At 35.3% G+C, this 60,941-nt stretch overlaps 4 protein-coding genes across 4 annotated transcripts; 2 read left to right on the plus strand and 2 right to left on the minus strand.

The window, feature by feature from the left end:
• The first annotated feature begins 38,059 nt into the window (after window positions 1–38,059).
• LOC110382609 (transcription factor BTF3 homolog 4) lies at window positions 38,060–39,495 on the plus strand. The gene has a single exon (XM_021343259.3). The coding sequence runs from the start codon at window positions 38,230–38,232 to the stop codon at window positions 38,755–38,757; it is 528 nt and encodes a 175-aa protein (XP_021198934.1). The 5' UTR covers window positions 38,060–38,229; the 3' UTR covers window positions 38,758–39,495.
• Window positions 39,496–41,306: 1,811 nt separating this feature from the next.
• Window positions 41,307–45,938, plus strand: LOC110382611 (TGF-beta-activated kinase 1 and MAP3K7-binding protein 1). The gene is made up of 6 exons (XM_021343261.3): window positions 41,307–41,549; window positions 42,032–42,163; window positions 42,316–42,418; window positions 42,770–43,031; window positions 43,355–43,511; window positions 44,199–45,938. Exons 1-6 carry the CDS (start codon window positions 41,410–41,412, stop codon window positions 44,770–44,772), a joined length of 1,368 nt encoding a protein of 455 aa, XP_021198936.2. The 5' UTR covers window positions 41,307–41,409; the 3' UTR covers window positions 44,773–45,938.
• Window positions 45,939–46,394: 456 nt separating this feature from the next.
• LOC110382610 (26S proteasome regulatory subunit 10B) lies at window positions 46,395–51,883 on the minus strand. The gene is made up of 9 exons (XM_049849316.2): window positions 51,687–51,883; window positions 50,930–51,049; window positions 50,360–50,496; window positions 49,893–49,991; window positions 49,179–49,328; window positions 48,657–48,780; window positions 47,611–47,821; window positions 47,014–47,179; window positions 46,395–46,541 (listed from the first exon to the last, which is right to left on the minus strand). Exons 1-9 carry the CDS (start codon window positions 51,790–51,792, stop codon window positions 46,464–46,466), a joined length of 1,191 nt encoding a protein of 396 aa, XP_049705273.1. The 5' UTR covers window positions 51,793–51,883; the 3' UTR covers window positions 46,395–46,463.
• A 6,115-nt stretch (window positions 51,884–57,998) lies between these two features.
• Window positions 57,999–59,801, minus strand: LOC126056531 (uncharacterized). The gene is made up of 2 exons (XM_049849915.2): window positions 59,392–59,801; window positions 57,999–59,066 (listed from the first exon to the last, which is right to left on the minus strand). The coding sequence occupies exons 1-2, from the start codon at window positions 59,579–59,581 to the stop codon at window positions 58,072–58,074; spliced, it is 1,185 nt and encodes a 394-aa protein (XP_049705872.2). The 5' UTR covers window positions 59,582–59,801; the 3' UTR covers window positions 57,999–58,071.
• Between the last annotated feature and the right edge of the window lie 1,140 nt (window positions 59,802–60,941).

Below are 60,941 nucleotides of genomic sequence, written 5' to 3' on the forward strand. Positions count from 1 at the left end.
ATATACACATGAAATGCCAGTTGTATACATATTATAGGAATCGTTATGGATACATTAAAATGATATTGAAAGTGTATACCTACTTTTTTCTGTAATAATTACAGTTTTATAAATAAATAAGGGTTGGTTACTACAATAAAACAAAGGTATACAAAATCAGTCTTGTAATTCGTTACCAAACGGAATGATTATTATTAATTAAGCCAATCAAATATAATAATATCGTCGTATCATCGTATCGTCGTAGTATCATCGTGTCGGTGAAAATGGGCCTTAAATTAACTAAAATCTTGTGTAGCCCCCTTCAGCGTTTATAACATCTTGCAGCCTTTCCTGCATTGACGAAACCATATTGTAACATACATTATTGCCTCTAAAACTATCCCATATCTCATGGACGTGTCTGACCAAAGCTTCTCTGGTTCTCGCTTGGTTGCTGTCCCACTCTTGGACCATCAGCCCCCACAAATTCTCTATAGGGTTGAGGTCAGGGCTTTTAGGTGGCCACGGCAACGAATTCACGAAATTCCGGTTGCGACTGAACCAGGCTTGAGTGAATCGGGAATTATGGACACCTGAATTATCCTGCACAAAATCAATAGGCATCAGTTCAGGAAAGTAAACGTTCAGACTAGGAAGGAAAACTTCGTCTAAAATACTAGTATATTGCTCGCTATTCATTCGTCCACTAATCTCTGCCAATTCGCCAGGTCCACTGGCTGACATCCAGCCCCAAATGCCGAAGCTTATCCGGCCACTTCTTCTAGATGGCAATATGTTCCTTTCTAAATAACGAGTGTTATTAGGCCGCCATAAAGATAAACGTCCATCAGCAGATGAAACAAACACTTTTTCATCAGAAAAAATGGCTCTGCTGAAGTCGTAGTTTAGGTATTCTCGAGCAAATTGTAGTCTCTGTTCCTTGTGTCGTGCAGATAATAGTGGTTTTCGCGCCGGAACTCTGTGACGTAGGCCAGCTGTGCGTAGGCGACGTCGAATTGTCGAAGTTGATACGCAATGCGAAGATGAAATGTCCTGAATTCTCACAAATCCGTTACTGACCACACTGTTGACGATCTGCCTGTCCTACGCCGCGGAAGCTTTTCGTGGACGACCACTACTTTTAAAACTAACAACGTCGCCGTTATCTTCCCACCGCTTGAGCCACAAATACACGGTTTTACGCTGAAAAAAAAAGGCATCTAAGTAAATTGTTCTAATGACTGCGCAACGCGTGGCACCCTATACATAGATGTTTAAAACACAACAACAATAAATGCAAACTCACCGTAATTCCCAATTCATTTGCAATGTCTGTTACCGAAAGTCCCTGTTCTTTAAGAACAATAATTTTGTGTTTGTCATATGTAGAAATACGATAAGGCACGTTGTTCATTTTAAATTGATATATTACAATTAATATATCTAGCTCAGCCTCTTTCACACGGAACTCTTTCAAGAGTTATTATGTAAAGGGAAAATTTTATTGAGAGAAATTTGACAAGTCAAGTGACATATGAAAATATTTGAAATATAAAAATAAATACTGTAACAGCCAGTACGATTAGATATTGATATTAGAACTCCTTCAACATCGAAGTCACTGGCAAACTGGTTTACTGTAAACATGTTATTGAAATTTCCTTGGGTTCATTATTTTGTAAAATCTGTTGTTAACGTAAATTTGATAAAAATGTGTAGTTAATTTTGATACAATTTAACGTTTACATATTTTTTGGACACAGTTAGCATACTTATTTTTGCGATTTTATGTCACTACATGAATTTAAATTTTAAGGACGTTTCCATGTTATTGCTCGTGACTGTACTGTAACTTGTGTAACTGCAGTATCCAAATTGGGAATACATTTCAGCATCAAGGTCTGAAACTCATGACTTACGTAACTATTTTGAAATAAAACTTAGAGAAACTTGTTCTCCGTTATTTCAGTACCTATATTTCTCCATACTTTTGAACTTGTACCATCAACTGCTGCTCTCGCCCTACAGATAATGATCGCATAACCGTCATCTAAACACGCGATGATTAACGACGCGCCTCGCTCCGTAATGAAGGATAATCATCACTGTTTGTTTTTGTGTCATGCCCAGCGATGGGCTTTTAGAGGTCCACTCGAGAGGAACGTATTTTGCTATGTTTAAGTGGGGCTTTTGGTGTTCGTAAATAAATCTCTTATTAATAAACATGGAGTAAACTTAATCATCATTTCACTAGTTTTTTTCCCAACTGTGTTGGGGTCGGCTTCCAGTCTAACAGGATGCAGCTAAGTACCAATGTTTTACAAGGAGCGACTGCCTATCTGACTTCTTCAACCCAGTTACATAGGCTGTGTAAGTACGAATAACTTTAAAAATGAGTGTATTGTTGGCAGAAGTAAGATACATCCAGCTACGAAAGAACATACACGAATTAAAAGCTTATATTATACAACAAACACTACTTTTCTTCCATTTAAATCTACGGAACTCAAAAACTAAAACTCAAAATATTTAAAAATATTATCACTAGGTGGTACAATGACTCGACAGTACTACAATTCAAACGAAACACATTTAGACGTTAATGATTTATTATTTGATAACAATTCCAGAAGGTAGCAATATTTCGAATATTTCTTAGAAAAAATACTAGCTACCTGACGTCACCGTTTGGTCTTTTAAGAGTTTTTTTGAAAAGCATGACTTGAAAATCGAAATTATCTTGATCACGCTAATGATCAAATAATGGTATGTGAATGATTGGCAAATAATTTATATATTAGTAAGAAAAAAAATCACGGTTGTCCTATTTTTCACTAATTATATTATTTTAACTTCAGAATTTATGATAACCTAACCTAACCTAACCACAACGGGGTTGACTTCAAGTTAAACTGAATGCAACTGAGTATCATTATTTTACACGGAACAACTGCCTATCTGACTTAGTCAACCCGAGCATCCCAAGAACCCTCAGTATTGGTTATCAGAATTTCTGCTTAGCTTTAGAATCATTCGAAGTCAAAACCGTTCATTGAAGCTAGGCTAATTAGATTAGGAATCTTCCATTTTATAATTACATACGGACAGCACCCCCCCCCCTTTCACCAGTTCCTAGTGTTATGGCTGGAAAGAAGAAGAAAGAAAGAAACATTTATTTGCTTAAAACATAAGCAGAAGATTCTCCTGGTTCCTGACAACCATAACATGAACATCTCAACAAAGGTTAAAATAAACTAATCAGTATGATGACGTCATGACGGCTCTCTCAGAACTAATTAGCCTGCCAACGCTGTCAGACTGATTGGAGACTTAATTGAAAGATGTGTTGCTCTTACCCCCTGGAGGAAGCTGTCGTTAGTTTTAAGATGTCTTGTGTTTTTGGAGTTTTATTTAGGTTTGTTTGAAGCGAAAAATTTATCATTGAAGGTATAACAGTTTGGCTACACCTGAATGAAGTGAAGAGTGTGTATCTATCATGATTCCATACGATATTTGTCCGAAAAATTCGTAAAATATCGGATCGTAATCTGACTTTTAATTAATATTAATTGTATTATATTAATATATTAATATTATAATTACCAAAGTAACTTCGGCCGGCCTGTTGAGATTTCACGCAAACACGAATGAACCAATTTCTATGTGGTTCACAGATAGTCCAAATCCTGAGAAAGGACATAGGCTATTATCCGACTGAGGAAGGAAGCTCCCTCCGGACTTGGGTAGAACCACGATATCTTCAAAACAACTTTCAAGTACCATGCAGTAGAATTTACAAAATACACACACATTTAACCAACCATCAAAATGTGGCAAATTAAACGCCTACCCATATAAGAAACTCAGGCGCATTGATTAGACATAAAATATGGGAACTGGCGAAATAATGACAGTTCCATACATCAGTGTCTGTCTGTATGTCACAGAGTCAATCTGTATGAAATCTCAATCATACGCTTCGGGGAACAGCAGGATAATTTTGTTTTAGTTATGTTTTTCCTTAATGAAGGTAAATGGTTTGGTAAGGTTTTATGAGAGTTTTCATTAAATGTCATTATTGCCATTCTTCTCGAAATATTGAAAAGTTACTGACACATTATAAGAAAATGCTTGATGCTTTGTCGACCATTTCAATAATCCCGGATAATTTAATATCAGATAGTAGCTTACGCCTGCGGTTTCGCTCCGGCCATGCACATCCCGCAAGAACTACTTAACGCACGTGGATAAAAAGTATCCTAAAGCTTTCCTCGATAAATGGGTCCTCTGACATGAAATATTTCTTAATTAGTCTAGTAGTTTTTGAGTAAAACCGTCAAGAAAACGAAGTCTTGACCTTTATATTATTAGCATAGATTACTTACTAGGTATGTTTAAAAAGAAAGTGCTTTCACAGTCGCTAAATTAATATCTATATTTTCAAGTTTTTTTCACACCAATTACACAATATTTAATTTTATCTAAATCACAATTTAATCTCTAGAACATAATTCATATTTTTAAGACACTTTCTAAACCATCTTAAAACTTAAAATTACAATATAATTCACGTAACTTATCAAGCATATTAATCTGTAACTTAGCTAACTTAAAAACACATGAACTGTGCTTAATTGTCGAATTTAAAGCTCCCGTGTCACAGCTAAATGGGACATTATTATTATTTATGGCAGACATTTTGTTTTTTTTAGTTTTTATTACATTAACTGTGACAGACAGGCATGGTGATTAAAAAAGAGGTGTGTTACATTGTTGCCTAAATATAAGAAAACTATTTTTTACTTTTCCCAATTTTATTTGTGCTTGTCGCAGCACGTTATCTTTTTTTTGGTGTGAAATCATCAAATGACCTCTCCTATAGACTCTTACTGACTCAAAACCCACCATATTCCTTCTGGACCCCTTTATTACCACGGCCGCGATAACTCGCAGAAACAGCCCCGGCATTCTTCGACCCTAAGGGTTTGCTGGGTTTACTGATCCCCTTTGAGGAATACTCTTCTATCTGCCATCACCCCACAAGAAAGTTTAACATTATTTCTGTCTGTCTTTATCGACTTTTAACACAATTTAATGTGAATACTTAGTAGCACAAAAGACAAACGCAAACAAAGCTCACTATTAAATAGAAAACAAACAAAATTTTCCTAATTAAACCTCATTCACCATTGATCACACATACACACACAAACAAACATCACACTCACACAACCACATCTTTTTCATCTTCACATTACATCTTTAAACACATTAGCATAAAAAGTAAAAGAAACTTAATTAAACTGCTCCGCTAAAATGGCGCTTAAAAACTAAAAACCCGGTAATGAGACCATCACTAAGAATATTAATTGTAATAAAATTATTATCTTAAAAGATCAACGCTTGTGTTTAATTTTTATAATGTTTGTGAATCACTTGACACAAATGCTCAACTCAACACGGAGGAAGGAAAAGTCAGAGATGCCATAAGGATGGTAGGTCAGACGCCTTCTTGTAGGTCAATGTAACGTACGGTAGACTGCACGTCAGTGGTGACTGTCATGCACCTTAACCCAGTAGTAATAAGTACGATTTTCCTATAAAACTGTTACCATTGACCTGAAGTTGACTGTACGGTTGGCGTGATCAGTTACTAGAACTAATTTGTGTTCCTTGACAAATTTTGATTTTGATTGGTCTTGATTGATTGGTAATTAATTTTGAAAATAACCCGCAGATATTATAGAAAGCGTGTAAGAGTGGAGCTAGCTACATTCATCGTAGCCATATTACTGCATTTTGTCGCGCTACTTTCTTAGGAGATTTTGCGTTATGACATCTCCGCTAGTCATTTAGTTCTCCATGGTTCAACATTAATGATTTTATACGAACTGTCCTTTTGTGAGGACGGATATTTTTTTGGGCCCGATGCACATTTTTGAGCGTTTGTTTTGTGATTTATTGTCGGATAAACGGTCGCTTATTTATCATTTGTATTGTGTTTTTATTTTGATGCTTACACCTAATTTAGGAAAGACCTGATTTTTTTACTAAATATTTTACGCCCGCATAACTATAGATCTTGTGTGTTTTTATTTTTATCTGATTCTATTTATGAAATTTGTATTTGAGTCAACTTCTGTTAAATCGATCATTTGCACAGTGTTAGATTCCTAACAATTAATAATGATAGTTTGTTAATTACCTGAATTCAAATTATTGGTCAACTACGTTATCATAACCTTAAACGATGCAAGGTTACCAATTATTTTTGACTTACAAATATCGGTTAAACAAAACCAGTGCGTTCTCGAAGAGTTTAAGAGCAGGTGTTTCTAAATATTGTGTGTCCGGTCCGGTGGAGTAAGTCGACTGATGTGAATTCTTCCTTACTTTAATTCTAGTTCCTAATAGTCTTTCTTATAGTTTGGAGAAAATTGCGTTTTAATGCCAGTTAAAAAGAACTATTTGTTTTGTTATTTAGGCATACTAAAAATAACTATTCACTGATCATTATCATCACATAGAAAAAAACAAACAATAAATTAAACACAGATTCTCAAAACGATCTCATTTAAAACCGCAGAAGAATCTTAAAGCACCCTAATTGGCGTATAAAATAATTAATTAAATAGTCGAATAGTTCTACCAAAGATATATTCAAATTAACAGACAAACACGTTAAAATTCTATACTAACATAATAAAAAGAAACCAAAATTTGTTTGTCTGTTTGTTTGTACCCTGAAAGCTCTAAAACTACTGAACCGATTTGAAAAATTCTTTCACTATTATAAACCTGCACTCTTCCCGTATAACATAGGCTATATTTTATCCCGTTACAGGTAGTAGTTCCCACGGGAGATGAGTAAAACCGCGGGAAAACGACTAGTTTTATATAAATGTCATTACCTTACTCTTGTAATTACGGTATAAATATACGAGCGTTCAAATTTAAATTAATTAAGACTTAAAAAAGATGAAATCTTTGGAATACCAATATGTATATCGTTCCGCTTCGAGTTACAAACATCCAATGTTATCGAATTAAATAAATCTTTAACTATATGTAGAATCGAAATAAGACTGGCTGTTTGTCTGTTGCAGAGCTTTTTATAACCAAGAAACGAACGAATTTCTAAATGCTTTGAAAAAGGACATTTATGAAAGAGGCATTTTAGAAATTATTCAGTGAAATGAAAGAAAAATTTTAAACGTCGTATTGATAGTACTCAAACAAGTGTTACGAAAAAGCAAAAGCATGTAGGTAGTTATTGGCTTTTTCAATATAGTCAATAATGTCTTTTGGCAATAATGCTGAAGCAATCGTGCCATTACAAAAGCATAATACAAATCTTTGACCAATAAGCGCAAGAAATCTCATAAATTAAAACCCATCAAAAAAGCCCACCTCACACAAAAACACACCCAAAACGCAAGCAACACCACAGAACAACACTATAGCATAAAGAAAAAAACAACCACGCTATCTTGCGCCTGCGCATAGCGCGACCAATTAGTTTATTGGTCGACACATGTCCTTCCCAGAATAGCTGATAACATCTACTGGGAACGACGCTCAGTTGAAGGAGTGAACGAATGAATGAGTAAATGATATTGGTTTCGGTTTTCGTTCAGTTGGTAAAAAGTGTTGTAGAAGTGCTGGTTTTTCGCTAAGAATTAAGTTATTAATTTAGAACGATTTTTACCCAACTGCCAAAGGGTTTATGTTTTTCTTGCCTATCTTGTCTGCTTAAATAATTGAGTGACCTATGCATGTGTTTTGTTCATTCATTTGTTCTTCATCAGCAATTAATTTGTTTATTGGTTTACAACATGTCAATAACGCGAAGGATAGAAACTAATAAAGAATGGTGGGCAGGGAAGAAAATTATTGTATTAATATTTTCACATTTTTTTAGTTCTCGACGTGTCTGTCTATTAACAAAGAAGTGTAATCAAGAACTTAATTGACACTTTCACCATAATACTCAGTACCCAGCTCATTCATTCATTCACTCTCACAGACCACTGTCCGCCTATCCTTAACCGAACAAATCCGAAACTCGCGTTAATGTGCACGTACATATATCGGCCCAATAATATACACATCTTGCCTAAAAAACAACCCAGCGCCCAATACCCAATTAATAAAAAAAACCTTTAACTCACTCGTCTTTTTGTAATGTTTTGTTAAACAACTAAATTTGGGGTAAAAAAAACGGGTCAGTATCTTGTTATCCGTAGTCAACTTATATTTATTTTGACAGCAGCCGTAAATTCAAAGGTTTTGTTAGTCCAAAGATTAATCACCTATTATATTGGTAATTTTAATAGGAGAAGGTGTTGGTACCCATTTTGGGGTCCCGCAGGTGTTTTATTGACTCGATAGGATCTCTGATGATGTCATTCGGATTCCGTAGAGATTGAGATAAAAGGTTTTATGGTAATTAGTGGGTGATCGTTTAATTTTATGTTTTTAAGAGATATTTTCACGCTGTGTTCTGTTGAAGATGGGTTAAGTTAATGCTTGAATTGTGTGTTAAATTATTTTATTGGCCCTTTTTTTTAGCTGCTAAAGTATTTAGGAGCCGTGTGATTACCTGAAAAGGGCCAGTAAAATATCCCAGCATTGTAAAGATTGCCTATTATTAAAAATACTTTATGTGGAGCCTAAATTAAATACACAATACATAAAAGCCATTATTTTGTACCACATCCTTTAGAGTTATTTTAAAACACTCCGACAGTTCAGTTCTAATTCTAACACTACACTTAGGCACATAACCATCCAAGAGTCTAAGCAGCTAACATCTAGAAAAACCGGTGCTAATAAAATATAAATCCATATAAATCCAAATAAACTTTCCTAACACTTCACGGGCAAAACCCTAACACAAACTAACTCGAATCCTTTAAGAATACTTGCACACTAAACTAGAACTAAACAGACTAAATAGTCGACCGACAGTTGACCCTACGATTGGCAAAAACGTTTTCTTAGGGATAATCTTGACTTCAATGAAAAATTTCAGTCGGTCTGATACCGGGTAAATAAATACCTATCTTTATAATGTGCGTACAACCATTCGTGTCGTCGTGTCGGATTGTCGTCCCATCGGGCTATGAGAGTGAAGGAATAGTGAGTGCATCTGTGTCTGCGCAAATGCTTGCTTACTATAATATGTCCTGCGCAGTTGGCTGATCTCAGTAAGCACATGAGAACAGCCGCCGTGGCTGATAATCGGCTAGGAGGACATCGTCACTACCATTCATCTTCGTACTGGTTTATGAGCCCCAAATATCGGCCGACTAAAAGTATGAAGTGTACGGAACCCTAAGACGAACTAACTGGAATCCTTTAAACTGGCCACAACACTTCACAAACATAAATATTTTAATCACTAGACAAACTATTTAGGTGAAGTACACACTGAGCGTTATGCGTAGTCGCACGTTCATGCGACTTCACGCGTGTTTGCGCGAGTTTGTTGCGAGTTTCATGACTATTATCAATTTAAACATTGTCTTAGTAAATTATCGGGACATAATTTTGTACAATATGCTTTGATTTCTTATTAAAAGACTATTGATTAAAATAATGTGGAATTAAAGCACATGAATTGATGCTAATAACTATAATACCTCAAAATTTTTTACGATCTCGTGACACTTCGCTTTTGAAAATAATCTATAAAGAGCACCTTGTATGACTTACTTTGATATACCTAAGTATTTTTATATATGTAATGAAAATAAAATAAACGATATTATGCGCGTGAAGTCGTGTCAAAACGCGCGTTGTGTCCCGTCTCTAGCCTGTAGTGAAGAGGGCTTGTTAGAGAGCCAACTATTTGTTCCGGCACGTATAAACTCGATTAATGTGAACAGATACCCCGGTACGTCGGCCGACGCGATTTATTAGACCTGACTATCTTAACGCGCAAGTTATAAGATGAAGCGGGGGAGTACTTAAATGACACCTGCGTAAATGAAGTGAAATGAGTGAGGTAAAATAAATATTTCTTTTTATCTAAATGTTTGATAAAAGATACAGAAAAGGACAATGGGCACAAATATATGGGACCTGGTATACCCCACCAATAGCAATGTCATATATATCATTGGATAGGCCTTTTTATGTAGAACAATATTTACTATGACAGCTTTGCTGAAATGTTTGTCCGTTCTGAGATATAGATCAAAAACTGTGCAAAAGTTAGAACTAAGTAATCTATTGATACCTCAAGTTTTTAAAGGAAAATCTAAGTACTAATAACTTTAAGTCTTGTAAGTACTACTGTGCCCGTTAGGATCCATAATTGTTACTATTATGTAGCATTTCAACCTTTTAATGTACCAACTGGATGTTGGGCGTAGTGAGAAACCGCACCAATAGGAAAGTCATACATATCATTGTACAGGTCTTTTTAACTGGAACAACATTTACTATGACAGCTTTGTTCTATTGTTTGTCCGTTCTGAGATATAGATAACAAACAATCTTAAAACGGATGCTAATCAATACTGTAATCTGATTTTCTTTCATTCAAGACTTACACTTAGTAGTTCTTAGATTTTCCTTTAAAAACTTGAGTTATCAATAGATTACTTAGTTCTAACTTTTGCACAGTTTTTGATCTATATCTCAGAACGGACAAACATTTCAGCAAAGCTGTCATAGTAAATATTGTTCTACATAAAAAGGCCTATCCAATGATATATATGACATTGCTATTGGTGGGGTATACCAATCTGCCCATTGTCCTTTAAATCAGCAATCTAACAATAAGTAGCTTTACCTAAGTACGTACTTATACTTATGTACTTTACCATAAAATTATACCTATTTAAAGATTTCAAGTAAATATTCATATCGTCAAAATGTAGGCTCAACTTTCCAGTCTTTCTAATTTTGATCTGTAAATTGCCAATTAAACAAAAATATACCACTAAAGCAATACCTATACTACCTGTTAAATGTTTTTTTTCTAAATTATTCAGTTATTTTACTTACAAACCCATATCCCATCTATGAAAATCCATAACGATTTTGCTACTAATCGCCAAAATAAACAAAACAGCAAATCGCTCGATCTCATAACTTGGACCATGCCCAGCATGCGAGCACATAAGCGGCTGAGCAGTTTGTTAAACCATCCGCGAGTGAGAACTAGCACTATTGGGCCACTAATTAATTGTGTTTTATATTACGCCCGTTTAGTGGCCCCACGCTTATGTATTTGATGTTGCGATGAAATATTCGATAACTTAGGGATGTATTTGATTTTGTGATCGTCGTTTTTTATTGATTATCATATTTTAGAGGATTTTTGGGTCGGTTTTGTGGGAAGATTAGGTGTGAAGGTTTTTTAAGCATCATCTGTGGAACTATGTCTGTGCATTGACGAACTTAATCAGATTTGAAGACTGATTACACAAAAATGTTTTTTATTATGTTGGGGCTTTCAGATCTGGTGGCCTATATGGTATTCTCTTGTACGAGTATACCTATGCTATATTTCTGCCAAGTTTTAACTAAATCCAATCAATAAGCTTTTGCTGATTAAACATACATTACCAACTACCTCAAGCTTTACAAGCATTAGCTGGACAAACTATTTCATAACTTTACTCAATTTCTGAGTAATCAAACTTATCATTCCCGTGAAAATTTTACAGAAAGCAGTATCTCTGTACTCCATTGTTTTATGCTATTTCTCATTATTTTCTATAGTGTGTGAATAAAGAAGGCACCTATCCTTTACTATACAACAATTTTACCAAAATCAATTAAACACAAACCCAAATCCTCAACAGAATTCAACATTCTTCCACGTCTTCGGATCTCGGTACAAATCTCGCGAGCTAAACTGACGAGCATTATGCGTTGGCGACAAAAACGCGTCCGATGCGACATCGAATCGCGGACCTCATAAATAAATACATATCAGTGGTGTTTGGTGTAAGGGATGAGCGGTTTGGGGGGTGGGAAATCGCTACTTCTTGTGGTGTACAAGACGTAGCGATTTTACACATCTGAGGTAGGGGTTTATTGAGTGTGTGTTTGAAAAGTATTTGAACGTGCAATGTTCTTTAATTCCCTGCTAAGGAATTAAATAGGCAAAATAGCCACAGACGCTTATATCACTAACTTTGCACCAGCAGTTATTTTCCTGTCCCTAGGGAACTAGCTACACTCGCATATGGATAAAAAGCAGTCTATAAAGGTATAATTCTGATACATAAGATTTAGATTATGTAGATAGTTTCTTGCCGGTTCTTCTCCATGAGACTAACTCTTTGGAACCATGCAACTAGTGCGACGTTTCGAAATGCGTTCATAGTGCTATTTGAAGTAAAAAAGAAATCGTATATACCCACATACACACATATTCGTACATACAAACTTCGCTTTTTTGATACTTCACATCACAGTCACCTTGTCGCCCATCAAAACTCGCTCCCCGCTACCCGCTGTCACCTACACCGCACCCCAACATAAAAGCCGAAGACCGCGCGTTCCCCATGCATGAGGCACCATGAAAAACCCGTGAAACCCGCGTAATGGCTACAGAACATTTGTACCATTATACCAACGAATACTTCGAGCCATTTCTTATAGCCCAGCCGATTTATGTCGACCGACCGACAATAGGTTTTTGTTTGTAGCGAGGTGATTCTCAAATTGTCCGGCTTTAATGTTTAATTTATAACGTCATTTGTTAAATCTGTTGTTGTTGTTAGTTTTTTGGTAAACGGTAAAGAGGTTTTGTTGTGGTTTTTGTGCGAGTTTAGTTATGAAAGGTTTTGAGCGGTTGCAAAACTTCTTCCTGCACACAAATTAATGGTATACATACCTAGTTCTTTACTCGCATTCAAGCCATTGTCGTATTGTGTAATTCTTACTAATATTGTAAACTCGGCCTGTCTGTACGGCTTTTACACCAAACCAATTTAAATGTTTGTAATACAAATAGTATAGACGCCAAGGCCCAAGACAGAACGGCTATATTGTGGGAGGTATATCCGCGAGAAACAGCAAATTTAAAAAATCACTTTAACTGGGATCATTATACAAGTTAGTGCAATGAGCAGCATTCTTGTCTTTGATTTCCAATAACGATTCTTCTTGTAAGGCAGAAAATGTAAAATTCAACATCACTTGAATGTATTATGTTAAGAAATACGAGCTTAGTTTTATTTTATAAGCTAAAAGAAAAGTTACGGATGTGTAGAGTTACATTACAACTCAGAAAATAAATATGTGAAATCGAACAAAAGTCAGTAGTTTTTAATTCATTCTATTTTAGACGACAAATTTTACGGACATGGGGTCCTGAAGCCTATCCACGTTACTAACTACATCTACGATTTAGTCTGAAATGTCGCCTTAGCTATGGATTCATTTGGATTTATCGTTACAGTTCAAAATCTAGCCTTTTCCCTTCTATTTTGGGGTTGACCAGTTTAATTGGATACAGTATTTTACATGGAGCAGAATCAGAATCAGCATTTTACATGGAGCAATGGGTATCCATATACTCCTTTGCAAGATAAATAATAAATAAAAAAATAAACAAAGTTTTCATCATCATCACAAAAAGGCGTAATTTCATAGACAACATAAAAGCCAGTTGACTTGAAACAATCGTTAAAAATGAATTTGCATGTTTTAAGAAAAACACACGTTTACGTTGTCGATGAACTTGGGCCTGACACTGGTTGTCAGGCTTTGGCTATTACTATTACTCTCTCTATCTACAATTGAAATATAAACAAACAAAGTTCTCCACATAGACACAGCAAGCAGTCATTGTGTTCACCACAATCACGCGTCACCGTCCACAACTCACATCGCTCACTTTTTCTCATCCCGCCACCAAATTCCTGACGATGTGTGAATCTCTTCATTAGTTGCCTCGTTTTTTGCCCCAAAATGCCCCAAACGGGGCAACGGGTTTATTATGTTGTCAACTTGATGTAACGGTGCCAACAATTGTTTTTTTTTAAAGCGAATTTAATTAAATTGTTGATGGAAAGGAAAGTCTAAATTATTGGCCGAACTTGAAAGTTTATTTGGCATTTTTTTGTAAGTCGGTTTGTGCGAGGATTTTTATATCAAGTAAATAAAAACAAAGTTGTTCTGAGGTTTTTTCTAAAACTATGCACCTCTATTTTGATTGCATCGATCGACTCGACATTGAGAAAAAAATTGCGCAATGATCCTTTAAGCATTTTTAACAAGTGGGATTACTTTTGACCAGCTTTCTGACTCACATAAGAGCCAAAAAAGCTGATGATTCCAATTTGGTCGAATACGACGGTGATATTCACCACATAAATTCTATTATTCTTTCTTGCACACTTAACAATAAATATACAAGACAGTTTATGTATGTAGTATAGACAAGTTCCAAAGTTCCAACAACACTAAAAGCTGATTCAACCAGTATTACATAAATTGAAGACAAATAATTACATCTATCTGTTAGTAACCCTTATTTTCGTCAAGAAGAAAACACAGATCAAACAACATTTTATCCCATCAGCCAAAACTACCAGAAAACTATCAAAAATAAAATATCATAAGACACTCAACCACTCAATTTATTAGTTAATCAGAATCTAGGCGATAACAAATTGCTCAATATCCCCATGGGGTGCGCACCCTTGTGACGGGGTCGACTAAACCCCATAAGCTTGCCCTAGGGGGTTGTTCTGGTTAACCGTTACAAGTTATGGGGTGGGACAACCAAAGTGTTATGTTAGGGGCTGAAATAATTTGCTGAAAATGGTTTTCGATTCAGAATTATAATGGTGATACAATTTTTTTGAGTTATTGATTATTTTTATTGGTTTTGTTAGATTTAATTTGCACACTTACTTTATACCAGGTTTCGAAACCACACATTTCACAGAACTGGTTCACAAACTTCGAAGTTTGACTTTATTGGCTAGTGTCAAAAAGAACCTTGACTTGACTAGTTTCAAATAAGGAAATCTTTCTAACAGAGAGCATTGCTTATGCTTAACCAATTTTTTTTTCAGATTACGGCAGATTAATATTTAACAATCGTTTTCTTGTAATTCTTTAATCACGTGTATATTCAAATTAATCGGAAACGCATATTATAATCCTCTACTTTTAAACCATAACGAAGTCCAAATTCAAAATCAATACAAACAATTAAACTAACGCTCTAACGAATGAGCACTTAAAACCCCATTTCAATTTGCCCAATGGAACAAATAACAGCCAAACAAAGCATATTATCAAACAGCCAAAAAAACAAAAGAAAGTACACAAAGCAATTTCTTTAGTTAATAACAAACACACGACACGAATCGAACCGAGAACCCCAATTTTCGGTGCGCAAACAAAATTGCGAATCAAATCTTAAAATTTTATTATGTATGCCGTTTTTTTTACTTTAGCTGGTTTTGCTTTATTTTAGTTTACACTGGGCAGAGAGAACGGCCGTCAATCAAGTCGCCACCGAACGTCGGCCGATTGTTTTCAAATAGGCTATGTCCCTACTTCATATGGACAAGTATAATCGAAAGAGTTAAGGAGTTTATAGGCTGGTGAATAACTGTACTTTTTGAAATTTAGTTTTGTAGACTAAAAACTACTAAATAGTAATGTTGGTATTAATACTGGTGGTTAGATTAATTCAGAAAGGTTTATGGTATATAAATTGGAATATGTTTTTATTTTCGCAGATTTATTACACACTGAAAAGAATTTCAAAAGCAGAATTAACAAGAGAGGCAAAATTACCGCTCAATCAAAGAGAATAACAAAAAAAATACAAAACTTTTTCCTTTTAGCTGAAACTTAACTATGTAATTCACTTTCCCATTTGTTCATGAAAATTATAAAATTAAAGAATCTTCGGTAAAACCTACCCGGATAAAGACCAGCCTATACCTATCTTTTCTTAAGCTCTAGACTAGACTATCTGAGTAGGTAACATTACGTAGGTAACTGATTCAAGCTAAGTAATGTTTTCGCAGACAAAGTTATTTTTCCTACAATATTAGATATTATTATTCCTGCAGTATTACTTACAAATTGATAATAGAACTAAGCTTGATACCAAAACTAAGAATATTATGAGTCAGATATATACCAGTGTACCAGGGATCTAAGAAGGTTGTAAAACGAACTCTTAACCAAATAGTGTTGCGATACGTATCGGCTGACGCGCGCTCAGTTTGCGAGTCAAATGGGAAGATAGCCGAGTGCACACCACCTTGGAAATATAAGGGATAGTATTACGAACTAAAACTCAAGGAAAACGCTTCTTAACAAAATCAAACAAACAGCCTGTTTTGAGTAACTATGGGCATGTTAGATGCACTTTGACAAATTCTTCCTGACTTTCACATAATAAAAGGTGAGTCTAGTAGTGAGAGTTGGATTCATCTTAAAAGCATGGACACTGAGACTGAGATGCAACCTGGATATCAAAGTCAGCTTCCAGTCTAGATTAATGCAGCTGAGTACCAGTGTTTTACATGGAGCTACTGCCTATCTGACGTCCTCAACCCTAGTACCTACTAAGGCAACCCAGTATAATAAGACTGGTTGTCAGTCTTTCTGGCTTCTGACTGTGCGTGACGATCAATTTATCTTGCCTAGGAGGCCAACATATACGATACCAAAGTTAAACCATGAGCTACAATCTTAAAATTTTCAAATAATAGTACAAGCCAAAGCCTATTAGATATTGAAATAAACTCAAGCCATTCATTACCAAAAACACCTCTGAACTATGAAACACAACACTAATCCCAGAAACACCTTTTTAACATACAAATATTTACATCAACATTAACCTTGGTCACGTAACTAATCACCAATAGACATCATTAATAACCATAGACAGTAAACCGCGTGGGAATCGCCATCACACACTACTTAACTTTGTAGTCTATGGTGTTGATGTTACTGTCAAAAGTTTTGGTAGTGAGAAGTAATTTTTGTGTGGTAAAGTAAGGCAGAATGACTTTTGACTACAAGTTAAAGATCCTTGGTGCCTACTTTTTCATCACCAAGTCTGAGGCAAGTCAGATGATATTAGATATTCTGGCTTCTACCCACGGTTTCACCCGCGTCCCTAAAAAACGATATCTCACATACGTTATTCTGATATTATGATTAGCCTTTTTATCATTCCACTTCTGGACACAGGCCGCCTCTCCCAAAAAGAAGGATTCTGAGATTATTCAACCTATATTGCGACTCAGTTTCATCAAAATCCAAGCAGTAATTTTTCCATGAGAGTTACAAACATTCATTTTCTTCCGCGCCTATAAAATAGTAGAATTACTTTTAACAGATTACAACTTTGACTGTAACATATCATACATTGGTGTATTACGTTATAGATCCGGCTGTCATGCTAATATTCCTGAGAAAAACGTTTAACAGTCAATTACATAATTAACTTTGTAAATAACATTAGGTTTTATACGTTTTGGGGTTCCGTGGAAGTAATTGAGAAACCCTTTATAGTTTTAATTTTACATAATATTATTTAGTTACATAGCTGGACAGTGGTCGTTAGTTGAGTTTAATAAAAATAAAAATAAATAAATAAATGAAATCTAGCTTTAGTGTACTTCACTTGGAAACTCAACTAACAACCACCATCAAGGAAGTGTCAAAATGTATCAATTAAAACAGTACATAGCTGCGTTGTGAACCACATACTTCTCTGCAGAAAGTGGAACCCAACGTATAAGCTTTTAATATTAAAAATAAATATTAACACATACGGAACCATACCTACCAAACCACCTAACACTTAACCACAATATTTCAATCAGAATAACGTTTACTAATGACATGCTAATCACACATAATCATTCATAACTCGACAGTCCACTCATTGATTACCAATATCATAATCCTTTACCTCTCGTGTCTATACATTTGACATTTTAAATTGCTGTGAATATATTAGAGGTTTACTATGATTTTGGTGTGACTCTGCTTACAAATTTTTAGTTTAAATATATTTGATTGTGACGTAGGAATGCTTAAGATAGAAACTTAAAAAATGTATACCTCTTTTTTATGAAAAACCTATTGGCTACTTTTTTTTTAGATCATGTAATTTTTGATGAGAATGACGAACTTCAATGTCTCTTTTTGAACACCAAAAAAAACTCGTATTTTTAGACGTAAGTTGTTTGAAAAGAATATTCAAACCTTGCTTGACATAATTCTAAATAAATCTCATTCTATAGAAATCAGAAAAATCTAAGCTACTTCTTAATTTTAATTATAACTTCTAAAAAACTCAACAAACAAACACACCCACAAACAAAACGACTATCAACAAAATTGTATAATCAAGTGAAGCCATTAAAAGCTCCAATATGGCGTTTAACATAATTTTATGTCGAGTTAATTTGAACACTTGTAACATAAATCATTGCGACCTTGTAATTTAAATAGTATATTTTAGTCGAAGCTTTCAAATCGCACGCACTATGTGGGGAAACACAGCTATGTCTCGCTCACTTTGGTTTGTAGAATGGATAAGGAAATATGTGAAATGGGTAACTTTTTTTCTTTTGCTATATTTGTGAAAAAAGTACTGAAATTGCTGCCTTTTCTGGTATTTGCTGCAAACACTATAGTAGCAAGGAATTTTGTGTTTGTAATGTAAGTTTAGTTAAGACAGAAGTGTTTTATATTTAACACATTTTACTAGAACAACTGGAAGAAACCGGTCCGGATTTCCTATCTGACCATCTTCAGAATTAAGGGTCAGTTCACACCGAGACGCGACGCGACGCGACGATACTCAAAGAGGCCAATGATTTCGCGCTGCGCCGCGAGGCGCAGCGCTGCGTGGTGCAACGTAATCTGAATTCTCACAATGTAATGTGTATCTTTTCGTGTAGTGAATAAAGTATATTCTGAGTCGCTCTGTGAAAAATGTGCGCGCAGCGTCGCGCCGCGTCGCGTCTCGGTGTGAACTGACCCTAACAGCGACCAGGTCACAGTCTTTTTAAGAATCTAAACATATGTTATTAAATTATAGATAAACTAGCCTGCCAGTAGTTTCACCCACCTCCTGAGTGATCTCTTTCTTGCACATAGATAAAAAAATATATATTATAAGCAATAATAGTGTCCAAGTTTCATCAAAATCCAACCAGAAGCTTTTCCATTAAACAGGACCAAACATCCATCCACACCAACTTTAACGATAATATTACTAGGACAAAGCAGTCCCGATCACAATATTCTCCCGTGTTACTCTTAACCTGTCAGTCTTCACCATGTTAGGAATACGCGGCTGATTTAACGACCGCAGAATTTGTTGGCTCCTCTGATTGAAAGCGTATTATCTGCTATTTGATTTGTGAATTTAACAGGCTATTTCTCTGCTCTTATAAAGGACTATATTGTAATCAGTGTGTGGTAAGGATCTGAAGAAGTCGTAGTGGAATTTTAGTTAAAGGTCCAGCCTCTCAAGTATGAATGTGGGTTTGAATTCAGGTTGAGCAAGTCCCAATGTAACTTTCCAGTAAATTGGTAAGTAATTTCCAATGGGTAACAGTGAAGGAAAACATCTTAAGGATACTAAACTTTCAAAGTCTGTCGCCAATCCTCCTTGAATAAGTGTGATGATAATGGTTAACGCTCATTCCATCTCTGTGCTCATTTCTGTTTGAGAAGAAGCCCGTACCTACCCTGCAGTGGGGCAGTAAAAACTTGCTACATTTAGTTAATCACCACTATCCTCATACTTACTTCCCGCACACAGATAAAATGTGGACCGTAGCCTTCCTTAATCAATGGACTAGCTAACACTGAAATATATTTTTGAATCGGTCCATTGAGGAAACTTACAAAGCCTATCTTTTCATAAAATTACACCTCATTGCCTTGGCATCTAGCTATAATAGCTGGTTTCCATAACCTATTAATAAAAAACACTGAATTCCCCACAAACGCCATACCGTCACAGATTGCAGTAACTACCCCATAGGGATCACCATGGGGGTTGCAATGATAGAACAAATTAACTCAACATATCACGCCCACCCTATTACTGTTAACTACATTATTCTATGGGGTACTTGTTTTTGATATGCTATTATTGTAAACTAGCTGGTGCCCGCGACTTCGTCTGCGCAGGTTTAGTATTTCGAACAATATGTTTACAAATTGTAGCCTATGTGTTATTCTGATGTATAAGCTATATTATTGTAAAGGTTCATTAAAATCCATTCAGTAGTTTTTGCGTGAAAGGGTAACAAACATCAACAGATCCATACATCCATACATCCATACATACAAACTTTCGCGTTTATAATATTAGTAGGATATTGTGGTTTTGTCTCACCTCTATTGAATTTGTTTTATTGGACCATGATTGTACCTAATTTTGAAGTAGTATCGAGTGTGGCAACTGTGTGTTAAACTTAAGATCTTATGAACTTAAGAATTATGATCCTAGACATGCAATCACTAGTTATGCTTAAGCACTTGCACTATAAGTGAAGACTTAAGCTGTAAGTCTTCCATGTTACATAAATAAATAAATTAAGTTCACCGACCACTTAAACGTCCGTTTTTGTCAAAACAGCTGTTTACTTTGAAACGTGGACGTCGAAATTCATAGTTAAAAGTCATATGAGTACAGTTTTATAATTGACTGTCGTACGAGGAAATTCTATGAAAATAGCTAAATGATTTTTGCAGCTACATGAAAAAATATTTTTGACCCATTTGAATGCCGACGGCAATCTGAAAAACCTATTACATATCCACAATCCCAAAAACAAGACAAATAGACAAAATGAAATAAGTATAAAATAATAACTAATAACCAGAATCAAATTAGAAAAGCTTAATCGAATCTCGTTAACCGTTTGTTATGACGAGATAAACTTAAGAGCGTGTACGCTCGGCGCGCGATGTCAACTTTAGGTAATTCAACGCAAAAAACCGCGCAGACTAGCGTCGCGGCTGTGTGCGTGCCTATCATACTTCACGTATAGTCACACAAACCATTTTGATCCTTTCGAGTGAAATTGGTAGAACAAAAAATATATTATTTAGTAAATAGTTAATAGCGGGAAAATAGTGTAAGTCTATGGATGTCTAAAATATAAAAGCATGAAAATAAGTCGTTAATACTTACACTCTTTTGCAAAAAAATCGGGCACCTATGAAAACCTTGGTTTTGAGGACTTTCTGTATATTACATACAATTTTCAACAGTACTAAATAGTCGACTGATGATTAATGACAATGTTAAGAGTTTCTGTATTTTAACCGATTTCAAAAAAAGAAAGGAGGAGGTTTCAATTAGATTGTTTTGTGATTGTTCTCGATTTCTCAAAGACGCCTGGACCGATTTGAAAAATTGATTGTTTATATGAATGGTCCAGTCCATCCAGACCGAAAAATTGTGGTCAAATAACAACAATTGCCGGAAAGCCAAATATTGGTGAAGAGCTTGGGTTTACCATTGCAAATAAAGTTTGAAGTTATCTATCCTATATGCTTCAAAAGTTATTCGAGATCAAAAGTCAAAATTTGGGTACATCCAAAATGAAAAAAAAAAAATTATAGCTCGATTGGTAACAGACATCTGCAATAAGTGATTTCTAGCCTAAGGAGTCCGCCATATTGGATTTAGACTCGCGACACATTTTTTTTCGAGTTATTCATAGCAAGCCCTTTCATTTGATACCCATATCGTAGGAATGCATTAAAACATTTTTTTCTCCATCTTGGGTATACCGCCATATTGGATATAGATAGAATCATACATTGTCATTAAAACTGAACATTCAAAATTTCAACTCAATCGATAAAAAAAATATGCTTCAAAATTGAGCTTTAAATAAAATAGTAATGTATCAAGATTTGTTGGTCGCGCTTGAAATGTACTCTATTCTCGGTATCCACGGCAGAGGTTATTCACCCTACGCGATGTGACGGAGCGACACGTCCTCTCTCTGTGAAGCCTTGCGGCGGTCTGGTTTGAGTTGACTCGCGTGCAGCGTTTTATAGTAGTTTTTAAATAATTTATAAAAAAATAAAAACGAGAGATTAAATTATAATATAAAGTTTATGTTTTAAAGAAAGAGTTATATTACTATAGTAAATAATTGTTATATTAAATTAAGTAAGATAGATAGGTAAAAAAAGCATTTGAAATTCACAATTTTTCACATTGTTAAAATATTTTTTTATGAAAGATAGAGACCTAAATCAAAAAATGTTTTCAACTAACTATAGGCATGGGGATTTCGTCTATGAGTAAAAAAATAAATATGATTAGATTTGCCACTGTTTTCACATGAATTTAAGCTTCGAAATAGACGCTGAACGGGAATTTTATAAAACATCTGTTACGTTATAGGGGTTTTAAGTATTTAAACTACACAAATTGAAATTTATGTTCAATTAACTATATAGACAGTGAAATTACCTTGCGTTATTAAAAAATAACATAGTTATAGGATAAGTAGTTACTGAGAAACAGTGGTTTGAAAAGTACCATTTTAGGCCAAATGGCGCGCGGTTGACGTACACGCTCTTAACAGATCAAGAGAGACACGCAATAAACTCCATTTAACTAACAACCAATAAAACAATTAGTTGAATGTTTTCTACTACTCCATTTATCACTATTATGAAATCACTACCAATTACTGAGAGAAAATTACTCTGAAACCCACCCAAACAAAATCACACCTTATATCTATCTGCATAGAATACAAAATCATATAACTAAAATATCCTAGTCTTAAAATAAAATACCACTACCACACACAAGTGAAATTCAACCTTATCATTTCAGTCTTAAAGTTGAAAATGCCAAAAATAGACTAACAGTATCAGATTTTCCCAGTACCAAACCTAGAGGAAAGAGGATGGTTGTCCATCTCGTTCTTACACACTGAAAAATATATGTGTGTCTCTTTCAAACAGGCTCTATTGATTTTCTACTCGCGGATGGCACCTTTAAGAGGAGGAATTTGCATAGTGCAATTTGCTAAATCTGGTTAAAAAAATTGGGTTCCGCATGGTTATTTTGAGGGTGTGAAATTTTGAAAATCACCCTTGTTATGATATTGTGCTGTTGAAAATGAGTTCTTGTATTTTCTTGAAGAAAAGTTGTTAATTTTGATGAAATTTTCAGCCTATTCTTGTATAACATGATGTCGTAGCTACCTGAATATGTTTATTTTTAACAGACATTCTTCGACGCCATTTTGTTTCCTTCAATCTGCGACTAAAGAAAGAATTCTATATTTGTCGATGTGCATACCTATTTTTAAATTAAACACGGGTGAACGAAGGCTTATTTTGTTTAAGCCACGTTTGTTTGGTTCATCGCGCTAATCGTAGGATCCGTAAAATCAATATGGAAGAATATTTTCAGTGTTACATAGGACTTGTACCGAGGAAGATCGACTTTATCCAGGTGTGGGCCACTGGACCCAGTTAAAACCACCGAACAAAGTCTGTATGGCCATTATTTCAAAATATACACCTAATTACATACTTACAACACACGGGGCTTAATTCTACACACACTTTAAAAACACTAAAAAATACCAAAACCCAATACCTACCCCTTAAACATGAAAGACCTCCCCCTTCCCCCAATTACATAACAATCGTCGTATTAAAGTTTAATTGGGTGTAAAGACTCCCCCTTCGATGCCAGCCACCCAGCGTACACAGCTCACGCACACATGCAACGGAGCGTTGTGATTGGTCGACGCGGCGGAGAGAATATTGCGCACATGTAGCTACTTGTGCTATGCAGATAAAAGTTTACAGGGTGTAGTGGGAATATGGCGGAAAATTGAGACTTGTGAGGCCTTTTGTGATTTTGCTTCCATAAATGCGCACTGGCTAGTTGTTAACACGGACGCTATGAGCGGAATGTTGAGTTTGATTCGTAGGATGGGTAAAGTTGGTTGGCAATCAGAAAGCAGTTTGATGTTTCGTTTGTTTGTTTCAGTAAAAGTAAGTAAATCACAAAAACCTCAAATGCAGTCTATTTAATTTCATTCAGAATTTCGTGAATTCGATTAGGTACAACATGGTATACAATATTGATAGAGTCTGAGACCCAGTCTTTCTGAGGGGTATCGGTTTGCTCTGGTAACTAGGTAGTCAGACAGACAGTTGCTACAAGAAAAACACTGGCACTCCAGCTAGACTGAAACCTGGACTGTGGATGACACCCATGGTACAATATTACCTTATGGCCTACGGAGAGACTCTTCGGTTAAAAGTATGCGCACCTATATGAGAGATATGTATTGTGAAAAGTTCCTATGTGAAGTGAAGAAGATCCTATTTTGCATCAAACATCCAACACCCAATTTCGCAATCACCCTGTACTACAAAACTTGGTAATGACACGTTTAACTGTAGTACACGTCCCACTCACTCGCACACTCACACACCCACTCACTCACACACTCACACTCGGGGGAGAGGAGGCATAAAGGGAATGTGAATCTGGGAACAACGAGACATTTTGTTAAATAAATGGATGTAAGTAGCTTCGTAGAGCGGTTTAATTAATTGGACTCGCTCTTTACTAATTACTGGGTTTATTGTCTGGGATTTTTCTTTGTAATTGTAGTAAGCTCTTGGTAATTTCTTTAAGTTTCAGAACTGTATAAAAGTAATCATCTTTACTTATTGTTGTAAAAAATGCGAAAGTAACATTGTCTGTCGCGCTTTTACGCCAAAAATACTGTAACGATTGAAATGAAATTTTGTAAACAGATAGTTTAGATCCTGAGAAAGGACATGGGCTACTTTGTGTCCGGGTGTGGGAAATAGTTCCAATGAGACGCTGGTAGAACTACGGGGAAGCTTCATTATATGGTTTGTTTTACCTTTTCCTACGTACGACGATTTATTCAACTGGAGATTATCTCTGTCTATTTGTCGCACTTTTAAGCTAATACTAATGATCCGATTGTAACCTATGAAATGAGTTGGTACACAGACAGTCTTGAATTTGAGGAAGGACATGCGCTACTTTGTATTCATATGCGAGAAGTATTCCCCTTGGGACGAAAATAAAACTGCAGTAAACACCACTAGTACATGTATAGATCAGACTTCAACAAACCTTTTTTTAACCAACATACCTTTCTTCCATCAGTCTCTTAAAACCCTAAACTAACCAATTTATCCTCCTAATTACTCTTACATTTCACAATTATCTCTGACCCGCAAAACCAGCATCCATACCTAAGCTCTAACGCTCCATCGTCGCTTATACTAACAGCTCGGTAATGGGGGACAAATAACACCCCCCAACTCCCCTCCCACTCCCCCAAACTCCCCCTGAACTCCCCCAAGCTCTTGCAGAGATAAGTGCCACCCCCGGGCATAAGTACAGACGGGGAGTCTATGGTTATGTGCTAGTAAAAGATTTTGTGTAAAGAGGTTGGATGTTAGAGTTTTGAATGTGATTTATAATCGAGATTTTACATGTAAGTTAGTATACCTAAGGGTAAATAGATTTGAAAACTCAAATAAATGGATCAATAAATGGATTATTAATACTTATCAGTTATGGAGAAGCCCTAATTAATACATGGATAAAAGTAAGTAGCTTTTATACCTTTGTATATATTTAAAAGCTTAAACATTCTTACTCTGCCTTCATTATATATCTACGAAACTAATGTCTTTGTTAAAACACACATCTCACAATATAAAATAGCTCACAAAAGTTACTATAGACAGTTACGAGACAAAAATAAGCTGGAGCTCGAAACTAAACATGGCAAAACTGCCCTAATGAATAAAAGTACATTCTGTATGGACACAAAAATATTCAACAAGCTGCTGATCGTTAAATCTGAAAAAATTCAAAATCACGCTCATGAAAATTTTAATTAATAAATGTTATTATTCAATAAAAGACTACCTGGATGATAATTCTATAATTCCTCCTTTAGATACTTAAAAACATAAAATAAAAATAAGTCTTCATATATATATATTTTTTTTATTGTATTTGTACATTACATAATGATTTGTGCGCTTAATTGACATATTACAATATTATTATTTTTATTTTATTCCATTTGACCTTATTTTTGTACTTTACTGAATTATTACCTTCGTTTGATATTTAAATATTCTATCTTTTGACATTTTTTTGTTTTGACTAAGATTTAATTAATGTAATTTTTAGATACCTACTATATGGTTTTGACATTGTAATCGAGTTTTAATAAATTATTGTATGTAATTGATATCTTGGGAACAATCTAATAATTTGGTATTTGTTTTGACATTCCAAAATGTTTTAAAATAAAATCATTAACATTTGTACGCCTAATGGCCAAGCATAGAGAACCAACAAAAATGTAACATCTCACACTCATGTGTATCTGTACCTATGTTTACAAATAAATAAATCTGAATCTGAATCTGAATCTGTAACGAGAATCCCCGTATCCTGACTCTACTGACGAAGTCATGGGTAAACGCTAGTACCTATATTATTATGTTATGAGTGGCAACAAATATTAAGGAAAACTAAAGACTCAAGACTCAAGTCAAATTAGCCGATTCATGATGAAAATCTAGTAGTCTGTTTACATGTCTTTTCGCTAGAAACTCTAAATTTAATGCTTTCATGCGATTTTTACAAATAATGAATAGCGGTGGTTTTCTGTAACCAATCTAACCGATCTTTTGTAATTATAGATTAAATTTTGACATAGGTATAGCTCCATTTAAGTTATGTCAAACTTCAATATCTATTCGCAGAATAACGGGAAGATCTTTTATCGCATCATATCTTTTACTCGCAGTTAATGAGTCATGAAAGAGCTACCTACTGAAAGACCCACAGAGATATACGTATATTAGATTAAATTAGTGAAATAATTAATTGAGTTTATGTACATTATTTTGAAGTAAACTAAATTTGTATAACTGAACTTATGTATTACTAAATTTATATGATGAAACAAATATATTATTACCTACACTGAAACATCATTCCCCTCGCCTGTACCTAAGTGGGAGGTATTTGCTAAAGGAGTGATACTTGCCGGAAATGGGATTGTAAGACGATGGATTGTGTGCTCCGTCCCTGTCTAACTTGTGCTGTCTCTCTCTGACGTCAATATGGATTGGTTAGTATCCTGATGGGAACTTATGTGAGATGTTTAGGATTATTTTGGGTAGTTTATCCTTTTTGGGTCTGATTTTGGGAGGAAAAGAGAAATGAAGGAATATTTAGAAGCTGGTCACATTAAGAGAGAAATAGGATAAATGTTACCTAGACTTTGTTCATGCCTTTGTCAGGTAGGTAGGTTCTCGTCAAATTAGTTAACTGCTTGATAGTCAGCCATTGGAGAATAGTGTTTTACGTGTAGCGTCAAAAGGTATTTGATGAGGCTTGTAGGTAATCTTCTAATTAGAACCGTACGATGAGTAATCCCAGCAACTTTAAGCCGCTTAGCCGTTTCAATGTAATTCAGTATGTTCTTTACAAAATGTGCTTGTGTTCTTTACAATAATATTTGGGATGAAATTAAAAGAATGTAGCTATTGAAAGCTGCAGCTCTCATTAGAGAAATGATTCCTTATGAATTAATGCTTCCTGCATGATTTGAATGTTTTTTGTGTAGGTATTTTGACTGTTTCGCAGACATATATGTAGGTTCGCAATCACAATCAGTTAAAGACAAAACTATTGGACAAGAGCTGCGGAAACCTTACAGTATGTATGAATTAAATATTATAGCAAGGCTAAAATCAAGAACGTAGTTTAACTGCGCAGTAAATGTTGTATGGTGCATTTTATCCGCTAATTTCAATTAGTTACTCTGCTATCATAAATCGAGTGTCAATAGGTTACATTAAGTATGAAATTGTTTATTTAACTTACAAGAAAAATAATGACTACAACAATGAAATTATAACAAGAACACGTGTTAACTATTTACGAGTAAAAATGAATAAATTTGCCAAGGTTTCGCTTATATTGTATGTGGTTTAAATCATACAGAGGCACCAAAGTACCTAATACATATTATTTTCCACTTTAAAAACAAAATTGACATAGATCGGGTCTAGGTCTACCTAGAAAAAACCAAGGAACTCCTACTTTTAAAACATTTGAGCTACTTAATTACCACTTAAAACAGAAACATTTTTTTACTAAACATTTTCTATTACCTATAAATGTAGCGATATCTCAGGAAAATACCATTTTGACACAACTCCAAAAGCATACCCAGGTAACCAAACACATATTCAAGAAAACGCCCAAAAATCCAGTAGGCCATGATCCCCGAGCCATATAAATTGTGTCGCCCGCTCCCCAAAATGAAAACCACGCAATAATTGCTTGGAACCCAACACCAGTACGACATAAACTAGTAACTCGACACTGGCAATCAGGGTTTATGTGTTGAAAGCAATTTTCTAGCGACATAATAAATCCTAAAGCGATAGATTCGTCCTCAATGGTTTGTGCCGCTTGTGACTCGCGTTTGAATCCTTTTGAGATAGAATCTGATATGATAGCGAATATTTGGTTTCAGTTTCTCTATGAAGTTACAGAAAGATTGTTTTGAAAATGAATTATCACCATTAATACGCTTATATTTTAATTGATTTACTGCTGGACATAAGGTTTTTTCATTGATTTGTGATTTTACACAAGTTCAGGTTTCCTCGCGATTCTCTCCTTCAATTTTGCTGCATGTACTGATTTCCCAGATGTACTTAAGAGGGACAAGGAAAGAATTATTCACTTCAGAATGAAATGGTCTAAAAAACTATTATCAAAATTTATTTTTAGCGTGCAACACTCGGGACCAATATGGCGCACACTTTCGCGCCAATTCTATTCAATATGTCGGCTGGCAGTAAAAAGAAAATGGGCTAGAGAGGAAACTAATAAAAATACGATAGTCCACAATAAAATGTTTTGGTGTAAAAATGTTTACTTTCAAAACAGAAATGTCTTAAGTATCTTTTAGAAACTAAATTTTACCATTTTTGTTGTAATCATTATTTGAGACATTCACAAATTGCCCCATAAACTAGTAATAGTACCTATAATGAAAATACTTTAAAAGAACCTAATGACTTATAGTGCCCTTATGATAGAATACGGATTTTCGTAATAATTATAGAAGCATTTCAAATTGCTTTAACATAGGTAAGTAGGTATCCAAGCGTGCGTGACGATGTGTGTACCTATGTTCTAAAACCATCACTTTTCGTACAGTACGAAATTCTAGAAATTTTGTTTTTAATGACCTTTATTGCATAGAAAACATATTCCTACCTCTCTACCATAAAAATAGGTAAGATAAAAATATCCTACAAACAAATTTTTCCTCCTATTTTTATCCCAACAAAAAAACACAATTTTTAAGCGTAGGCGAAGCCGCGGGCATCTCTAGTTTAACGATATAAAATCTAAACAAAGACATTCTTATATTCGGCGGTTAAATCCCTTCAGTAACGAGAACCCACTCGATATTTTCAACCGTTTCTGAACGAATATTGGTCCCTTCGGATCGATTCTGAACGGAACGACAAAAGATTTTTGCTTGCAAAGGAAACAAATTTGCGAGCCACCATTTTTGATAGATCCTCCGTGGTCGGTTGATCGTAAAATTATAATAAAGACATTATGTGGATTATCACCTTTATGTAAGACTTGTAAAATCATATAAATATAAATTCCGCACCCAAATATTGGTTGGATTTAATTCGTTCAACTCTGTAATAAGTTAAGGTACAGATTAATTTTACGTGGTTAAAAGTCAACGTCTCGTTAAATTGTATGGAATCAGAATTGTTAAAAATATATATATGTGAGATATAATAAGAACTAACTACAAATACTTTCTTGATTTTTCAGACATATTGCTTCTCTTCTTCATTAATTTCAATCAATGTTAGTGTGATATTAGGTATCTATTACTTACCAAAATTACCTACCCAGTTGCGAACGTTTTTCTGAACCACTTTCTAAAACATATCTCGATTATAATTATGAGATAGGGCTTCCAAGAACAAAAGGTAAAGCAAGAAGCTTTTGAAAAGCTATCTATCTATCTCCATCAGACCACAGGACTATAAAGCCCCGAATTTTCGGAAGGCAAATTTGGGGCTGAAGCCAACTCACTGAAGCACTTTTGGGATTTTTATGAAATGTAACACAAAACTGACGATTACCCCTGTATAGAAATGTACCCAAGGACCATCCGTTCTGTGCTAAACTATTGCTAACTATGGAAGAAAACTACTTGGACTATTGTGATGGGATGGTAATGGATTAGGAATAGGAAAACTAAGGGAACTATGGTATCAGCTAAACAATACACGTGAAAAGCTACCTTATCTACCTATACCATTTTACCTACCACTATACCTACTCACAATATAAACTATTTTAACAGCAAAAACCAAGTTCAAAATAAACTGGTTGTCACCAAAAAAGGTAGTATATTGTTTTCGCAAATCGGCCCCCGGTCACAGTTAGACTGGCTGATTGAAATTTGTTCCGGCATTGGCGATTTTATTTCATTTGATCAGCCAACGGGCCATTGTTTTGTTTTTGTTTTCAACGAATTTTTTGGACCTTTTTACTTTGTTTTGTACGAAAATAAGCGAGGGCGAGAGATTTTGCTCTAGATAGAGTGTCGAAAAAAGGTGTTGTTTGTAAATTGAATCGTTATCTGTTTTGGGCTTAGAAGTTGTGTTGGTCTGTAGTACTTATTAGATTTATTTGTGTTTACAAGAAATGTTCTAATCATAATACATAGTAGGTGCTCTATCATAGTAATTTTTGTGAATTTCGGTACCTACTTGACAATTGTATCAGAAACATCCACCTGAAAGGTAAATCCTAATTCTATTGCAGGTTGGTTTTAATTAAATGTATGTATGTATCTACATTTTTTTGTCCGTATCACAATAATAAAGCTCTCAGTGTTCTACTAGAAACAAGAACTGAAGAACATACTTAATTACACATAGAGGATATTATCGCTAGAGCTTTGCATAGTCCACCATCACAGATCTAATTATGACAATTGCTAACATAAAAATTTCTTATAACTTTAACGCAAAAATCATGCATAGGTACACTATGACCAAAAAGCTAAAGCAATTCATATAACGCTCAAAGTTGTCATATTTCATTCCAACACACTCCCTAACTTAACTAAGCCTGAAATTGCACAAAATAGACAGCTGATAAACCTTTTTCTAATCCTAGAGTTTTTGCCGCTATGAACACCCGCGTTCACGGAACTAATTTGTCGTTTAACATTAACTTTTGAGTTATGGACGCAAAAAATACGAGCTTGTTAGCTTACTCTTTCTATATTATATAGTAATATATTGAGTTGGAGAGTTTGTTTGTACGCGTTAATAAAAATAAAGACAATATTAATGTTTTATTGCAATGTTATCGGTATGTTTTGGTGCATCAACAATAAAAACTTCATCGCTTGCCTACTTATGTATGTGTAATTTTAGAAATTTATTTTTATTGTACTGCGAAATGGAAACCCTCATCATCATCTCAGCCATAGGACGTCCACTGCTGAACATAGGCCTCCCCCTTAGAGAAACCCTAACCAATGTAAATACCAATAGGAATTGATAAGTATTTTGTGTATTGCTTAGTCTAATGTTTGAAAAAAATATTTGGTACTTAGGTACTTTATACAAGTTAGAATCTCAGTAAAATTAAAAAGAATAAGTCCGTAACAAGATCGAGTAGTCCGTAACAGAGTCGACGGCGAATGAAGCAACGAGGCGAAGCTAGTAAATTTCTAATAAGGGACGCTAGTAAACGTTTTAGTTAAATGGCCCTGCTAAGTGATTGGGAAGTTAATCTTAGTTTTAAATAGGTGTTAACTGTAGCTCATATGAGTGGTGTTGATTGACTCGTTTTAATTTTAATTCATGTTAAAAAAACGTCTGCGTAGAGATGCTCTAGTTGCTTTTAATAAAAAAATATAAAATTCGGTTCAATAATAAATATCATATAGGTATCAACGTAACAACCTCCAATTAAAAATAAAAGTTCTAATAAGTAACTTAATAATAACTATTTTTATTCCGCCGTGAAAAATTAACTCCTATTTCTTGTGCGTATTTTTTCGCTTACTAATTTAACGCTTAATACATTGCAATAAATCTTAGCGCAAAAACTAGGCTCACTAATCCTTATTACCTTTGCCCCATTAAAAACCAAAAACATCAAAATGGCCGCTAAATTGACAGCTGTTAGCGCGGGTGGTCGCGTTCGTGTTTAATCCTTATAATCCGACCTGTTTAGATAACTAATGAACGCAACTTATCTTAAAATCGTTAACATGTGTTTTCAGATACACTGTTAAGCTTTGCTATGTGATATTATAATCTCAGATTAGGATACTAATGAGTTATGTCTTCGCCATATTTTTATTGTAAACCAATTAGATTTTCTGCGCTTCTTGTCTGTTTCTAGCATGAATTACTGTGTTACTAGCAAAACCTCATTTGACAGCTAGGAGCCTAAAGTCAGGTCAAAAAGAAATGTATTGCGGTCGAGGTTGGAGATATTTTATCGATACTTTGGCTTCACTTATTAGAAAAAGATATATAACATTACATACTTGTGGCTCCGTGTTGTGGCTGCGTACAGGGGACTAAGTCAAAATTCTATCTAAAATAAGCAAATCTACAGATAGATTAGAGTATTAAGAACGGCTCTAAGTATAATAAATACCATATATCTAGTAGGTGCCTACCTACCAATCGATAGTTGCTACCTATTTAGTTTATGGCCCACGTCTAGCGTTATGAGGATTCCTAATTACGAAAAATAAAGTAAGTCGAACTTAAACAGTTGCATAGTTTATCACCCAGTCCTAATCAACATAATTCCCCATAAACCACACAAAAAAGAACATTAAAACCCCCGGCCTTATCGTCACATCGAAATAAATATCATTCAAGCCCAAATTAGTTTGAAAAAGGCGCTCATTTAAGTAAAACTATTTCTGTTACCCCGAAAACATTAAAATTGACAGAATGATAACGCGAAACAATAATTGTGGTAACGACAGAGAGGACCAAAGAGTCCCACTGATGGATCACTGAACGCATCGAAAGTGTAATAAAAAAAAAAGAAGTTTCAAATTCAAAAAAAGAACCGACGATTGTTAAGGAACACGCTTGACTTTTTGTGTTGCCCTATTTTCGAGTTTGGGGAAAAAGTTTTTATACGGTTTGTGTTGACATGTGTAAAAAGTAACGGGATGGAGTCGAGATGTGTAGAATGTGGGTATTGTCACGCCTGGTTAGGATTTCTAAAGGAATGAGCGGATGTCCTAGTGGAGGACACGTATTTATAACGGTATTAAGCCGTTGATGGAACATTAGCAGCTATGTCTGAGAATGTTCGTCCAGAAATGTCTTAATTTAAGCTCTCGCTTTTTCTTATATTGTTAGTCGTCATCTATACTAATTTTATAAAGCTGAATAGTTGGTTGGATTGTTTTTATTGTATTCCGTTGGTTTAGAAACACGTTACTCTCTAGAATTTCTAGCCCGGCTTAAAATAATCTTTCAGGGTTAGATAACCCAGCTATTTATCCAGGTGCGCAGAACAGTTCTTGCAGTGTTATAAAATTTAAGTAGTATGGAGTAATTTAATCAAGAATCCAGTATCTATCCTGGTTAACCAAGTAAGTAAAAAGGTAGAATATAAGACTTATTCATGAAGTCCAATCAGAATCAATCCATGACCCTATTAGGAACATATTAGTCTACATTAAAATTATATTCCATTAACAATGACTATTATAGGTAGGTATCAAAAAAACTACCTATTAAAATATTTTCCGCCTCAAAAATATCTGCCTCAATGAATCATATGAAATAAGTCTGATGTAACAGCAATAAACAGACAAGATTTACATCATGCTCTTACACTTATCTAGTGTTTATTTCACGGCTTTGATACACTACTTCACGTTATTACTCAAAATAAATGTAAATTGGGTTAGTACAGGAGCTTGGTGATATTTCATGCGCATTTACAGGTTTGAACATTTAAATGTAGGTACTTAGGTAGTGACGAAACACCTTGGCTTGTCTTTTCTCAACTATACCTATTGGGATCAGCTTCCAGACTAACAAGATGCAACTCATTACCAGTGTTTTGCAATGACCATGATTTCGAAACTAAACAAAATACCTATATTTCTTTAAAAAATATTTAATGATTAATTTTTGAAAAGGCAGCTTGATGATTTAAAAGGCATTTTTTGGTTTAGCAGACTTAATAAGAAGGTCAAGAAGAAATCACATCATTTCTTGACTACGCCATTTACTTAAAATATAGGTTTACTCATTGAAAAATATTGAATTTAAACATTCAGCTCTTAAACTATAACGCATACTAGCAAAACGTCATAACACCACTAAAATACGAATATAAAAAGCCAATAAACGGGTAACTGAAACTAAAATTAAGTGCATTAGTTTATTAGTCAGTCTTGTACTGGCGAGCACACAAGTTTTAAGCTTCAATATTTAAATTTGAAAGTAAGCTTAAAAAGACAGAATATTTTACAGTGGTAGGTACTGTGATAAAAAGTTTAGTCTGTTTTTATCTAGATCAGAACCAAATCTGATATTATATTTTATAAATTTTAATGAGATTTACAACCTGAAAATACCAACCCACCATTAAATTGTATTATTTCTGTGATATAGTTGGTTAAGCAGTTTATTTTGGTGAATCTTATATTTTAATAGGTTTTAGTTATTATACAATCAGCCAAAGAATATTAGGCACGACATCTTACAGACTAGACAGGCACTTTGAAGTTTTAATAGAAAAGACAATTAAGAAAAATTCGTACCTACACAAAAGATAATTATGTACCTACCTATAGCTAAGTTTAATTTATCAGTTTAAAAAAATCTAATAACCGCTCAGATGCTAGGATATAAGTAATTAGAATTTGCAAGTTTAATTAATACAGAGTACTATCGTATCGCTAGTTTTTATGTAAACGAGTGAACTAATTGCATTTTAATTACCTTCTTTTGTTTGGTATCTAATAATAGATCTGCTGTTGTGCTTGTGTATAAAAAGTAAATTAACTTCGTGCTTATTTTATTGCAAAGGCTTCTTGAAATAATAGACTGAAATTAAACTTCATAAAAACTAAAAGAAAACTGATATTAACTTTTGATATGATTTAAGGATTTTCTTTGCATTTAGCCGGAAAAAATGCTACTCTAATTTATCTGCTTATACAAAAAAATACATCAATCAATTAAATAAATGCCAATTAAAATAGGCAATTTTATATACAAGGCTGCTAGTTATTTTAACAAAAAAATGCTCATTCAAAACAAATTTTCGGACAACATTTTAAAATAAATTAATTAAATAGGTACCGAAAAAATATTTATAACTAAAACTTTTGTTCCCGCCAACACATCTGTCATCGCGACAGATAAGTGCGCGCGAACGAGAGCGTTCGGAGTTCGGATACATTAGCGAAACGTAATATAACATAGACGCGTTCGTATTAAGCGCGCTATTGTTGAAATGATGCCGAGGAACGATTGCCTGATAGATGGGTTTTATTTTTGTATGGAGATAAGGATGGGAGCTGTTTTAAAAATGATGGGTGAATTATAAATACTTAAGACGCTTGTGTTGTAGGCTTAAGGATGTTGCACTGGCGCTAGAAAGTGCCAAGTAACATGCTACTTTAGCAACCTATGCATGCAAGCTTTGACTATCAAATAATTTAGTTAAAGTTAAAATAATTATCTACCCATCTGAAACCTCTCATTAATGAGAAAGTAACGCAATTAACTGAGGTAATTCGTGGTATTTATACTACATATTTATATTGGCTAAATCCATTTTTAGCTACCTTACATTGTATAATTTATTTTCAGTAAGTGAATCAGTCCACATTAAAATAACAATAAAACATCTATAACACCTTATTTTAGAATTTATTATTCATATCTGGCATCCCCGCGTAATTCGAAATTATGGCGCGAACTGATCAACCGATGACAGCTTTATAGGCCGCCATTTTGGAGTCCATTTAGTAAATGCAGATAAATATTTATCGGCCCAATAACGCGTTATGCTTATGAAAGTTTATTTTTGTTGCTGAGAGCTCTCTGAGTCGGATGTTTGTCCATAAATACGATTATGTTAGACATTTTTGAGAGCTGTTAATCTTAAAACGATTGTACATGAACAATGATGATTAGGTTCGGCGGAAGTGTTGAGGAATGCGCGTTTCTTTTGTTTTTTATAACTTTAAATACAGATATTTTTTGTGGTCTTTACTCATCTATACTAATATTATAAAAAGGAAAACTTTGTTTGTTTGGTTGTAATGAATAGGCTCAAAAACTACTGGACAGTTTTAAAAAATTCTTTCTCTATTCCAAGCTACATTATCCACGAGTAACATAGGCTATATTTTATCCCGGTACGGGCAGTAGTTACCACGGGACGCGGGTGAAACCGCGGGAAAACGGCTAGTAGATAATAATGCAAGTATGGGAACATAGATTCCACAAAAACATATCATATATCGCCTGGTCTTCATCGGCTAACGCATCATAGGTGAGTACTTGAATCTGCAGGCTGCGGTAAAGAATTGGTCAATTTTATTGCTAACAACTAAAACGCCTGAACCACATTTGGATAAGTTAAGAAACTAACAAAGAAAATCACGGTCTGGTTTGCTACCAGCTTTCAACTAAAAATATCTACCACACCACAACACAGTTAGACAGATACACTAGTGGTTAAACTAAGAGGTACAACCCGTACAACACCTCTCCTTTTGCGCTGGGGATTAAAAAAATAAGCAAAAGTGCGGTAGTAGGTACTATAAACTTTGTGCTAGAAAGATTACCTACCCACTTGATAATATGGAAATCCTTGTAAATACCGTCGGCCACTCGAAAATAAACATAAAGTTCAAGCGTTTTCAATTAAGTACCTCCCTACTTATATCTGAAACCCTCATCGTCAATCGGAAGCTGCCCTAGCTCTGTGGGCTTCCTCACCATAGATCAGAATGACAACTAAACCCACTATATTGGGGAATAAGCTAGGTAGATCATAGATGATAATGATTATGGGTAGTCGGGGACCAACTACAGTATACAAGGTAGAAAGGAGTTGCTTAGTAAGTATCCTTTTAGTGTAGGTAAATGTGAAAGATATATACCTATTACCTATTTTGTTTGCTTCACCAAAGCGATCACGCTAAAACGACGGACAGAACTTTTTGAGATGTTTGCAATGGAGATACAATGTAGTTACCTACCCTAAAACCGGTTATAGGCGATTCAATTATCAAATCATGAATCATTTTGGGATTTGTGAAAAGCTCTGCCCTACCATGTATCTCATGTTACATTCGATGTTGCATGAGAAGCTCTATATTTTATCCTACTAACGCCATCTAGTTTTACATTTTCATAATGTTTTCACAACGTTTACATAAGCGCTATCTAGTTTCAAACATGAATAATGAGCCAAGTACTGTCAACTTGGTTTTATTTTTCTTTCATAGATGTCGCTAAAATTACAGTTTTGTTAGCTGGCAACATATATCGCACATTGCGTTTCATTTCACGTTGGTTTAGTGGAATTTAAATATAAAAGTTTTTTTTGTTTTATAAAAAAAATATAATTTGGATAAACAAGGCATTAAATAAAGTAAAATACGATAAACTATAAATTAAAAAATGTCTTTTGTGTCAGAAAATGATTTTTATATTATGTGAGTTACAGTTTTTGTTAGTATTTTGGATTTTATTTGTTATTGACGATTTTTACAATTACAAAAGTTATGATTAAATTATGATAATAGCAAGTCATGCAATTTATTATTGCCATTTAGTAAAAAAAAACACGAAAACTCTGATTGATCTTCTGCAATTTACGTGAAATGAAACAGATAACCGACAGTGCTGCCAACTATGAGAAGTAGGAAATCAGAAATAACTTGTCTGAAATCCACCATTTTCCCTTTGTAACTGACCGGTGTTCAAAACACGTGCGTACGATCAAGTTACATGGAAAACCTGTGTGATCACGGTGCATATTGAATAAATACTTACACTAAAAAGTGCGCCGAGTTTCGATAATCGGGCGTCGTGTATTAAAATAACATAATGAACACCGAAAAGCTAAAGAAATTGCAGTCACAGGTGCGCATCGGCGGTAAGGGCACACCGAGACGCAAGAAAAAGGTTGTTCACGTTACCGCGGCGACAGACGACAAGAAATTGCAATCGTCTCTCAAGAAGCTGTCAGTCAACACTATCCCCGGCATCGAGGAGGTGAATATGATAAAAGATGACGGAACAGTGATACACTTCAACAACCCGAAAGCGCAGGCTTCCCTCGCGGCCAACACTTTCGCTATCACCGGTCACGGAGAGAACAAGCAGATCGCCGAGATGCTGCCCGGCATCCTCAGTCAGCTCGGGCCCGAGGGTCTGAACCAGCTGAAGAGGCTGGCATCGAGCGTGGCGGCGCCGAAACCACTCGACGAGGACGACGAGGTGCCTAACCTAGTCGGCAACTTCGACGAAGCCTCGAAGCAGGAGGCCAAGGAAATCATCACCAACGAGAAAGAGAAGGAAAAGGAAAAGAAACCCGAATCAGAAACCAAAGCTGCAGATAAAAAAACCGATTAAACTTATAGTCGGCCACAATGGTGTAGTTTTTAATTTTGCTCACCCAGTGAAATAGGGTTTCCAAAGGCACAGCGGTGTCTCAAATAGTTCTCGTTTTATTTTACATTGTGTTCCTAAAGTAAATGTACTTTGAATTTTTACATTTTCTACATTTATTTGTGTGTAAATTGTGAATGTGTTATGTTGGTACAGGGACACGGTTTTTTTAATTTTTTTAATACATGTGACTTTGGAAACCTCGACAAACCTGATTTAAAACTGCTTAAACTCTTATGCCATGCACTAATACATTATTTTTAGTTTATATTGTAACATACAGCATAATGGGATATGAAACATGTCGATTCTTTTAAATAGGACTTAGTTAAGTGTTGTAATGAACCTATTGTTGAGACATTGGCGATATAGGTAACATTAACATTATATTATAAAAATATAATTATTATACATTATTTTTGACAGTGCACCAGGAAATCATAGAGTATATATGTATAGTAAAAGGTGTTATATACACCTTAGAATATTTTTAAAATATTTTCTAAAGTTGTTGATTCATGTCCGGAGTAAAGATTTGCTTTCTTAAAAAAATAGATTTAAAGAAACAAAAGATTAGTCACAGGTAGCTCTATAGGTTACTGAGCTAACATTGTATAAATAAAATTATAAAAATTGCAAAAATTTGTAAATGATTAGAGTTTTGGTATGTGGAGAGAACATTAAAACTTTGATCGAAGTAAATGGTCTTTTATTTCAGTAATTACTTATAAAGAATTATAGGATACAAGATAGGCGTCTCCTAACCTATTTATTCACATTGCATTATTTCCTATTGACTGAGCAGCCAAGCATGAGCGTTTTACTACCGCCTACTTAAATTAACACTGATTTAAAATTTAAATAACCTTGCTTCAATGTAATAATAGTTAATACACATCAGTTAACACAGTCTTACTGACAGCTAAAGTATATTTAGAAGTAGATTTTTGCTATTCTGCAAGTCATGTGGGCCAAAAGTACAAAAATATTTGACCTTAATTTCTTTGACAGCTTATATACTTGCAACTATTTATCAGGAAATACCTACTTATCAATGAACTAGCGACCCGCCTAAATACTTAGCACGGGGGCAACGACTTCTTAGAAAATGTAGTACATAACTTTATCTTGACTTATGAAGTAACTGCCTAGGTTACTTACCCTATTTGGTTGAACTGAATTAGATAGGATTGATTCAGTGTAAGTATCAGGAATAAGAGCCGGTGAAACTGCACGAAAATTCCATAGTAAGTATTATTATAAATGGGTGACCATTTGTCTAATGGCTGAACCGATTTTGATGAAATTTGGTAGGAAAATAAGTCGAACATGGACAGTTGACCATAGGTATCGTTATCCGGTTTTTGAGCGGGACGCCGGATCAAATCAAGAAACAGACCAAGATGTCATGATGAATAGGTGATTTCTAGAGCAGATAACACTGAAGCCGGTCCGGATTTTCACACTGTCACGGCACGGCTACCGCATATGAAAAGGACCTGGGTGTAAGTACAGCCGTAGGTAGGTAAGTTATAAGCATGCATGTGAAAAGGGCCTTAGGAATGAGCGACTTCACTTTCCAATCGCTACTTCAGTGTATGGAAGAAGTAAAGCAACATAGTGTGTAGGTACCTAGTTGCTATTGGATTACCTACTAATATGGTTGACTTTACCAGAATCTAAATCTTAACTATATCAGTTAGGTAAGTAGGTACTTGTAGTAAGGCTATGGGTCAAACTGATGGCCCATTTCACCTAGGCCTTGAAGGTAGGTAACTAAAAAAAATTAGGTAGCTAAAGAGAGAGCTAGACTAAAGAGCGGATTTAAAAGAACAGACATTTCAAACTATCAAAAATATACCTAGATAGCTAGATTTCATAGTACCAATTCATTCTGTTATTTAGTTCTATCACCTTGTATGGTCAAGTCGAGGCAACTTATCTACTTAACTAATGTGGATGTGGGAAAGGAAATTGTGGTTTTAGAACTTGAACACCTACTCATTCCTCTACCGATATTTGTAAAAAATTACTCATTTACCTACTAAATTAGATTACAACTATCAATCTCGAAATAACGCTAGTATTTTTATCATGCTATAATTTTAAATGACGCATTATCTTCGATTTCTGCCTACGAATTCATGAGTCATCATCATCTGCCCTAGCTTATACCATTTTTAGATATTTAGATTACTACCTAATGTACCTTTTTTACTACTCATACTTTGTTATCAACAATCGCATGCAATAGCGAAACGAACCGATCTCATATTTTTCTCGTGGCTGTTCGAAAACTCATCTTATAAAACAGATTAAAGGCTGTGGTTCACAGTTTTTGACGAAAACAAAAAGGTATTAGAGGATTGTTTATAATATTTCCTGAGAATGGAATATGCCTTAGAATAACGATAAAAAATCTGATAATTATAATTTAATTTGTGGGAATGCAGTGGAAACTTAATGGTTTCAAAACGCATTCATGTCTACTGTCAACAACAAAATGTCAAATATCTAGACGTTTGCAAAAATAAATACCCAGGCTGAAAATAATCCCTGGCTTAATTTACTTGTTTTTAACTAGGCTATCCTATATTTTTGTGCTAATTCGTTATTATGATAGCTCGGCCGTGGACCGACGACTTGCCAAAATGCAAGAATTCCTGTGTAGCGTCATATTTTTCGCGTCTAGGAGGCGGAAATACAAACACCACGGATGATTATCTCTGTTTTTACTGCCAGACTGAAGATAACTTGTGAGTAGACTTGTGTATTTAGTAAAATACAACCTAATGAATAAATCTAGCATTTGATAGCGAAGTTCTCAATCACTTGTTGCATAATAAACGTAAACATTTGTGTATTTTTAAACAACCTTCTGCATGGCTTAGTGCTTTCTGATAAATCCTAACATAACGTAACATAATCCCTATGATAAGTTCTCGCCAATAATCTGTAATAAACAAGCCTGTAATCCTATCTATTACTAAAAATTATTAAAAATGCCACTAAGATGACCCTCTGACCAAATAATTATAATGTAGGCATGTCTATCTATTCTCTCTCCATAAGACCAACTTTTTGGACCCATACAACTAGTGTGACGTTTCATAAGAGCCTGCAAAGGCCTATTTAAAATAAAAACATTTGACTTTATAGGTGGATTCTGTTCAAAATTGAAAACATTCATGGTAAGACCTAGTGGTTCCATATTTGAAAATGTTTTTTATTTCTACAGTTCTCTATATGGAGTATTTGAGCCCCACAATGGACTGGACGCAGCCAGGTTTATCATGCAGAGGATGGCTGCGGAGATCCTGTTCCCGCCACCTTCCGCTAACACTGATGAAGAGATTAGGGAACGGCTGAGGTATGTGATAATGTGTATTTACTTTTTGATATGGAAACTTCTTAAGAATTTGCTTTCTTGTTGATCAGTCATCATCATCATCATCATATTTTTTTATTGACTGTAATGTGAGAATTCTTCAATAATTTCCTTATATAAACTTAATATTACAGAAATGCTTTCATATCAGTAGAAAAAGCGTATACAGAGAACTATGACGGCATGATTGCTGAGAGAACCAGCTTGCAGTACCAGTTACAAGTTGTAGATGCACAGGTAATAACACACTTTTCATTTACAGTTCTTGTTGTTATAGTATAAACACATTACAAATCTGAACTTCTTCACTCTATGTAAGATAATTTAGAAATAACATAATTCAAAATTAGCATTTATTCAAAATAGGCTGAATATAAGCACTTTTCTCACAACCTCAAGCCAACAAGCAAATTCAGCCTTCCAGCACCTCCTATATTTTTGCTGGCAAGAAGAAATATGTCAACAATCTTCCCAACAACTATAGTCTACTCATGATAAGAAGGATGTTATAAGTTTTACCAATTAACAAACTAACGTGAAACTATAGCACTTTGTAAAATTTCAACAATAAATTATATTCCATTACAGGTATCCCAAAACTTCAACATCCTAGCCCGACTAAAAGAAATAGACGTGCACCTATCCGGAGGTGCCGCAGTGGTCATCGCCCTAGTCCATGCCAACAAACTGTTTGTAGCCCACGTCGGAGACACTAGGGCTCTGCTGTGTAGGACCGATGATAATGCTGTGTTGAGAGTGGTGCAATTGACTGTGGATCATAGCTTGAATAATGAGGATGAGTTGCTGAGATTGCAGCAGTTGGGACTAGATGTTAATAAGTTGAGGAATGGTAAGTCTTTTATGTCACATTATTAAATAGTAGATAAAATAAACAATAAAAATAAAACAAAAAGCAAAATTATTTGCTAGATAAAAATATAACCTTTGTAATTTGTAAGACACACATGCCATCTTTTAATGAAATGGTTTTCATATGAAAAACAACCTTTTTTTCCTCCAAAAATATTAACACATACCAACAATATTTTGTGAACAAGTGTCTCGACATTTATTTATTGTATTGCAAAATAATGGTGTAAGAAATTCGGGAGTAGATACACTATATTAACTGTTTATATACATACCACATTAATACTTACCATTCCTTTTCAGCACAATACCTAGGTAATCAGACAGGCACTAGATGTCTAGGCAACTACCTAGTCAAGGGGCTGTATAAAGCGTTCCCCACCATCAGTGCCGCAGTCTCCGAGCCTGTCATAGCTGCTCCGGAGATACATGGACCCATACTATTAGATGAGTCTTGCAGGTATGCACATAATTATATGATCATCATCATCTCAGCCATAGGATGTCCACTGCTGAACATAGGCCTCTCCCTTAGAGCTCCACAGATACCTGTTGCAGGAGACCTGCATCCAGCAATCCTCTATACATAATTATATGTATAATCAAACCCAACAGACAGATATTGTGTTGCTGGGGAGTTTGTTACGCAACTTCTTCCCACCAAAAACATATAGGAAGTGATAAAGGGTGGGCGTTTTCGAGGCTAAAACTTTACATTCATAAAAATAATAAGGAAATTACACATAATTAGTTCACTCAGAACTATAGTATGTGTATCTTTTTAATTCTGACCTCTGATGATAATTTGCGATAATTGATAGTCAATATCCTTGGTTATTTATAAGCTTGATTGTTTTTGTTTACTTAAATACTTACGAGGTTCAAGATTTTGATCTAAATATAAGATAACTTGAAGATAAGCTGCGTCGCGCGATTTATAGTTACAGCCTATTTATCGTCCCACTGCTGGGCACAGGCCTCCTCTCACACGGAGAAGGATTGAGCATTAATCGCGCGATTTATCTTGTGTCAATTAATAATTCAATTAAATACAGACAGGTTTATACTATGGGCAACTAGAGTTCCATCTATACAATTCCTAGGAAAACTTCGATAAAATTAAATACTTATTATTTCTCAATTTCAGATTCCTAGTCCTAGTAAGTGCCGGAGTCTACAAACGCATACAAGAATCCAAAGGAAGTTACGAGCAAACCAACAAACAGCTCGCGCAAATGATTGTAGAGAACTTCAGAAAACAGACCGACTTCCGAATGGTCAGCCAAGCTGTTCTCGAAGAAATCGAACAAGAATTCGTCTCCTACTGCGTAAAAAATAATTTAACACCGAAACCTAACACCCATATGTCTTTATTAATAAGAAACTTTAACTTTTTACCTACAAACGAAGATGAAATACCACCGAATCATAGTGTAACTAAAAACGCCTCTGTTCGATTCAATCCGATTGTACAATCGAAATCGAATACTCTACTTAACGAAATCGATTCGGAAATTTACTCGTCGGGAACGAATGAGATTGAAACGAACGATTCGAATATCGATACTAATCGGTCTATGGAATCGACTTCGGATATTTATCCCGTTGGTAGGCCGTTTGATAGGGATCGGAAGATTAAGGGGTATGTTGATTTTTCTTGTTATTTTGAAAATGTTGCTAAAGCTCGAAAAAATGGGACTTTGCCGGATTTTATTAAGTAATTTAAGCGCCATGTTTTTATGTTACAGTAAAAGATTGTAGTGTAGTAATTCTGGTCACAATTTTTAGCTTCTGTTTGTGATACATATCACTTAAAAATCACATTAAGTTACTTATAAGTAGTGTATTTGATTTGTCATTTTTAGGGTTCCGTAGCCAAAATGGCAAAAACGGAACCCTTATAGTTTCGTCATGTCCGTCTGTCCGTCTGTCCGTCTGTCACAGCCGATTTACTCGGAAACTATAAGTACTACAGTGATGAAATTTGATGGGAATATGTGTTGTATGAACCGCTACAAAAATATGACACTAAATAGTAAAAAAAAGAATTGGGGGTGGGGCCCCCCATACATGTAACTGAGGGATGAAATTTTTTTTTTCGATGTACATACCCGTGTGGGGTATCAATGGAAAGGTCTTTTAAAATGATATAAAGTTTTCTAAAAAACATTTTTCTTAAAGTGAACGGTTTTTGAGATATCAGCTCTCAAAGTCGTAAAAAGTATGTCCCCCCCCCTCTATTTTTATAACTACGGGGTATAAAATTCTAAAAAAAATAGAGGTGATGCATGCTAATTAACTCTTTCAACGATTTTTGGTTTGATCAAAGTATCTCTTATAGTTTTTGAGATAGGTTGATTTAACTGTAATTTACGGAACCCTTCGTGCACGAGTCCGACTCGCACTTGGCCGGTTTTTGAGATTAATTAAGCGGTGAAATCTAAAACTACAGGGTTTTTTAAAATAACGCTTACATGGATGTTAATCCATTTTTATATTTCTAAGAAGTATTTAAAAATAACCGCGGACAGTAAAACATCATGAGGAAATTACAACGTTATTTAACATTATTTTCTAAATCTTAAATGTATTTTCAATGGGTTAACTGCTTTTAGGTCCTAAGTTGACCACTAGGTTATTAGGCCCTTAACACTGTTTCAAATAATATAATCATTTTGACTTGCCATTTTTTTAACAAAACCGATATGACGAATTTTGAGTACTTATTCAGTGTAGGTAGGTATGTTAATTATCTACTATTTGTGTTTTATCCTGTAAAGTGACCATTTTGCCTTATAAATGAAAATAAAGTATTTGAATGTAATAATGTATTATTATGACAATATTAGATAATTGTTTGTTGTGTAAATAAAATCGTTATTTTATATTTTGCTTGTTATTTTCATCCCATTTCTATTTGTATATTGAAACTCATCATATTGGTACTTTATCACAAATGAATGCGGCTAATCCCTACTAATATTAAAAATGCGAAAGTAACTCTGTCTGTCTGTTACGCTTTCACGTCTAAACTGATCACACTGAACTGATAATATGTGGTACAGAGATTGAGTTCACCTTGAGAAAGAACAAAGGATAGTTTTTATCCCGGACTTTGAAGAATTCTCTTGGAAACGCGATATAACCGAACTTTACCCGGGCGAAGCCGCGGGCGGAAGCCAGTTGACTTATAAAATAAATTGTTTATTTTCATAATTTTATTCTTCTTTAGAATTAGCTGATGATCCCATTCAGTCGTTCTGTGTGCAGTTTATATGCGCAAAATTATCTCTCTCCGTTTCAACTTAACAATATTATGATCATAAAAACAAAATACCCAATATAAGACATAACTATTTATTAGCAAGTAAGTAAATGAAGATACATATTATAATATTAATATAAAACATAATTAGACGGGTTTGTAGTCCAACTTGCTCTCCAGTTTCTTGTTATCTGCTACCTTACGCACAGCTTTCATTAGATCCTCCTGGGAATAGAAGATTATTTGTTTTAAATAGTGTGTTCATGTAATGTATTTTCTGATACCTACTTATGTAAATATAAGGCTGAATTAAAAATGGTGCCAGAAAAATTGTAAGTGGAACGTCTCAGGTAAGTGTGTTTTTGATGAAAAATCTGTGTAACATGACGGTATTACAATGATTTTTCATTATGATCAAATGATAATAATCCTTCAATATATAAAGATTCGCCAAAATGTAAGTGATGTACATTACTTCCTAGAGACAGCACTAAATTAGATTTAAATTATTACTATTCTTTGGTCATAATGTTTCTGTCGAGGTTTTATTAATTATCTAAATATCTAGTTATTTTATTTTTTGGGTTATTACCAAGTTTCGTCAAAATCCTTCCTGTAGTTGTTTCGTGAAAGAGTAACAAACGTACACACATCCTCACAAACTTTCACATTTATGATATAGAAAATACTATCACACCTGTATAATATACTCCCTCTCAGCACGGATAGCGAACAGACCGGCTTCGGTGCAGACGTTCCTGAGATCGGCACCGTTGAACGTGTCAGACAGTTTGACGACCGCCTCGTAGTCCATCTCGCCGTGCTTAGCTATCGGCGAAGCGTGGATCTTTAGGATTTCAAGTCTGAAAGAATAGAATATGAATTACTATTAATATTCTGTACTATCCTAAGATTTTGGTATTTTATGCGATCTTACGTGTTTCAGTAGGCGCAATAAACTGGTGGGTCTCGCTTGTCATTTGAAAATCGGTATCGTCAAAAGCCAGAAAGTCTGACAACCAGTCTTAACAAAGGGTATTGGGTTGCCCTGACAACTGGGTTGAGGTCAGATAGACAGTTGCTCCTTGTAAAACATTAGTACTCAGCTGCATCCGATTAGACTGGAAGCCGACCCCAACGAAATGTAGTATTTTTTTAAGATTAACTTCTACATTCAGGCAACAATGGCTCATAGATATACCTTAAAAACTAACATACATACTTTATATAACATAAAACCTAAATCTATGTTAGTACCACTTCACTATGCACTATGTCCTTAATATAATCTTACCTAGCCTGTTCATTAGGCAAAGGAATCTCAATCTTCCTGTCAAGCCTGCCAGGTCTTAACAGGGCAGGGTCCAAGGTATCAGGCCTGTTGGTGGCCATGATGATCTTGACCTGGCCTAGAGAGTCGAAGCCGTCCATCTGGTTGAGCAGTTCCATGAGAGTACGCTGGATTTCACGGTCAGCACTTGTGCCTTCCGAGAAACGGCGACCACCTGGAAGAAATAGGTTTGGTTTATTTTTGTGTTCATAAAAAAAAATTAAGTGTTCGAGAGAGATTTCACTTTCAAAGAATCTTTTTGGTTGAGGTGATATTTTTTTACTTGTTTATTTATTTATACACAACCTTACATCTACCCTTACAGGACTTGCCTAATGCGGCAGATGGATTCTTATTAACTTATTCTATACTAAATTAAAAAAAAAATACCATTATATATTAACTTGAAAATTTTAAAAGAAATATTTTTAAATTTTCATGGTTTTATAATATAAAATTAAAAAAATATTTGATTAGCACACAGTTGCAAATGATTTGCAAAATCAAGTCTTGTTTGTTTGTCATTTGTCAAGTCCCATGTTGTGCTAGGTTGCAGTTTCGTGCACAATTGGACGTAGTTATGCAGAAACGTTCCAACCCACTGTACGCGTAAATGCTTATATCTCAAATTCAACTTGAATTTGAGATATAAGCATTTACGCGTTTCAGTTGTATTCTTTTTCATTCTAACTAGTAAAGGTACTAGAGGTTTTATTGTTGAATTATATTGAGTTTAGATAACCATATGCTAAATTTTAGGCTGTTCAATCACAATAACTCGATTTCGGGTGACTTGTGGGTTGGAACGTTTCTGCATACTACGTCCAATTTAGAAATGTTCGCTCGCGATTTGCTAAAGTGAATCAGAAACGTGGCTAAAATCGTGAGATTACACACGGTGCAGCACCTTGTAATCTCGACATTTTAATGCTTAAAATTACCAGTTGACTTATACATATAACTACAAAAATATCCACATAATTACTAAATTACAGCTTCGTATTACTTACCGATAGCATCGATCTCGTCCATGAATATGATGCAGGGCTGGTGGTCGCGGGCGTAGTTGAACATCTCGCGGATGAGGCGAGCCGACTCGCCGATGTACTTGTCCACTATCGCTGAGGATACCACCTGCGGAATATAGATACTAATATATAAAGAGGAAAGATTTGCTTATTTGTTAGTTTGAAACGATTAGGCTCTGGAACTACTGAACTTATTTCCACTGTAAGGAAGCTACACTATCAGCACTAAACATGGGCTATGTTTTGTCCGGACCTGGGAAGTTCCTCAGCAGAAAAGGGCAGGAAACAGCAGGTTTAAAATATGATTATGATGATTATTCAGTCGTCGGTTTGACTAAGATGTAGCTGAATTTTGATATTGTTAAGGTTGTTTACGTAAATGAGGTGCTGGACCGCGTCATTTCTGCTTAGACAATCTTTACTAAACTGTTTCATAAATGGTCCTTTTCTATTTATATAATGAGTTCTGATAAGCTAAAAAATTTATAGAAATGAACCACATACCTTCAAGAAGTTAGCATCAAGCTGTGAAGCTACCGCCCTGGCCAGCAAAGTCTTGCCGGTACCGGGGGGACCGTACAGCAGACAGCCTTTGGGAGGAGTGATGCCCACTCGGACAAACAGTTCTGGGTTCATTAGGGGGAGTTCAATCACCTGGGAGGAGTAAAGTTACAGGGTTTAATAAATAATTATTGTAATAATATAGTAGAATGTATGCTTTTCGTTGCTGGATTGTTCGAAAGAGTTATCGCGGCCCTTGTAAATAAAAGGCCTACAAAGAAACATAAAACATTTTAGTCAGTAAGTCTGAGACCGCTAACCCACAGCCGGAGGGGTCATTTGATGATTTCCAATAAAAAAAGTTGTGGTATACATATAATACCTTTCCTATACATACAAGTCTTAAGTTCCATACCTGTTTGGCCGAAATCGTTTTATGGGTTTTAAGCTACCTTCAAAAAGCAACCTGGAAGTTCATACACCAGAGACTACGTCAATGTCGGTCCTGCGCATGATTTCTATCCGTTCATGTGAAACTATAGTTGCATTGGACAGACTATTCTAGAAAGAATAGCCGCTGAGACTGTTTTACTATACAAATTAACTTTAAATTCAATAAACAAACCAGATTGTTTTTCATGGGAATGGAGTACAAATAAGCCTTATATAATGCTTATAAACTGCTTAGCTGATAATGATAATCCTGGGTTAACTCACCTCTCTGAGCTGTCTGATCTGTTCCTGCAGACCTCCAATAGCAGAGTATGTGACATCACCAGGGTCCTCATGACTCATGTTGTATACCAGGGGGTCAACCTGAAATAAATTAAGTTTAAATTAGATAAAAAATACAGGAGGTAATGTATTTCAAGGACTCTACAGCTTAACATAAAATTATTTAGGATTTGTTAAATGCTTTCAGTACTAGAGAGCCTATATTTATTGAGGAAAATATAGGCTACTTTTTATCTAGATGTATAAGGACTGTGAGAACTACTCACAGAATGTAGAAGAAACTGCAGCATTATTAACTTTATTTGTTTGATATGCTTGTAGAATCAATTCTGGTGTAATTTGGCAATTATATAGATTGTACCTTGGAGACAGAAACAGACTATACTAGCTACACTAAGTTCTCCCTGGAATCTAGAGAAACAGTTAGTAATACAATAAAAACTATTTACCTCTCTAGGCAAATGCCTCATGATAGTGAGCGTGGTCATGTCGAGCGCGACCCTAGTGCCTCCCTTCAGCTTCTGTTTGTCCAACTGACGACGACAGCCGACCACATAGCGAGGGCCGTTCGTTGCTTTTACTATAACTGGAATGTTTTAATAAAGTAATTTAAAAAAATATATATATATAGCAGATTGTTATTACTCAAAATTTAATTAATGATTTGTTGTGTTTAATTTTCTAGGTATTCATAGAGTAATAATTGTTTCATATGGAAAAGGAGATGATGATGATAATTATTTCAGCACTTAATCTCTGCTAACATTTAATTTTATTAAAAATTGCTTTAAATAATTACACTTTTCATGAAAGAATTTGTAATCATAACGTGTGTGTGATCATAACATATAAGCAATGCTTGGCCAAAAATTGGTGGTGCCTGACTGACAGTTGTTATGAGTAGTTAGAATCCAGAAAGTCTAACAAACAGTCTTAAAAGGGAATATCCCAATAGTCAAGATTAAAGGTATAAACCTGAATTTAAAAATAAAATGAATATAGTGTTGTAATATACTAACATTTCTCTTCAGTGAGCTGCTTCAGAACTTCTCCAACAATCTGACCAACGCTCTGCAGGGCCTTGAGGTCATTCTCACTCTTGTCATACTGTTTGGTCACATCCTTCAGTTTGTCTCTCACTGTAACACAACAATTAATATTAAATGTATGATTACTAGTTTTTGCCAGGAATTTTACTCATTTCCAGAGGGAGAGGAGGGGGATTCCAGAGGGAACGAATAGTTCCCTTGGAGAGTATCCAACCATGGATTTAATAAAAGAAGTCTTACTAATTTTGATATAATATTGCTAAGTTCCATAAAAAATAATCCAGCAGTTTTAGCATGAGAGATGAACGTATATATTTTCACATTCTATTATTAAATAGGACAGGATATTATTCACAGAATAACATTATACTGTATACAATACAAAATGTCGCCGAGTTAGCAAGCTCTTAATGAACAAACAATTATGGTAACTTCACTGAATAACTTTCCTAGTAGTGAGTTTTAGAAAAAACTGAGAAGATATAGTAAAGAAAAACACAGGAAATGTGAAAGCTATAGTCGAAATTCTTGCTTCAGAACTGTAACCTATTTTCAATGGGAATGTTGTAGTTTTATACATTAAATGCGTCGTAAACTATGATTTGGTTTATTAATTATCAAAGTTTTATGTTAAGATGAGGGGTAGGAAGCTAAAATAATACATATTTAATCAAAAGTTTATGACATGATTCGGCAAAAATCAATGACAATGACCACTTATACATACTTTCTTTCAGTCTGGATTCTACTTCTTTGTGTTCCATTAACTTCTTTCTGTAGTCTTGAAAGGCTTTTTCACGTAGCCCGTCCATGGCTGATGGTCCGGCAGGCATTTTTAATTAAATTTTATGTTTACGTGATAAATGCAAAACTGAAAATCACTTTTATTTGACAGATCACTGCGTTGACAACCACAGATTGTTTAGAGCAGCATAGATTCCGAAAATAGCTACAGATAAAAAATAAAGTGCGTACAGTCCGACCAAGCGGCACTTTTTTGCGTTATCATGAAATGAGTTTTATTTTTGGGTTAGTTAATGTTAATGTTTAACACCGGATGAATCATAGAAAAATATGTAACTTTAAAACAGGGAGAGTATATGTATAGGAGTAATATTGAAAGTACTTACACAAGGCACGGCGATAACTTGGGAGAAATGAGAAGTAGAGGAAGTGAAGCATATTTGGAATACTAGTTTGTTTTTTGAAAATAAATTGAAGGAGAAACGGGATAGCTCAATAAAAAATACATTAAATTATTGTCAAAATATTAAACTTTAATAATGAGAACAATCAAATATAAAAAATACCAGATATATTATCAAAATGCCTATCAAACTAAAAATACTCCAAAAACGTGATTTGACTTAGGGTGCTGACACGGGTGGTGCTGTGACTTAGGGTGGGAATATAGTATTCCAAATTATATTCATTTTTTTTTTCTTTGAAAATTGCTAACACTTTTTCTTAGAAACTAATAGAATTCTAATATTTTTATAGTCATTGACTCTTTGCAAAAAAAGAAACTTTTACAAAAAAATAAAACCGACTCCCAAAAAAACTGAAAAGCAAAAAGAACACGGTATTCCAAATTAACAACACACCAACCTAACTTAAAATTGCATGTCAAATTTTTAATTCTAGAAATATTCACAAAATCATAGTAATATCTTAAACTAACAAGGTCACTCCGCAATTAAAATAATTACAATAAAGATTTAGAGTATTACAGCAAATGATTACCACTGATTGCATTCTTACCGAAAAAGTTTTCAAATCAGGCGTTTCATTCGCTGGGGGCTGGTAGCCGAAATGTCAAGATGGCGTCCTGTTTTTAATGCTGTATGGCTTTGTGTATCGTTTGACGTTATGTTTACGGCATAAAAACTCAGATGGCGTTTATATATATTTAGATATCGCAGTATTCCAAGTTACCTGCAGTATTCCAAATATGCTGCAGTTCCTATACATAGGGAAAGTAGGTAAGTATATATGTATAAAGGTTATTAAGGAGGTAAATAGATTAAGAACATATACGAGAGTGTAGGTACTAAAGGTAGGTGAAATAATGGCATATATAGGGGTAGTAAATAAGAAGAGCAATTTAGTAAGCCTTAATGCTCTCCTACCTTCCTCTACCATACCTTACCTCTTGCCTTGTATACCTATAGGGGACTACATAAGGGCGGACATAGGCGCTGTACATAAGGGAGGTCAATATGAGTACACATAGTAAGTACATAGGGACATAAGGGTAGTACATAAAATGAAGAAACAAGTGTGACGTCACAAGTACCGAAATTAGGTTGTAAAATTCCCACTGTGTCCATTACGATAGATCCACCACTGGTGAAACTTTAATAGGTTTTCTGTTAGCGCTACAGAATCTTAGAGCAAATATTTGGCCGGAACTACTAAACCGACTCGAATAATTCACTGTTAGGAAGCTACGCTATCTGTGCTTAACATAGGGTAGGTATGTTTTTGTCCAGGTACGAGAAGTTTCCCCGGGACACGGGTGAAACCGCGTGGAACTGCTATTTAGAAATATATAGCAGCCAACTCGAAACAACATAGGTAGCATAGCTATCAAGCTTTAAGTAAAACAACGAACAAAATTCATACTTTCCATAACAAAGATCTGAAAGCATAAATTATGAAAAAAGCTATTACTCTTTTCTTTTAAAAAGTATCACTGTGCCGTCATAATGCATGCCCGCCGCGCGCCATAATGGCGGCGGTTTCGCGCCAAAATATAATAAAATAAAGCTGCGCGCGTGTGTTATTTGCACGAGACGTGACCCAGGTTCCGTAGAGATCACGTATTTTAGGTATCTAGTTTAGACTGTACGTGGTTATTTACTGTGTATGGGTTAAATGGGTAGCATGGAGGTTTTGAAGGCAATAGCTCTTTTGGGACCAGCGTGCAAAAGTGTGATAGGGTTATAGAAGATGGGAGATCGTTCTTAACCTTAGTCTGTACTATCCATACTAATATTATAAAGAGGAAAAAAGATATTTCTGTTTGTATGTAGGTAATGGATAAACTCGAAACCAACTGGACCGATTTAAAAAAATCTTTCAACAGGGCTAGTCAAATATAATTTGGGTTTGTTTGATTTTGGCTGTGAAATAACTCCGATAATATGCTTCCTCGTATGAAGACCGCTTCAAACACCTTCGACAAGGATAGGTATATAGGATATGAGAAAGATATCATAATGATATGACTAGGTAAGTACACAGTCTTTGCGACAATATTTTAGTTTCCATAACATTATTTACTCCTCAACAGCTAGGACCTTCTTTAAATAACTTCTGCAGCACATCTTTTGAATGACAACAGACCCGATACTCCTGTTTACACTAAAAATCAATATCTAGACACTAAAGGTGATTTTCAAACTGAAATAACTAGAATTTCACGTAACGTTGCCCATAAAATAGATAAAAGAGAAAATATAGGATATAAGAGAGAACAGCAATTGAAATAGCAACAATATCTTAGATAAGCTGTAAGCACTTTATTTGAGCGTAAAATTTTAGTTGTGTCCTCAGAGCATTCAACCTGCCGGAACCGCCATAAGTCGTGTGTGAAAATTTTACCAGTATAGAGGTCCAGGCTACAGGCTAGGAGCAAACAATGCAACAAATAGTAAAAGCTTGTTCAGATTTTTTTTACCATATCGTTACACACGTCATAAACAACTTAAACGAGTAATTTTAGAAAATCAAACGAACTTACCTGTAAGTGACGTTCGATGACTATTAAACGGTGTGATTCGCCCGAAGAGATTACACTTATTTACTTGTAGTAGCACGGATATGTGCTGCCATCTTACACTACTTTAGAGCAACCATATTTAAAAAAATAATTATGCGCGCTCTAATGTGGGTATCTCATACACGTTTGCCCCTTTGGCCATCGTTAGCCACTATTTCGTGAAAATTTGGGAAGGATCTAAAGGTATTTTGATCAGGGACAGGGAGGGAGTGTAATCTCTTCGGGCGAATCACACCGTTTAATAGTCATCGAACGTCACTTACAGGTAAGTTCGTTTGATTTTCTATTAAACTTCAGTGATTCGCCCTTCGAGATTACACTTATTTACTTGTAGATGTTTAAAGTCTCACGAAATAGGTAAAAAGAGAGGAAACGTTTGGATAGAAAAGTGATAGAAACTACAAAATACATAATCAGATAATGTATTATTGTAATTTAAAAACTTATTTATCAGCATGTAAAGGAAAACAAAGTCATCTTCATTATACGTCGTTGACCGAGGCCATCCTACAAATAGAACGAGCAAAGACATCAGAGGTATCTGCGATCACTTCTCTATTGTAGAACTTTGCGAAGGTTTCAGATCTACCGGTCCAACCTGCGGTTCTTTTTATTATATCTAAGCTCACTGCGAACCTATTGGCGGCAGACGTTGCTGCATGTCTTGTGCTATGTGCACAAAAAATAGACGTGTCTATGCCACTTTCACGAAGGGTGACCTTGATCCAACGACTTAAAGATTGTGAAGTTACATTATTAAACGGTTTCTTAAAACTAATCAATAAGGAATCACAGTTAGATTTTCTCTTTGTTGCTGATACACTTAAATAATGTTCTAAAGTCCTAGCAGGACATATGGAAGGTCTTTCATCGAAATAAGGAAGAATCAATGTTGGCGGCGTACGATTCACCGCCGAGGTTTTGATTTGATCTGTGATGTTAATTACGAACTTTTCATTGTATTTTTAATGTTAGACAATTTAATTAACGACAATGTCTGTACCCGATGTGCAGTTATTAAGGCCAAAAGTGTTGTCAATTTCTTGGACAGTCTCTCAAACGAAAGGTCTGAATTAGGGTACCAAGCACTTAAGTAATCTAAGACAATAGCCGGATCCCATGTAAAAGTATATCTTGGTTGTGGGGTTCGCAATTTGTATACTCCCTTCATAAACCTCGTTACTTGAGGGTCATTCATAATCACTGCATTTAACACAAGTGACAGTGCTGCTTTATTACTATTAATTGAACCATATTTTTGACCCTCTTGAAAAAGAATAACAAAAAAATCTAACACATGAGTAACAGATACATCAAATAAATTCAAATTCCTATCTTGACAGAAGGCGAACCAACGTCTAAAACAAGTATTATACTGTCTAAGTGTACTCTCTGCTAATGACGCTAACATGACGTCGGCAGCAGCAGAAGGAGAACCCTGCCTCAGGAACGCCTGCCTGATAATACTCCGGCAACCAGGGTAAGACTCTCTTGAAGCTTGTGTTCGCGACTGTAAGGGGATGACAACAATTTTGTATTAGATTTTAATTCAATAGGCTCGGTAATCAACAGCTTCCTAAAAGTGGGTACCAAGGCTGCGTTGGCCAGAGAGGAACCACAACAATACCTTCAGCTTTATCAAAAATGATTTTTTGTAAAACTTTTATTATTAAGCAAAATGGGGGAAATGCATAGAAAAAATAATTAGACCAGGTCAAAGTAAATGCATCCACCTTATATGCTTCGGGATCTTTGTGCCAAGAAACAAATTTCGAACATTTCTTATTCAATCGACTTGCAAACAAATCAATCTCAGGCTGGTTAAATTTTTGCATATAAAACGATAAGCGTCGTCGGCGAGTTCCCATTCGACGTCAGCATGTATGCGACGAGATTCCGCGTCCGCGATATAGTTGTCACGAGAACTAATATAAGAAGCAAAACATATAAGCCTCGCTCTTCACACCACTGCCAAATCTTGCGACTGATTGAATTGAGATGGGGATATCGTATACCACCCATCCTATTGATATAAGAAATAGCAGTAGAGTTGTCAATCCGTAAAAGAATCTCACAATTGCTAAAATTTTTGGCAAAAATTTGTAATCCAAAAAATGCTGCTTTCAGCTCTAAATAATTAATATGTTTTGTCAACTCTTCGCTAGACCATTGCCCGCTGGCGGTTCTACCAGAGCAATTCACACCCCAACCAGTTCGAGACGCGTCTGAGTATATTTCCAACTTGTAGTCACCAGATCGGATAGGGCTAGCGCAATGATCAATGTTACGTAACCACCAGTCAAATTCTTCACGTAAGGGCATAGGTAAATTAATGTATTGATTGTAATCATCATTTTGTTTCAAACTCAGATACTTAATTCTTTCAAACTTCTTTGTATAAAGCCAGCCATACTGCGATGCTGGACAAATCGATATTAGCAATCCTATCATATGAGCGAAGTTACGTAACTTGCACCGTTTTAAACTAGAAAAATGCATGAGCTCATCCTTGATCTTTTGTTTCTTTTCTAGAGGAATGCTTATTGTACAATTTTGTGAATCAAACAGAAAACCTAGAAAGATAGCAGTTTGACTGGGTGTACTTACACTCTTTTTTATATTTATTGTAAAACCTAGTGATTGCAACAAGTTTTGAGTAATTTCATAATTTCGTTTACAGTCACTACTAGTATTTCCGAATAACAACAAATCATCCAAATAAATGACAGACAATAGCCCCTGATTACGCAGAAATTCCATTACGGGGCATGATTTTGTAAAAACATAGGGTGCTATATTAAGACCAAATGGTAAAACTTGAAATTCATATAGCTTTCCTAACCAATAAAACGCAAATACTTTCTAGATTCGCAATGAACACTAATTGAAAAATATGCATCTTTAAGGTCAATTGAACACATGTAAGCATGCTTAGACATGAGCCTCATTGCAGTTCTGTAATCTTCAAGTTTAAAATGTGGCGCGGTAATAAACTTATTTAATGATTTTAAATTTAAAATAAATCTATTGGTTCCATTGCTCTTCTTGACAAGAAAGATATTTGATAAAAATTGACCATCACATGGTTCACATAGACTAATGGCGCCAATACTTAAAAGATTCTCAATTTCTATAGTCATGGCTAACTCATCTGCATTGGATTTGGGAGTGTTTTGTGGATAAATGCTAGACTGAAAGATATCATTTGAAACAGGAATTCGCAAACCATTAACCCAGGATAAGACTACTGGATCATTCGTGATGTGTAACCAATTATAATAGAAATATTTCAATCTACCAGCCTGTACATTAGTGCCGTTCACCTCGGCTAGCGGCGCGAGGGCCGGCTCTGCTGACGTGGAGCACGACGGTCCGTCGCACGGCGCGTTGATGGCTGCTGCTTGCGCCCACCAGCCGTCGGGTTCGGTCTCGCTGGCGCGCGGCGAGGCTGTGACTGCGGCGGTGGCGGGCCCCTCCAGTTTAAAGCCCTTGGAGTTGATCCTTTCGGTTGCAAATTTTTGGGTGGTAACTTCGGCTTAGCAGCCGAAGATTTTAACTCGGAACCTGTTTTTATAATAGCTTTCATAAATTTTAAATTATCTTGAAGATCAGTACCAAATAACATGTGATCACGTTTAAGGTCCTTAACACTATCTTTGATCTCTTTGTTAAGGCACGACAGCAAAAAATTCCTTCTAGTTTGTGTCTCATCATAATGTGCATGACACAAGAGTCTACCGGCATCACTAAGGCATTTTAACATCTGACACTTGAACGTCTCGTCGATGGAAGTAGTTGTCAAAACAGACGTGATTGTATTTGCCAAACTTGTTATGACAACAGACAAAATCTTCTGTTTATCAATCAGAATATCGTCTCTCTTCAAGGCACTTTCATTCACCGCCGCTCTTATTTCAGGATTAAGTGTCGGAGCCTGAGCAACTCTAAGATTATCAGGTACATTATAGGCCTTCAATATCTCATTTTTAGTTTGATCCTTAATACCATTAACTAATATATCAGACCAGCGGCTAGCAATGTCTTTGTGAACATTCACACCGAACTTCTCTTCCCTCACAGGCTCTTCTCCGAGTAAACACAAAATATCAGGTTGTAGGTCTAATTCCTGTATACCTTCCGTAGGCGCATTTTCTAGCGGCGGCGGTATATTTGGCGTGGACGTGGCCACGGGTATAACAACAGAAGTAGGATCAGGTGCGGGAGCAAAAGTTGCCGTCGGTGCGGGCACGGATATACTATTGGTAGCCGAGACGTTTGAATGTGAAGTTTGATTTAATGTAAAATTTACTTCATAAGGGGCTCCTGAAACAATAGTAACAAATTCATGATACAAACTCACGGTTTGTACTCTAGAATTAGGTAGTTATCCGTGTCATCCACATAACTGTAAACATAACTCACGACATAGCCTCCCGGACTATGTTCTAGAGTTTCTGTGCTACCACATATACAGCGATTAACCTTACAGGTTAAACTGAAGTATACTATTGGTTGGTATTAGCCTTGCAGACTAAACTCATAGCACTAGACGGTAAACAAAAAAAAAAACGATTTGTTTGAAAAGTAGGTCAAGGTCACGCTGTCGAAGAGTGTCGTTCGAAATTTAAATATCCATGTATGTACAAACCTCCGTTTTGTGGAGTCTCCTGCGGCGACCCGGGGTATTCGTTATCCGAATATCGATCACGTTCTAAACTTGAAATGGATGCACTGCGGTAACTCCTTTGTTTACGGCGAACTCGAGACATCTTTTTCTCGTATTTTCTGATTTTTCGAGCCAAATACTCTTCTTCGTCGTGGTGTTTTCGTTTTCCCATGATTTAAACACAAAAAACCCACTAAAATATCCAAATAACTAATAACGATAAAAAAATACGTGCGCGATGGCAGCCACACAAAACGTGTAAGAGATACCCACATTAGAGCGCGCATAATTATTTTTTTAAATATGGTTGCTCTAAAGTAGTGTAAGATGGCAGCACATATCCGTGCTACTACAAGTAAATAAGTGTAATCTCGAAGGGCGAATCACTGAAGTTTAATAGCAGACATAAGAGACTCATCTAAAACAATTATTAAAATCGGACGTATATTCTGTTGTTGTAGGTACAAGACAACATTGCAAAAATACAAGCATAGAGACGCTTTTGTCCATGCATGTCCTGTTGGTTTAATGCTCTAAGACTGTGTCATCCAAATGGTAGCGGAATAGTTCTCAAGAGAGGTGGGTCTGGTATTATGTATGACATTGATCGTTAGATTCGTACTTACATACGGGGTTTTATGCTTTGAAAGGTTTTGAAACCGGTGATGTTTTGTGAAAGAAGTAATTCTACTTATCTATTCTACTAGTAATAGTGTAAAATAAAGATTGAACTAATGTTTGCGCAAATGCATTGCAAAAAAAATCCCGTCGCTCCCTCCCGCTGTCGCCGCATTTAAACTATTTATAATCATCGGCAAAGATATTGAGCCCTGACCTTCACCTGCGCAGAAGTGATTTATTGGTGTATTGCCATAAGTGTACGGTGCGCAAAGCGATCCCCACTCTTCCGCCGCGAGCTCATTATCCGTGCCGATTACTTTACTTGCCCGTTTACACGAACAAGCTTTCCTTTTTTACACACGTGGACAAGAAAATGGAAAAATGAAAAAGTTTTCCAAAAAGAGTTTTTGTTTTTTCCCAACCACATTGTATCAATTTGCTATGAAAAATGTAAACCGCATTAACCGCTGTTCTCATATTTTTACGATACACTCATATTTTACGGTTCGCCACAATTTTTTTGTGTCACTTGAAAAATAACAATTTCAGCGGGAAATGCCAGTAAAGTTTGTGTTGCTGATAATCTTGGGAAGTGCTGACAACAGTTTGTGTGCTGTTGTTGAAGATTGCACTTACTTACTTTTATAAATAAAATGCACTTGTGATGATATTTTGCCAGGTGTAGATATTAACTCAAAATATGTAGGTGTTGTCTTTTATAATGCATCGAACTGCAAAAGCCTGATCAAGCATTATAAGCCTGATCTAGCACTATTACAGTACCGAGATACAGTTGGGGGTCTGGAAGAATATGTGAATATTTATCCGATCTATGCTATGTGGTACCTATGTATCTTGACGGTTCCGTCCGAGCCCTCCTCGTATGAGCTCTCCTGTGGGAACTATTCTGC

Source organism: Helicoverpa armigera, chromosome 21 (genome assembly GCF_030705265.1).
Source record: "Helicoverpa armigera isolate CAAS_96S chromosome 21, ASM3070526v1, whole genome shotgun sequence".
Taxonomy (NCBI): domain Eukaryota; kingdom Metazoa; phylum Arthropoda; class Insecta; order Lepidoptera; family Noctuidae; genus Helicoverpa; species Helicoverpa armigera.

Coding starts and splice junctions, on each gene's coding strand:
- LOC110382609 (XM_021343259.3), top strand. CDS start 38,230: ATGAACACCGAAAAGCTAAAGAAATTGCAGTCACAGGTGCGCATCGGC.
- LOC110382611 (XM_021343261.3), top strand. CDS start 41,410: ATGATAGCTCGGCCGTGGACCGACGACTTGCCAAAATGCAAGAATTCC. Junction 42,164..42,315: donor GAGATTAGGGAACGGCTGAG/GTATGTGATAAT, acceptor TTAATATTACAG/AAATGCTTTCATATCAGTAG. Junction 43,032..43,354: donor TGTTAATAAGTTGAGGAATG/GTAAGTCTTTTA, acceptor ATTCCTTTTCAG/CACAATACCTAGGTAATCAG.
- LOC110382610 (XM_049849316.2), bottom strand. CDS start 51,792: ATGCCTGCCGGACCATCAGCCATGGACGGGCTACGTGAAAAAGCCTTT. Junction 51,050..51,686: donor AGAATCCAGACTGAAAGAAA/GTATGTATAAGT, acceptor GTTGTGTTACAG/TGAGAGACAAACTGAAGGAT. Junction 49,992..50,359: donor TGAGGCATTTGCCTAGAGAG/GTAAATAGTTTT, acceptor AATTTATTTCAG/GTTGACCCCCTGGTATACAA.
- LOC126056531 (XM_049849915.2), bottom strand. CDS start 59,581: ATGGGAAAACGAAAACACCACGACGAAGAAGAGTATTTGGCTCGAAAA. Junction 59,067..59,391: donor GGAGACTCCACAAAACGGAG/GTTTGTACATAC, acceptor CTATTGTTTCAG/GAGCCCCTTATGAAGTAAAT.